General features: G+C 63.4%; 2 protein-coding genes across 6 annotated transcripts in view; both read right to left on the reverse strand.

Annotated features, from left to right (window-relative positions):
* Nucleotides 1-6,216: 6,216 nt before the first annotated feature.
* KCNQ2 (potassium voltage-gated channel subfamily Q member 2) lies at nucleotides 6,217-54,712 on the reverse strand. 5 transcript variants are annotated; one of them, XM_065893027.1, is made up of 17 exons: nucleotides 54,417-54,712; nucleotides 40,209-40,299; nucleotides 39,367-39,493; nucleotides 38,932-39,107; nucleotides 37,876-38,001; nucleotides 33,927-34,037; nucleotides 33,169-33,264; nucleotides 27,398-27,492; nucleotides 26,273-26,302; nucleotides 21,976-22,044; nucleotides 21,086-21,115; nucleotides 13,138-13,361; nucleotides 12,603-12,711; nucleotides 12,047-12,178; nucleotides 10,018-10,125; nucleotides 7,423-7,546; nucleotides 6,217-6,945 (listed from the first exon to the last, which is right to left on the reverse strand). In XM_065893027.1, the coding sequence occupies exons 1-17, from the start codon at nucleotides 54,710-54,712 to the stop codon at nucleotides 6,217-6,219; spliced, it is 2,673 nt and encodes an 890-aa protein (XP_065749099.1). The 5 variants fall into 5 exon arrangements, with proteins under 5 accessions (XP_065749099.1, XP_065749100.1, XP_065749103.1 ...); XM_065893028.1 differs by lacking the exon at nucleotides 10,018-10,125 and adding an exon at nucleotides 16,992-17,045; XM_065893031.1 differs by lacking the exon at nucleotides 10,018-10,125 and having other exon boundaries at nucleotides 12,603-12,708; nucleotides 13,138-13,325.
* Nucleotides 54,713-66,093: 11,381 nt separating this feature from the next.
* The window catches only part of EEF1A2 (eukaryotic translation elongation factor 1 alpha 2), an 8,356-nt gene continuing 5,729 nt past the window's right edge, over nucleotides 66,094-68,720 (reverse strand). The window contains exons 6-8 of the mRNA XM_065893045.1: nucleotides 68,018-68,274; nucleotides 67,137-67,371; nucleotides 66,094-66,504 (exon numbers count right to left, since the gene is read on the reverse strand). Coding sequence (XP_065749117.1) covers nucleotides 66,377-66,504; nucleotides 67,137-67,371; nucleotides 68,018-68,274 — 620 coding nt within the window. The 3' untranslated portion in view covers nucleotides 66,094-66,376. The remainder of the gene's footprint in view (nucleotides 66,505-67,136; nucleotides 67,372-68,017; nucleotides 68,275-68,720) is intronic.

The following is a 68,720-nucleotide window of genomic DNA, read 5'->3' on the forward strand; positions in this document are numbered from 1 at the left end:
GCAGGCCAGTTTGCCTGGGAAGCGGCTTGGGGCAGCAGTCCAGGCCCGCTCACTGCCTCTCGGGGTCCTGGCCTGTTGAGCGATTCTTCCTACTCAGCTGACCCCCGGGAGGCCCAGGGAGGGTCCAGTGGGGTGGAGAATTCCAGAAGGCAGTGGGCAGCAGAGCTGAAAACACAGAGGCTCAGCTCACGGCCGCATCTCAGACCCACCTGCAGCCGGGCCCTCGCTGCAACCCTCCGGGTGGGAGAGGGGATGGCCTCTGGGGAGAAGGTACGGGCACATGACCAAGCAGGTGCCACGCCCAGCAGGGGGCGCTCTGAGGACATCGGAGTCCAGGCCGGGCACCAGCAGAGTTCTGGGTCTCCACCCACCATGCAGACCCACGTGCGCGGAGCCCACGCCCGAGAACAGAGCCCCGCACACGGGCACCCACCCACCATTTCCTGAGGGCCCCAACCTGGAAGGTCGGGTCCCAGGGCCCCTGCCGTCCCAATGGTGGAGAGAAGGGCCAGGTGGGGATCTCGAAGGACTCAGGCCCCAGGCCCAGGTTCGTGGGCGTGGCTTTCTGCTGTGTAAGCCACTGGCTTATGGTCCTTCATTAAGGCAGCGACAGGACCTCGGCAGTGCCCAGCGCCCTCACCCTGGAGGGCAGAAGCCTGCGTGAGCCCTGCCACAGGCCAGCAGCCCCGAGACGCAAGGAAAGAGAGCACACACTGTCCAGGTTGAATCACTGTGTTTTACTAAGTGCACAGGTCCACTGGGCATCCGAACTCGTTCCCGTGGCGGTAGAGCTTTCCAGAACTTTCCACATGTGTCCCTGCCGCCAGATCCCACACCTGCAGTCCCCGGGCAGACCCACACTGGGCCCTCCTGGCGGCACAAGTGTCAACCTGACAGTGAGTGGAGTGAGAATCTCGGCTGGTCCATAGAAAACTAGAGTTCTTTCCCTGGGCGTCTGTCCCTAGAAAACGGACAGCGCACACGTCACCTGTCACGGGAGGGGTGTGTGTGACACACCCAGGAGAAGAGGCCCGGCTGTGCTGCAGGGACTTGAGTGAGACGGTGCTCATCAGTACTGAAGGCATCATGACATATTCTTTGGAGCGTGAACGTGAACAGAAGTGCAAAGACAGCCAAAGCAACAGCGCAGGTCGGGGACTGCAGCCGCCTTGCGGCCGGAGGGCGGGCGATGGCTGTGAGGACGGCGTGGGATGGGGGCACAAGGACCCCCGGGCGGGCGGGTGGGCTGGGCCCCTGCAGGAGTGATGCCGTGAGGCCCACCGCCCACTCTGCGCTTGCTATGGACATGGTCCTGCAGATTCTGAATGGAGACAGGCAGCGGGGTTCTGTGTCGGTGCCTGGAGGATGCCAAGGGGGCAGGGGGTGACCCTGGTGAATTTTCATCAACGTGCATTAAGGCAACAACTTTATGAAACCCGGTCAGAGCTGCACGTGCGGCATTTGTCAAAGCCCACTCGCCCACCTGGGAACCCCAGGACCGAGGACAACCCCCCATGAGGGTCCCCTCCTCTCCTGGCACCTGATCTGCCCATCCCGAGGGTGTCTCTGGACAGGGCCATCCAGCCACACCTCTGTCGGACGGGGGCACCCATGCAAGTGTCCAAGACAAGAGACCCCCCAACTCCTCCTCCGACCCAGAGGGCATCTCTTTCTCATGCTCTCTACCGGCTTCCTAAGCTCCCCTCCCCTCAGCATCCCCTCCTCTGGCGTCTACCGCCAGCCCCCACCCCTTACAAGACAGCAGAATCCAGCCAACTGTGGGACCCACTCAGTGGGGGCAGGTTCCAGGGGCTACAGTGTCCGGGCCTGGGTAGCAGCTCTCCCAGATCCCTTGGAGAGAAGGCAGGCACGAGCCCCTGATCCCAGCACACCGCCTCCTTCAGGAAGCTCTCCCTAGTTGTCTCTCCCACTTGGCACTTGGTGGCGAGCGGCCCTAGTGGAGCCTGCCCCTGGGGGCGGGAACGCAGGAGGCAGCTGTCCTGGGACAGCCACGCAGGCTCCCCTGGGCACCACAAGCAGGCAGCCCAGCCCCCCTGCCCCACACTGAACGTCCGTGTATCCAAGCAGGCGGCCTGGAGATATGCTCAGGGGTCTCAGAGAGCAGGGCAGTCCACACCACTGCTGAGGGCAGCTGAGGACCACGCAGGACAGCGCCGGCCAGGGAGGGAGTGTTTGATCGGGAACCAGTGTGCACTGGGGGTTACGGGGTCACGAAGCCCCGCCTGCTGTGCAGAACGCCCTGGGTGCAGGTGCACCAAACCCGCCAGGTGGGTCCTCACGGCCAAACCAGCCCTCTTCACACCTTGTTTATTCAAGGGTCTGACGTGGGGGGCAGACCCGATCTTGACTTCACGGTGGGAAATCCGGGCCAGATGCCTCCACGAGCGCTCGGCACCTTCTTTACATTTGGGGTGAGTGTGAGACAGTACAGACAAGGCTCCTACAAAGGCCTCCCCGCAGCCTCCACCCTTCAGGCCTTTGGAAGCATCCAGAGATGTCCCAGGGCCTCGTTCTGTCCAGCATGGACGGGGCGTCTGCCTCGCGGGGCGGGAGCAGAAGAAAACAGGATGCTTCCCCAGCTCTCCCGTGTTTACGTCTCAGATCAGTGGCCACCGGGGGACAAGCCCAGGGAATGGAGAAGTTAAAACCAACCAACCTGTGAAAGCCGTGAGCGGCCGCCTGGCCGGTGCCTCTGCTCTGGGCCGCACGTGGCGATTACAGGCCCATCGGGGGGCCCTCGTGATGCAGACTCACAGGCAAGTACCCCCAAAGGAAGGTGGGGCCGCTGTGGTCTCCCACGGGGAAGGGCCGGGCAGGCAGGCCCGGAAGGGAGCCCCCTGCCACCTGGCTGAGGTCCCTCCATCCTCCAGGACAGCCACAGCTCACGCTGTCACGCAGACAGAAGAAGGGGGTGTTGGGCCAGAGAAAGGAGAGGGGGCCGGGGCCGGGCCACATGGCTGAGGAGGGCAGACGGAGGCGCCAGAGCCCCCGCGTCACAGCTGGACGCCCGCGGACGCCAGGACCTCTTGGTCTCTGGCTGACCCAACGTCCTGGACGGCCTCCAGGGCAGCTGAGGGGGTGGGGGGGGGTGGGGGGGACCTGGATGGGCTCGAGTGGACCGTGTCCGGTGCTGCCCGGAGGCCTGGGACAGCTGGAACCGCGACCCAGGGAACAACGTCCCAGGACTGTCTGCAGCTCCAGAGTCGTTAATTCCTCTGGCTTAAAGCAGGCAGAGCCACAGAGCCAGACGAGGTGTCTGCACACGTGGGTGTGTGAGCGTGCATGGGGGGTGAGCGTGCACGCGTGGGTGTGTGTGAGCGTGTGTGCGTGCGTCTGTGCACATGGGTGTGCACGTGGGTGTGTGAGCGTGCGTGGGTGTGAGCGTGCACACGTGGGTGTGTGAGCGTGTGCGCGTGGGTGTGAGTGTGCACGCCTGGGTGTGTAAGTGCGTGCATGGGGTGTGCACGTGCGGCGGGGGGGTGAGAACGCGTGTGCATGGCTCTGTGCCGGCATGTGTGTTATGTGTGCGTGCGTGCGTGCTGTACGTTCACAGGCGTGTCAGCACAGGCGTGTGTCAGGGGCTGGGGGGCGGCGCGTGCTCTAGTAACTAAAATGCTTGTCCTGGGAAACGTTCGCCACACCTGCTGAGGAGCAGGGCGGGTCCTCGGCAGTCACACGCGCGCCCGAGAAGCACGCCGACTTCCCAAAGCGCCCGGCCTCTTTCCTTCTACACTTCTTGAAGGTGGGGACCCCGGGGCAGTGGATGGACGCTGGGAGGATCACGCACTGTTTGGGCCGGAGTCTGGGGGCCCCTGAGAAGGAGCCTCTACTCCATCATCTCCCAAAACTGCCCCCCCAAACCGTCCCTCAAGCAGAGACACGGGTCTCCTGTCTTCCAAGGGGCCGCGATTTCACAGAGGAGACATCACAGCCCCCTCGCTAAGTGCAGCACGTCTGACAGTCTAGCCTCAACCCCTCCTGCTGCAACCTCGGAGACCCTCCCAGCAGTGGCCTCGGTGCCTGCGTCCGGCTCGGCAGCTCTGGGGACAAGAGGTATGTCTGGGACGGCACCTCCCGTCACCAGGGGCCCACGGCACAGGGAGCGTGTGGGACAGGACACAAAACTCTCTCCAGTGGCCAAGGGCCCCTCCCAGTAGGGCCGAGCACCCCCGGCCACCGAGATCCGACAGGGGAGGGTCCCTGCTGCTGGCGGCCTGAACCCGACTCTCCCAGGGCCAGAGAGCAGGGGCTGGGCTGGGCAAGATGTGGACGTGCTTGGCCCAGGGGCCTGCAGCTGGGGCCTCCCTCTCCCACGGCAGGAGGGCGAAGGGGGGCTCAGACCTCAAGCAGAGGAGCGGCCACTTGCCGGGAACCCTTCACGCCAGCCACACGGAGTACCACACTGGGAGGGGCTTTTCTCAAACACTGCCTTTGAGAACAAGAGAGGGGCACAGAGCAGACACGCCGGGCGGAGGGGGCCAGTGGGGCCACATGGAAGGTTCCACGACCACCCCTCCCGGGAGGCTGGAAGAGAGGGGTATCCCCTGCTGCGGCCCTGAGCACACACCGGTTTCCGACTCCGAGCCTGGATCCTCCTGCACGAGGCGCAGCCCACCCTCCAGCCGCCTGGCCAGCAGCCCCAGCAGAGAGGTGCACACGGGTGGGACCCTGGTGTCCTGGCGAGGGCGGGGGCCGTGCACAGAGGCTACTGCAGACACTGCTCCCCAGAGATCTCAGAGCGTCAGGACCCTGACAGCCAGGGGCACACGTTGTTGCTTTCAGAGGCCTTCCCAGAGAGCAAGCAGATCCCCTCACTGACCAGGACGGACACAAGCACCCTGAGGAGACAGCGAGGCTCTCCCTGAACCGTGTGTTCCGGGGGAAGCTGCTATGCGGTGGGCTTAGGTCACTGCCTCAGAGGGCGCTAGGGGCCCAGGCTTGCTGTCCTGTCACCCCAAATGCCCAAACGCGCACTGACAGCTGGGGGCCCAGGACAGGGTCCACTCCGCCTCCTGGGGCTGGAATCCCAGCTCAAAGCTGCTGCCCCACAGACCCAGGTGCCCGGGATAGGAATGTTGGGGGCCACTGCTTCCCAGGATACAGGGTGGGGATGGGCATCTCTGACTCCAAGACAGCAAGAGGTCACAGCCAAGGGGCCGGTCAGTGGAGGAGAGCAGGTGGGGGACGGCCAGCTCCGCGGGGACAGGAGAGACGCCTACAAGACAGAGCTGCCTTCGCCTCTGGACGGCGGGGGTCGCCCTACTGAAGATTTCCCCGATGGCTGCGGCACTGTCCAGCCCGGGCCCCGGCAGGGGCTGATGGGAGACGGGCGAGGCAGGGTGCCCAGGGGAGGACAGCGTGCACATCTGCTCACCACAACCAGCCCGGCCCAGGACCCCAGAGCACAAGCCCAGTGTGGGGCAGTGCCCCAGCCTCCCAGCACCTCTCCCCACAGGCAGGTCCATATAGCAGTGCTGGCCACAGCCTGGTGACCAGCACCCGGCCAGGGCAGAGGGGAGAGGACACGGGGGCACACCCACCATCTTCCACATCCAGAAGGGAGCCCCCAGGAGCCCCCTTCCAGGAGCCTGTGGAGCGGGCCCCTCCCCACAAGAGCCAGGTTCAGGAGGTCTGAGGGTTGCTCTGCTCTGGGGTGGTCCCAAGCCTCGCCACCCTGCCCCCTGCAGGCCAGGGTATTGGACTTGGGGCCGACTCCCATCACAGGACACTCAGAACCCATGGGAAGGAGGGCGACACTGACCAGAAGCTCTGGGTGGGCACCCAAGACAGATGGGGCAGGACAGGAAGGGGGGGGCGGAGACAAGCCACGCCCGAGGGGCCAGCCACCGCCCACCCAGGCCTCAGGGCCACCGATCCTCACAAGACAGGCCTGCCCCTCGCTGCCACCCTCACCCGGCCCCGCTCCCAGCCCACGCCTCGACCCAGCCGCCAGGGACCCGTCCTCAGCCTTGAGCCTGGCCTCTGTCACGCCCAGGCCAGCGGTCTGCAGAGTCTGCCAGCCGGGCTGCCCCTCGCTGGAGAAGAATTTCTGCCGACCTTCAGTGCGAGACCAAGGGCCGCGCCTGCCCAGCACCCCGCACGGGCACCCGCGCTGCGCTGCTCTACGCAAAGGGCCCCGGAGGGTCCGCCTCGAGCCCGGGAGGCCAGGAGTCAGGGGCAGGCCGGCGGGCGGCCTCACTTCCGTGGCCCGGCCCAGCCCACGTCGCCGAAGGGGCCCTCGCCCGTGGCCGAGCGCGGCGGGGGCCCGCAGGGGGTGCAGAGGTCCGAGTCCGTGTCCGACTCGCCCTCCGCGATGTAGGGCCTGACTGTGGCGCATGGCGCGGCGGCGTAGCAGCTGTTGAGGGCGTCCAGGTTCTCCTTGGACTGGGAGATGCTGAAGCCGCTGAAGGAGCGTTCCAGCTCCTCGTGGTCTACGGACGGGATGGAGATGGACGTGTCGCTGTCCCGCAGGGCGCCCTCGTGGGGCCTGCAGGCCGGGCCGTCCTCCGACCTCAGGAGCTCCGTGCTGGCCCGGTGGCCCCCGCTGTAGGCGGACAGGGACCGCTCGTGGGCGGGTGGCGGCGGGATGCGCACCAGCGAGCCGCGGTCCCCCACGGGTGAGGTGCCGTGGCCCTGGCGCGGGTGGCACTGCTGCTGCCACGAGGTGGAGGGCGGGCACGGGGCGGGGGGCGCGGCTGGGGGTGCCGAGAAGTTCTTCGGGCCCGTGGAGCTGGTGGAGCGGATGAGCTTGATGATGCAGCCGTTCCTGCCGCCGTGGTCCCGGCTGTCCTCGGGGCTGTGGTATGGCGGCGCCGGCTCTGGCTCCTTGGCCCCGAAGTAGGCCTCGGTCTCCGTCGGGGGGACGCCCATGCGCTGCGTGTAGATGTTCACCAGGAAATCCAGCTTCTTCTCCATGGACAGGACCTGCAGGAGGGGCTGCTAGGCCATGCTGGGCTGCTCCCCGGGGGGGGGCCCTGCTGCTCCCGGGGGTGGGAAACTGGGCTGCTCTCCGGAGGGGGGGGAACTGGGCTGCTCCCCAGAAAGGGGGGCGGCCCAGGATGTTTCCCACAGAGGTGCAGAGGCAATGGAGGGCAGACCCCCCACAGCAGCTCAGCCTCTGACCCCACCCGTCAGTGTGTGTGACCTCAGGACTTCAAACACGGACCCTCCTGCTTGTCTGGGCCGCCCTGTGTCCGCTGTGGGTTCACCCCTCAGAGCAAACTCTACAGAGGGCAAGAACTGGCCATTCCCTTCCTCAGCTCCCGTCAGGGAAGTGCCCCAGGCCCGGGGGGTGCTCCTGGGGGCCCAGGGTCCAAACACAGCAGCCCTCCCTCCCCCCAAAGCTTGAGCTCTCCCCCGCAGCGTCTGTGCTGACACCCCAGGACCCCCAGACTCTCCCACCTGCTTCTCCACCTTCCCCAGCCGTCCCATCATGCTGGGGTCCTCGGGCAGCTCTGCCTCAGTCGGGCCCTTGCCTCGGTCTTTGTCTGCTATGGCCGGGCCACGCCCCACGATTTGGTCCACTCTGCCGGGAAGAGACCCCGTCCCCAGCGTGAGTTCAGGTGGGAGCGGCGGAGCCCGCGGCCCTCTCCTCCTGGGCCAGGCCGCAGCCACCAGATCCAGGCTCCGGGCTGAATCCAGAGCCGACCGGGGGGCAGCGAGGAACCAGGACAGATGGACCCCGGGCGCCTGGCCCTCGTCCTGCCCTCCGCTGCCCTCGGGGCCTGTCCCCCGACCGTTCCATTCCAGTGGGGCTGGCACATTAGCAAGGGGTAAAGAGAAGGGAGTTGGGGCCAAGCACCCCTCGGCTCCCCCGCCCCCACCCCCGAGCTCTGCTCCTGGATAACGTGCCGCCGAGGCCCCTGCCCACCCGGGGTCTGGAGGGGACGGAGTTAAACGTCTGCAGCGGGAACCACAGAAGCAGGGGGGGCGTGAGGACTTCGCGCCATGCGCCGGACGGGGGAGGGGACGCAGACCAACACAGGAAACCACCAACGCACAACCAGAGGAAGGGACAGACAGAGCCACTGGCAACCGGAGAGGGGGTCCGTGCGTGCCTGTGCGTGCACTTGTGTGAGAGTGCGTGGGCCTGTGTGTGCGCACGCATGTGGGAGAAGCAGGACGCAGCTGAGGTGACCCCAAACGAGGCCATCAGTCACGAATGCCAACAAGAGGGGAAGGAGGCCTCCTTCAGGGAGGGGGCCTTCTGCTTGACCATGCGGCGTCCCCTGTCCCCTGTGCTGAACGGGAAGGGCCACTGAGGGGCTCAGAAGGGACCTTGGGAGTGGCAGGGTGGGCGCCCGACACCCTGAGCCCCAGAAGTGCAGCCACGTGGACGCTGGGCAAATGCACCAGGGCCAGGGTACAGCTGGGTGGGACAGCCACCCAGGCGCAGGCCACACAGCCCCGCCGCTTCTCTGGAGCCTCATGCACGAAGTGCGCCACCCAAGCTCCCGAGTGGGGAGGGGCGCCAGCTCCTACTCCGCAAGCAGCGTCACGGGAGCTGCCAGCCTGCTCGGCTGCCATCCTCGCCCACAGCACGGCCCTAACTGCCTGTCGGGGCTCAGGGCGCTCTGTCCTTGCTGTCGCAGAAAGCAGGCGGGGATCAGGCTTCGCGTCGGCCGCGGGGCAGCCTCTCATGCTCCGCGGGGTGTCATGCTCGATCATGCGGTGGCCGGGCGGACGTGGGGCCCTCGGGCTCCCAGCAGACGCCAGTGGGGACAGAGCGGGAGGAGGGTTGTCTGGCGCTCCACGCGTCCACACAGTCCAGGCACGGGCGCTCAGCGCCTTCACCCCTGCCACATGACGGGCCGCCCTCCCGGTCTCTCCCCTGGGAGCCTTGGCCCAGGGTCAGCCTGGAGCTGCCCCCGGCGGGTCTTCCGTGGAGCCTGTGCCACCCCCGCCCCTGGGCCTCGGGCTCAACCCGTCCTTCTGGCTCCTCTGTGGGTATCTGTCTGCAGTGGTCCGGGAGGCCTGCGGGGCTCCAAGGGCTGGCAGGGCCTTCCCAGCCCGTGGCTCTGAACGCCCAGCCCCTGTGCCCTGCAGCAATGCCCGGGAGGGTGGGCTTCTGTCTCAGGGTACAGCTTCCTTGGGGCTGGAGGACACGGGCAGAGCGGGGACGCGGCAAACACTGTCTGGGCTGCCCGGGGTCAGGCCTGCTCCCCAGGAAATTCCTTTCTCGTGGGAGAGCCGCCAGGCTGAGATGCCCAGCACACACTGACCCTCGGCCTCACGCACAGAAACCTGGGCACACAAGGGTCGGGCGCCCCCAGTCACTCCAATGGCCCAGCTGCCAGCATCCCTGCCGGCCTCCGGGACGCCCCTGGGCCCCTCTGCCTACTCGGCCGGGCGTGTCCGCCCTGACCCCACATCCTTGCCCTGGGCTCTGCTCTCCCAGACCTGCTGGGGGGCGGGTCGCAGCCCTCATCTCCATGCTCTGGGGGAGTCTGAATTCCTCACCTACCAGCCTGCTTCTGCTGGCTCACCGCCTCACTGCCTGCCCCCCACTCTGCCCACCGGCTGCCCACCGGCTGACCATGGTGAAAACCGGAAATAGAGCCCCCAAAGCTCTGGGGACTCCCCGGGAGCTGGGCTCCCACCAGGACCTGCTCAGTCCACACGGCAGCCCAGGTCGACCCACCGGCAGGTGGTGGCAGGGCTCTGAGGCGGTGCTGGGGCAGGGCCCCACGTCTAAACGCACCTGATCCTTGGGGGACTGCCGCCCTCTTCTGCCCAGGGAGCCCCCACCCCCAGCGGACGCCACACAGGGGCCGGTGGAAAGGAGCCCCCCAGACAGCCTCCCCAGGACCCCGCCAAGAGGAGCAGCTCAAGGGCACCCCAACCCAGCCCGCCAGGGCCTGCAGAGGACGTCGTTTTGTCAGGGACAGAGAAACAGCCCCTCCGTCCCGTCGAGCAGAGCAGGTGCTGCCGTCATGTGGCTGGAGCGAAGGGGGCTGGCCATTCCACAGAGACAAGCGGGAGGCTCGGCATCCTGACCTAGGTGAGTACTGGGGTGACTCTCTCGGAGGGGCCGTGGGTCCTTTGGTGGGGTACTTCTTGTGCCGGGGAGTTGAAGGGGGTGGGGGGCCCACAATCATATCTATCCTGGCGAGTAAACAAGAAAAGAGACACCAGGAAAATGCATCGTGAAGCAACATGAAAGGGGAGGCAGCCGGAAACTTGCAGAGACAGAACGAATGACCCGCTGAGAGCAGCCGTGACCTTTCTTACAAACGGGACGCAGGGACACTGCGCTCCCGTGACCCCAGATGCGGTCAAGCGAGCACTGGGTGAGGCCACGAGCTCGCGGCGCACCGTCTGCCCGGGCAAGGGTGCACGTCCAAGGACACTGGCAGCTGGCAGCAAAGTGCCAAAGGGCCCCGGGAAAGACACCAAGGCCCTGCCAGCAAGCGACAGACATCTGGTTCCTGCGGGGGTCTGTTTGTCTCGTCTGTTTTCCAGACAGAAGGGGAGGGAGAGGGAACGGCCTAGGACAGAAGAGCCTCGTGAAAAAAAACTGCTACCATGAGTGGCGGCGGGCCGGCCGTCAAGACCCAGGGTGGCCTCTCATGCACACGCGTGTGCTCACACCCGCACACACACGTGGACACATGCACGCTCGCGCACATGTACACACCCTCAAGTCTGCACGCACGGGCACACGTGTATACACGTGCACACCCTCGCACATTATTTACACGTGCACAACTGCACGCGTGTTCCCGCAAACACACAGGTCTACTCGATGCTCAAGGAGGCCGCTGAGCAGATGGCCTCCCGGCCTGAGCCTGGGGACAGGGAGGGGTCGTGCCCTGGCCTCACCCCACGGGAGCGGCCGGAGGCCCAGAGGGGCCTGAGCAGGGCGGGGAGACGCCACCTGCCACGGGGCTGGGATCTGGGCTGACCCCCAGGACTGCCCCAACGACCCAGACCCCCCACGGCCAGGGCCTGGGCTTCAGGGCCAGAGAACCGGCAGCCACCTCACTGGAGGGACCCCAAGAGGGGCCTGACCGGCAGGAAGGCGGGGTCCATTCCGGGAGAGACCCACGACGGCCACGGGCCTCCTCCCAGGCACCAGACACACGCGTGTGCGCCCGCTCGTCTGCGTGTGGACGGTGCGTGCCTACGAGCACACACGTACTCGGTGTGTGTGTGTGTCGGTCCTATAGGACACACGTGTGAGCACAAGGCTTAGAGCATGGCTATGCGTGTACACACGTGTGCCGGCACACGTGGGCACGTGGGAGTGGACATGGGTCTGTGTGTGCACGTCCTGGGTCCTTGCTGTGTCTGTATACACGTGTGCACAGCTGACTCCTGGGGTGAGCAAGCCAGTGCTCACATGGGGCCAGAGATGGCAGCGCCCGCGTGTGCCCGGCTGCGGCCCACCAGGCACGTGTCCAGCCCCACCGCCTGCTCCGGCCGTGGGAATCCGTCTGTGCGCTGGGGAGGGACGACCAGCCCTCCGTTCTGGAGGAAGAGGTGCCACGTGGCCTAGCTGCTGCCTGAAGGGCCCACGGAAACCTGCACCTTCACCTCTCAACAGAACTAACTCCCCTCCCCAACACACACGGGCACACGTGGGCAACATGCGTGCGTGGACACACGACACACGTGGCACAGCACACACAGACACATGCGCGTGCATGCACTTGTACACACACGTGCACGCACACGTGCACCCGGGGCCTGGACACGTGCGTTCACGCGTGTGCATATGCACGCCCGTGTGTGCGCACGACACACACACGCTCGCCCATCGCGGCACGGGCAGGAGAGGAGAGAGACAACAGAAGGGTTAAAAACAGACCACACCAGGACACGGGAGAAAGCCCACGCGGGGCCGGAGAGGAGGGGCCCAGATGTGGCAGCTGGCAGGGCCGGCCGCTGCGCCCAGAGCGCGTCGCCCCGCCTCTGGCAGGCGTATGCAGCTGAGCCGCGCCCCTGCCCCTGACCCCACCCGGCTTTGGCCGGAGGACCCCGCTCCACGCCCCCGGGGCCGGGCAGGCAGGTGGGGCGCTCTTGCCTGGACTGCAGGTTTTTGATGCGGGATAGCATGTCCAGGTGGCCAGCCGAGTACTGCTCAATCACGTCCATCACGTCGTAGGGCCGCAGGCTCTCCTTGAACTTGCGCTTGGACACCAGGAACCGCATGACGCTGGAGGGGGTGGTCGGCAGGCTGTGAGCCCTGGGCAGAGACCACCGAAGGCAGCCCCCCAGCGTCCACCCGCCTTGGCCCGCCCAGCATCTCCGAGAATGTCTGCTGGATGACTCGGCCCTGTCATCTGGGCCACCCACCTATCTCGTACCCCAGCCACACTTGGGCCCCGCTGCGCGGAGGACCCGTGTCCACCCAGAAACCCCTGTGCCGCGGCAGCTCCCAGCCGTCTACTAGCAGCCTTGGGCACCTGGCACCTGGGACGCAGGCGATGGCCGGGACGGCGAGTGCCTCGTGAGCCGCGGGGGCCAGACTGAAGGGGTGTCGGCCGCGAGGCATCCCTCCCGAGCGCAGGCCCTCACACCAGCCCCCCAAGGCCCCGCGTCTGTGGACGACTCTGCGAGGGAGCCCGCCGGGTCCTCACCACACGGCCCTGATGCTGACTTTGAGGCCCGGGGTCAGATCCTCCGTCACAAACTCGCAGTTGCAGCTCTTGTTGTCGTCCACAATGTCCTCCCCTGGGAGACTTGCTTCTGGGTGGAAGGACACAGCCCGTGAGGGGCTGGGCCACCCCCGGGGTGGAGGGGGGCTAGCGTTCCGGCCCTGCAGCGCACGCGTGTCCGAGGGGGCCTCCGCCGGGCACACCCACACTCCAGCCCGCCCCCGTCCTGCTTTTCCAGCCTGCTTCCCTCCACTGTGCTCCTCAGGGAGCAGCCACCACAAGGGTGTAAGAGGGCACCCCTGTGCACAGACAGAAGGACAAAGTGGGATACGTCCACACAGAGTACTCGGGGAACGTCAGCCGTAAAAGCAGTGACGCGCCGGCACCAGCTCCACGGGTGGGCCTGGCAAACACAGAGCTCTGGGAGCAGAGCCCGACGCAAGAGGACAAGCCCGTGTGGCCCCATCGCATGGAGCTCCAGGACAGCAAACCCCAACTCGAGGGCTGCCCGACCTACCTTCCGAGTTCTGCCGGGAAGCGGCGCCCCTGGCGCGGAAGGCCTGCCGCGCGCGGCCGCGCTCCCCGAAGCTCCAGCTCTTGGGCACCTTGCTTGGGCTGTCCTCCAGGCTCTGGTCGGCGCTGGGCGACCGCCGGACGGTCTGGGCCTGAGGGGACCCCTTGCCCTTGGCAGCCACGCCGCGGGGGCTGGAGAAGACACGGTCTTTCAAACTGACCTTCTGACTGCTCCCGCGAGAACCGACAGACGGACAGACACACAGAAAGACAGCAAGAGAGGTCACTCTGCAAAGAACACTCGCTCCCGCTGGCTCCTGGTGGGTGGACGGGGTGCCCTGGCCGTGGGATGGAGCACGGGCCGGGGCGGGAGGGTCGCTAGGGCGAGCGGGGACAGGTCAGCTCCACCACAGGCTCTCCGGGGCCCGCTCAGCACTCAGCCTGGCCGGGGAGTGGTCAGTGGACTCTGAAATCACCTTCAGCTACCGCCAAAAGGTGCCTGAGGGCTTCCCTGGTGGCGCAGTGGTTGAGAGCCCGCCTACCGATGCAGGGGACACGTGTTCGTGCCCTGGTCCGGGAGGATCCCTCAAGCCGCGGAGCGGCTGGGCCCGTGAGCCATGGCCGCTGGGCCTGCACGTCCGGAGCCTGTGCTCCGCAGCAGGAGGGGCCACAACAGTGAGAGGCCCGCGTACCGCAAAAAAAAAAAAAAAAAAGGTGCCTGAGACCTCGCCACACTGTCAACCAGGGCTCCCTCTTCAAATGCCCTGGGCAATGACAGCTCTTCCCTGGACACCTCCTGAGGGCCCCCGGCCACTCCAGCAGTTACCGTGCCTGCCCTCCACCCCCGTAACTGCCCCAGGTCAGGAGGGTGAGGTCTGCAGCTGGCCCCCGGGCCCCTCGGCCGGACCCCAGGGAGCTTGCCTGGCGAAACAGGTCGGGGGGCGGGGAGCACGGAGAGCAGCACGAGGGCCAGGGTCTGCCCACCTCCCCTCCACCCAGGGCGCACAGGCTCCACCCCCCACCAGGACACGGCCAGGAACGGAACGTCCACACTTCCGGAGGGATGCTACGGGCGCCGGCCGAGCCCCGGCCCGAGGCCGCAGACAGGGGGCGACCACGGCCGTACAGCCACAGCCCCGTGAGGGTCTTTGGGCCTCGTTGCCCCCGTCTCTTGGTAACCATGGAGACGGGTCTGACACCCCACGTTTGTTGGTTCTAACACCCTCCAGGCAGCAGGCAGGAGACAAGGGTGGTCTCTGGTCAGGGTGAGGTCAGGCCCGGGGCCAGGCGGCCACTCATTTCCTCCCGTGGACAGTTTCCACCATCTGCCCAGGAGGAGAGTGAGGCCCCCATGAGCCCACTCACGCCACCACACTCAGGGGCCACACTCAGAACCTCCCGAGGGGGCTCTGCGCCGCCCTGGGGCCTGGGACCAGCCCGCATGGGTGTCTGGCAGGGCCTCTGCTGTCGCTGGGAAGCTCCCACCACCAGCTAATCCCTCAGACAGCGCCAGCCCCACCGCAGATGGCCCGGGTCAGCTGCTTCCATCGGCCCGAAGGGGACCCACAGCAGAGACACGTCGTCAGACGGCGCAGAAATGACCCACCATGGACAAGAAGCAGCCCGTGGCCTGGTCCAGCCAGCCCGCACACTGTGGTCCAGGCCGGTGCCCCTGCCCCTGCCCACCAGCCCCCAGGCAGCCAAGACCGTCTGTGCTAGTTCTCAGGCCCGAGGCATAGAGCCCACTCAGCGGGGTGGCTCCTCCAGAGACCCCATGAACACAGGAGCCGGGGTGTCTGCAAGCCCGTAACTGCTGTGCCCGGCACGAGGCCCAGACAGGGGCGGGGACCGAGAGGTAGCAGAGCCAGGCTATGGAGGCTGCTACGAAGATAACCCTGTCCTTCCTTTGTTCCCGAAGGAGGCCACCAGCTGGTCCAGGGAGACCGTGAAACGAGGGCCCCACCGAGCCAGGACTGCTGGGGACCCCTGCCGGGCCTGCTGGCCCGTGCACCACAGGGGCCCCCAGAACTTGGGCCCACGCGGCTGACCGCGATGACAGAGCCCCAGGAAGGAGCCTTCCCTGGCCTTGGCCTGGCCCTGCCGCCCCTGGCTCTCAGACTGCTCAGACCGGGGAGGGGTGCCCTGCTGGAGGAGGCCACGGGTGGCTGTCTGGACTTCCACGGTCATCACAGCTCAGGGCTCACAGGCACGCGGCCCCCAGCCACCCCAGGCCCGCCTCAACTCCAGGTGCCCGAACGCCGACGGTCCTGCAGGTGTCGAGAGAGACCCTCCGTCACCTCACAAGCCAAGGACAGAAGCATGCGCGGGACGGGGCTCCGGCAGCCCGCCCCCAGGAAAGAGCACGGGCCAGCCCACCCTCCAAGTGAGGGGCACTGACACGGGGCCAGGGCCAAGCTCAGGAGCGTCTGGGGAGAAAGCGAGGCCCAGCCTCTCCTCCCCCTCCCCTGCCTGCTACCCTCCCCAGGGCAAAGTTCCCAACAAGTGGCGCCAGCCATCAACAGGGACAGTGGAGCGGGGCCCCGCTGAGCTCGGCTACACCCTGGTCGGCACAGCGGCCGGGCCCCGCTCAGCGGGGAGGGAGCCGGCATCCAGAGAGAGCCGCCTGGCCCACAGCTGGACTGGGATGCCCAGGGAAGGCGGGGAGGCGGGGACGACTTGACGTCCGTGAGACGCACACAGCAGGGCCAAGTGAGGCCTGGACTCCTGGCCCAGCTACGGGCACCTCTGGCCTTTCTGGTTCCCAAGCAGCCTGATCACAGCCCCCGACCCGACCGGCCAGCCTGTGGCCAGAAGCACCCTGGACGCCAGCTCTGGGCAAGCAGGACAGCTTCTGCCGGGGCCCCAGATCTCCCCTCCTGGGGCTGCAAGAGCCTCCCCCACGGTGCCTTACGTCAGGAACACACAGGCAGCACGGGCAGGTGGGGGCAGGCGACCCTCCGGGCCCCTCTCGAGGGCGAGAAGGATTCAGAGCATGCACGGATGCAGATGTGCAAGCATGCCGCCGCCCTGGAGCCCCGACCCTGCTGCCCGGCCCCTCCCCATGCCCGCCGCTCGGCACCCTGCTTCCGGGGCCATCACGGACCACATGCACACGATGACCGGTGAATGCACCTGCAGGGCCGCACGGGGCAGGGAGGGGCGGGCAGGAGGGGCCCAGAGCAAGCAGGAGGACAGACGCTTCCACACCCCCGAGAGCAGATAGGGGACAGAGAGAGGAGACGTGCCGGCAGTCAGGGAGCCCGTGGGGCAGAGATCGGGCGGCCTTTCACCGACCCGTTTCCAGCCTGCCCTAAACCAGGCCTGCACGTGGGAGGGGGAGCCATGGACCTCTGGCTTTCCGGTGTGTCTGGTGTGCCAGGACCGCGGGGAGCGGGCACACACGCGACAGAGCTGCCTCCCGGCGGGCGGGCGGGCGGGCTCCGGGTTGAGGGCAGCGGCCCTCCCGTGCGTAGTAGAGGTGCTAGATGGACGAGCCATGGAAAAAAGGCTCGCGGGAGAGCAGTCAGGCCCCTGAAGGCGCCCTTTCTGGTTTTCAGAGCCCCTGGCCGGCCCCCCTCCTGCTTGGAGCACGGCATCGTTTGGCATGGGGAGAAGGAAAGGGGTTACAGCTCCACAGCCACCATCACCCAGGCGGTCGGTCGTCTGGAGCCAGAGGGGGCCTAGGGCTCCACCAAGGGGCCGGGAGGCGAGCTGCCAATCAGAATCGGGGCCTGGGGGGCCGGGCGGGCGGCAGCCTCTCCCTGGCGCATCTAGAACCTCTAATAAGCAAAGTGCTTGGAGCGGGAGGGGGACAAGAGCCGTGCAGCAATGGTCGTCCGAGCGACGTGTCTGAGGTACCTAGCGTGTCCTGGGCAGCATCCACACAGGGACTCTGTGCACCGTCTGCCTTTACTGGAAATGAGGAGAGGACAGTTAGTCCCGGGGGCGCCGGCGACCCAACGCGACCAGAGGGAGCCTGGGCCGGGCGCGCGGGCAGGAGGCGCAGGGACACGAGGCACCAACCACCCGGGGCGGCTCTGTGCTCAAGCCGCACCCGCTACAGAGTTCGCGTCTCAGCGAGAAGAACGAGGGAGCCGCGCATAAAGTCCTCCGTCGGCCTGGAAAAAAAGTAGTCCCTATTTTTGGAGAGAAAAAAAAAATCCCAGTTTTTTCCTCCAAAAATACCTTTTCCTTCCAGCGTCAGTTTGGGGCCACGTCTTTCAAAAGATGTATTATTATTATTTTTTTTTTGCTGTATTCATGCCAACAACAACAAAAATAATACATGGGCTGAGGCTGTGCTGGTTCTAGAGGGACAGGATTCCAGAAAGCTCACGTTTCAGAGGAAAAACGTGCAAGTTTGGCTTCACAAACCAACCCAGCCAGCGGCCCGATCAGAAGTGGCCTCGGTTTACCCAGAAGGCAGTGGCTGCCCCTCCCTGGAGGGGAGCTAAGGAGAAGGGGGCTTGGGGCTCCTGGACTTGAAAGGGCTGCCAAGGTCGGGCCTTGGGTGAAGTCCACCCCGTGCTGAGGGCAGAGACGGACCTGCGGGCGGCTCTTCAGGAAACGCTGCCCATGGTCACCCTGCCCAAGAACCTCCCCAAAGGCCCAAGACTCAGCTCTGCGCTAGAACCTGAAAACTTGTAATCAAAAATGAGAAGAACCAGCAAGAACTTCAGGAAACCCTTCACTTCCCCGGGGCCTCGCTCTCTGCCCCCACCTTTGCTTCTGAGACCCTGGTTCTCAAACTCTGTGCCTGAGGAACCCAGACGCGGCCAGCGGTCTTGACTCACAAACGTGTTCAGCGTCCCCACGTTCACGTAAACACCGACGGCCCCTGCCAGCGTCCAGACAAGGATCTCCCCACTGACGCCAGCAAGCCAAGGTCAAGTCTCCTCAAGGAGCCCTCGCTCGGCCGCCCCGGCCTCGCCCTGCACGCAGTCCCCTGCGAGCGTGCGCGCTTCCCCAGTGGGACCCTCCCCAGTCACTTCGGGTTGTAGAACAAAACTAGCTAGAGGTCGACCCCGGGTGGAGGGAGCTGGGGTCCAGCTGTCCACCGAGCGCACCCACACAGGGGCAGACCTCCCCAGGATTTGGACCCCCCGCCAGCAGGAGCCCCTCAAATTTAGGGCAAATGTTCTCTTCCAGAGTGCACCCCCGAGGCAGCCACAGTCCCACCAGGGCCTGTAGGACAGATAAGGACCCTAAAGACTGGATCCCCATGGCCAGCTCCCCCCAGGGGTCCCCAGGTCCGCCCCGCCCCGCCCCGCCCCACCTGGAGGCTCCTCCCCAGGGAAAGAGGACCAAGCGGGGCGGGGTCTTCCAAGCCCCCACCTTGACCAGCTTCGCTGCGCTCGCCTGCCCACAGCCCAGCACCGCCACACCCACCGTTTCCTAGGCGACCGCCCCACGCCTGGCTCCCAAGCACACGAGACTGGGGAGAGGCTCTCTAACCGCAGTGACTATCTTTAATTGTAACGAAAACTTAAACAGCCTCACATGGCCAGCGGCTCCTGCATGAGACAGCGCGGCCTGAGAGTGGGACAGAGCGGGGGGAGGTGGGCTGCTGGTGGCCTGGCCCCCCCCCCCCGAGCACTGCCCCTCTGCTTCCGGGGGGGGCGAGGAGCCCCAACTCCAGCCCCTTGCCTCTGGGTTCCAGGCTGGCGCTGGGGTTTCCTGCCCACAGCAGCCAAGTGGAGCTTCACCCCATCAGAACTGCCGGCAGGCAAGCCCGGGGGGCCCGGGCTCGAGAGGGTGGAAGAGGCGCCCACGGACACTCACCAAGACCAGACTGGACAGACACGTACCCGAACACGGCACACTGCCCCCCGCGACGAAGAGGGGAGCCACAGGACAGGGGCAAAGCGGCTGGGGCACAGGGGCTCCCCCAGGCATGGGAGGGGCGGGGGCAGTCAGAAATGGGGTGGGTCAAAGGGCAGGTCAGAGCCACACCCAGAGCAGCACAGCCTGAGACCCCCGCCTGCCCCGCCCCCAGCCCCACGCCTTGGTCTGACGCCCACACAGCCACGGGGCGCGCCCCCATCCTGAGCCAGGACCGGGGCTCTCACGGCAGCTGAGGGAGGGTCCCTGCGTCCACCCCGTCCACCTGTGCTTCACGGGACAGGGTGCCCTCACCAGGCAGCCCAGGGCCAGGCCCACCCTGCCGTGGGTCCTGTGGCAGGGTCATTTCCTGCAGACCTACTATGCACTGGGCGCTACAAAGGGGCTCACGGCTGCTCCAGTCAGGGAACAGAAATGCCACCTGTTTCCTGGCTAACAGGTGTGCATCCAGGAGAGGCAGGGCCTCTGTCCCAGGGCCTCGGCCCGGGGCCCCCAGGGGAAGCCGCTGGGTCACAGGCAGGGACACACGGACACGAGGGGAGGGAGGGGGGAGCAGGAAGCGGGGGGGCGGGGGGGAGCCACAGAACGTGCCGGAGAGCCGGGGGGCTCCCGCGTATCCTCACCTTGAGTCCTGCTTTCAGGGTCAGCCACCTCATCCCCAAAGACAGAGCAGACGTGAAAGGGGCCCGAGAAGGGCAGTGACATGATTAAAGGCACTTGGGGGGCAGGCAAGATTTTCCAGATTGGGGGAGGGAGGGCAGGAGAGGAGAGAGAGAGAGAGAGAGGCTGAGACGAAAATTGTCGGGAGAGGAGATAAAGCAGGGCGACGAGCACAGGAAGCCGCGTCAGGCCAGAGGGGCCGGGCGGGTGGGCGGGCCGCGCTGAGGGCCAGAGAGGCGCCCACCCTGGCCGCGCCAAGGGCAGCTGCGCCGCCTCCCCGGCCTCAGGGCCCCGGGGCTCACGGAAGGGGCAGATGGCAACACCGACGGGATCCCACAAAGCACGCGAGGCCCTGCTGCAGGACCCTCCCAGCCCGCCCTGACCGCAGCCCCGCGTCGGGCCCCCCTCGCTCCCAGCCTGCCCAGGAAAACAGAGGTCGCTTCCTGGGCTGAACCCGCTCTGGTCCGGGTCTGAGGGGTTCACCACTGCTGCTCTTTGGGCTGCTTCGCGGCAGAAGCGCTGCCGACCTTGCCGACCCCAGGCCCCAGCTGACATCCCCCTTTGGGGACGTGGGGGTGGGGACACGTGCCCCCTTCCGATGAATGCCGAGGGTGGGCTCAGCCCAACGCCTCCCCAGCTGGGCAGCCAGCCGAGCCGCCTTTGATCCAGGAGGGCACTAATGCGGGCAGGCAGCGTCTCTGGCCCGCGGCCTCGGGGACAGGGCTCCCTCTGCAGGTGCAGACAGGGCGCCGGGGGACCCTGAGCTCAGAGGTACACAGCGATACGCGGACGGGCCGGAGGTCACCAACTGGAACGTTGTGAACTGATCTGGGGTTTTTTTCCCAACGCTAGGAAAACAGCAGGGTGCTGTCATCCCTCCTCTGCCTCCAGCAGAAATCATCCCTGCGGGTCCCCATTCGGGGTCCCAGCCTCGAGCTCGCCTAAAGCAAACAGAACCGCGGGGGCCTGGACAGACCCAGGGAGGGGGAGGCCGGTCCCCACCGAGGGCTTGTGAAGCAGGGCAGGAGACCCTGCCCCAAAGGGGACCCTCTCCCACTCCTCGAGAAACCTTCCACAAACCAAGACCTGACAGGGGTGATGCGAAGACCCCTCCTCAAAGCTGCCCCTCCTCCCACCGTCTGACCCTGACCTGCAGTGTCGGGGGGACACCCCGTGGGAGTGTCCACCTGGGTCGCCCTCGGCTCAGAACAGCCCAGGCCCTGTGCTGGAGCTGGTAGGGCTGCTCCCCCGGAAGCCCCCCGCGTCCGGTCCGAGGGGCTACAGTCACGGGAGCGCAGCCTGGGAGGGGGCGTGGACACAGGAAGCGTGATTTGAGGGCCCACATCACCAGCAGGCAGGGGGCCACCCTCAGCATGCACAGCCCGGAGGCAGCCCGCGCTCCCCGAGGACACAGGGCAGGCGCCGAGGCAGCGGGAGCAGGTGACACTGACCTTGGGGACGGCTCCGGCTGGGGCTCCTTCCTGCAAACAGAAGCGCAAGCCTGCTCGCGGGCAGCCCTCCGGGCCGACCCCGTGCACAGCCCAGCTGCCCCCCAAGCTCCCACAGGCCGGGGGCTGCGTGTGAGGGGCAGGAACGGCCTGCCACCACGAGGGAGTCCGGAAGGGTCACGAGAAGTTCTGAGGCTGCGGCTGCTACCGCCCCGTGTTTATGGACACGCGCTTTCATCAGAATCACCGACGTTCACGAACTTTCAGAGAGGGAGTGAGGAGGAAGCTCCTCCACAATCGACGCTCAGGACAGCTGAGGTCCCTCACTTAGTCACACCCACGAAGGCTTTTTCCGGATAAGGTCACATTCACAGGTTCCAGGGCATGGATGTGTCTTTGCAGGGCAGGTGGGGGCGCACCATTCAACCCACTCCGGCCGCTCCGCCCACTGAGAGCCCTTCCTTGTCTGCAAACAGGCCTGGTCGCGGGCACCCTCCCCTTCCCTCTCCTGCAGCCCAGCCCATCTCCTCCGCACGCCCCTCCCCCTCCCGCATCAAGCGCTCGAGGAGTCGCAGGGTCTGTGACTGGGAGAACCAGCAGGTGCCACCGCGTGCGTCCACCCGACGCTCCAGGGACATGCACGGTTGGACTCATCTTCCCGCCTCGGGCCAGAGCACCAGCCTCCTGGCCCCACATGGAGCTCCCCTCTCTGTGCCCACCCCGCACCCAGCCGCCCTCAGGATGGGAGCCGAGACCGGGGTCAGCAAAAGCGGAAAGCCACCGGCGTCACCGGGTCCCACGGCAGCCCGGCCACCAGCATCCTGCCGCTGCCAGCCCCTTGCCAAGCCCCGAGACGCCGTGCCCCGAGCGCCAGCCCAGGCGCCCCCGCTCACCTGAAGGTGAGTCCAGATTTGCTCTTGAGGTTCCGAAGCAGCTCTAGCTGGTTCAGCGGCGGGATCAGTCTGCGGCAGGAGGACAGGTGAGTGGGCCCCCGCCCGCCGGAGCCCCAGGGGCCCTCAGCCCAGCTCTCAGAGCATCCACGTCCCACACGGGGACACAGGCTGTGGCCCGCCCATCACAGGCAGAAAGGGGAGGAGTGCACGGCGGCGGCAGACCCCAGGGAGCCCGGGCCTCACCTCTGGGGCTGGGGTACTGTCTTCATCCCCTGGGCTCACTCGCCCCGGGGGGCCTCAGCCCTGGGAGTGCGCAGGGCCGGGCCATCCCTAGAGGGGATGCCTGTGCGGGGCCGGTCCTGCACGGAGGACAGGGGCTCCCGCCCTCCCCCTTCCCAATCCCTGAACACCCCCAGGGGAAGCACGGTTGCAAACCCAGCCCCCAACGTAGTGGCGCTCCCAGACCCCTCTCTACAGAGCCACTCGCTCTACCAAGGCTGAGTAGGGCCGAGGTCACAGGAAATGACTGTGCTGGGCAGAGCCCACAGGGCTGCAAGCGGGCCTCCTGGACGGCTGGCCTGGCCCCGCTCCGAGCCGCTCTTCCCAGAGGCAGTCACACCTACCAGGACAGCCGCACGCCTGGCCCTCCTGCCGGCCCAGCATTCGGTGCTGCGGCCACCGGCCAGGAAGCCGAGGGGTGAACAGTCCCTCTGGGATGCCAGGGAGGGTTTTGTACACCTGGGACATTCCTGGGGAAGCCCAGCTCTCTCACCGCCAGCTGCAGCAGACTCACCCGAGACTCAAGTCCCCACAATGTCTGGGGACACTTCTGTCCCCAACCCCACCCCACTCCCAACTCTTCCAGTGAATCCTGGCCACCTTAGGCTCTCACACAGCTTCCATGCCATCAGTGACGCTGCGTGTTTCCAGGCCCTGGTCTCTGCTTCCTGACCCAGCCCCACCTGCTGTGACAACTCCGCCTGCTCTCTGACACCCCCACCTACTCTGTGACACGCCACTGTCTGTGACACCCCACCTGCTGTGTGACACCCCACTTACACTTTGACATCCCACTGTCTCTGACACCCCACCTTGCTCTGTGACACCCCACCTGCTCTGTGACACCCCCACCAGCTCTGTGACACCCCACTGTCTGTGACATCCCACTGTCTGTGACAACCCCACCTGCTCTGTGACACCCCATCTGCTCTGTGACACCCCATTGTCTGTCACGCCCCACCTGCTCTGTGACACCTCACTGTTTGTGACATCCCACTGTCTGTGACACCCCACCTGCTGTGTGACACCCCACCTACTCTTTGACATCCCACTGTCTCTGACACACCACCTTCTCTGACACCCCATCTGCTCTGTGACACCCCCACCTGCTCTCTGACACCCTATTTGCTCTGACACCCCCACCTGCTCTGTGACACCCCACCTGCTCTGTGACACCCCAACAGCTCTGGGACACCCCACTGCCTGTGACACTCCACCAGCTCTGTGACACCCCATCTGCTCTGTGACACCCCCACCTGCTCTGTGACACCCCACCTGCTCTGTGACACCCCCACCTGCTCTGTGACACCCCACCTGCTCTGTGACACCTCACCTGCTCTCTCACACCCCACCTGCTCTGTGACACCCCCACCTGCTCTGTGACACCCCACCTGCTCTGTGACACCCCATCTGCTCTGTGACACCCCCACCTGTTCTGTGACACCCCAACAGCTCTGGGACACCCCATCTGCTCTGTGACACCCCCACCTGTTCTGTGACACCCCAACAGCTCTGGGACACCCCACTGCCTGTGACACCCCCACCTGTTCTGTGACACCTCAACAGCTCTGGGACACCCCACTGCCTGTGACACCCCACCTGCTCTGTGACACCCCCACCTTCTCTGTGACACCCCACCTGCTCTGTGACACCCCCACCTGCTCTGTGACACCCCACCTGCTCTGTGACACCTCACCTGCTCTCTCACACCCCACCTGCTCTGTGACACCCCCACCTGCTCTGTGACACCCCACCTGCTCTGTGACACCCCATCTGCTCTGTGACACCCCCACCTGTTCTGTGACACCCCAACAGCTCTGGGACACCCCACTGCCTGTGACACCCCACCTGCTCTGTGACACCCCCACCTGCGCTGTGACACCTCACCTGCTCTCTCACACCCCACCTGCTCTGTGACACCCCACCAGCTCTGTGACACCCCACCTGCTCTGTGACACCCCCCACCAACCCCCAAACCCAATCCTGAGCCTCCAGCCTCTTGAGCCTGGGGACCCCGTCCCTCCTGTGCACCTGTGTCCAAGCCGCCCTGGGCGCCCTCACCCGGTTCACAGCACCACCTCCCGCCACACACGCCTTGGGCGCCCTCACCCAGTTCACAGCACCACCTCCCGCCACACACACACGCCCTGGCTCCAGCCCTCACTCCCTCCTGTCCCCTCCCACGTCCCCGGTGTCCTCCTCTCCCTGGGCCTCCCTGGATGCCCAGCCTCCTCGTGTGATGTGTCCTTGTCCTTCCCCTGCTCACACTGCCCACTGTCTCTGAAACAGGAGGATCTGTGACCCCCCTGCACCCTTGGCCCTGACCCGCCCCCGCCCACCTGCCAGTCTGGCTTTGCTTTGGTCCCTCCCAACCCCTCCTCTACCCAGCCACGCCCCCTAGTGCCCATCCGAGTGCCCCCTCCGCCGGGCCCACCCCAGTCACTGCCATCTCCAGGGCCAGCAGGGACGGCCCTGCCCCTCTGTTCCCTCCGCCGCCCAAGCCCGGCCAGGCCTGGAACCTGGGAACACTAGCCCTCTCTCTCCCCTCCCCACTCCCCCGCCAGGTCTCTCCTGTCCTCATAGGTCCAGACCTAGCAGGAGGCCTGCGTGGTCAGGTCGGCTCACACCATGGATGCAGCAGAGTCCCAGGACTGGACACCGGGACAGAGCTGCTCTCCCCACACCCTTGGCCACCCACCACAGGGCCTGGAACAGAGACCCTGGGCAGCTGGCCCCACTCGGCCGCCACGCACGCAGGTCCAGGGTAGGGGCACGCAGTTGGACGCCATGCCTTGGACACACAGAGGCAGAGGACAGAACACGGACGGGCAGGGCCGCGGACAGAGACGTGCAGCCACCACACACGTGAGGGCCACGCACACACAGCCCCAGTCGCGGAGGACGAGGGTGCAGTGGGCGATGGGAGTGGGGGACACGTTGGGGGGCGTCCCCAGGAGCAAGCAGCGGCTAGTCTGGGGTCAGACACCTCTGGAGAACAAGGCCAGCCCCCAGGCCCGGGGTGGGGATGGGGTGCTTCCACAGACGTCAGGGGATGGGGGGCTTCTGGAGAAGATGGACCGAGGGGGCCACCGGGTCTGGGAGGAGCCTGTCGGGCTCTGAAGCAGGGTCCCCCCAACTGCCCGGCAGCCTGGAGCCCCAGGGGTCCAGGGCCAGCAGAAGGCGGAGGATATGCTGCTCCCACCACCACCCACTGCTGAGCAAAGCCCGTGGGGCCCGTGGCCAATGGTGAAAGGCAGGCACTGCTGGGGTGGAGATGCCAAGGGGTCAGGACCCTCCTGTCCCCGGAGCCTGGCCCTACACTGCCCAGCACGGCACTTTCTTCTCTCCTGGGAGCGGAGGGGTTAACTTCCTAACACGGTTCCCACGCAGGGCGCCACGGGAGTTGCAGCACGGTGCCACCACTCCGAGGGGAAACACAGGGCCTACAAAGGGACCTGGCCCCAGGCACAGGGGCCCTCGTGGAGCAGTGCAGCGCCCCCGTGTGGGCACGGGGCCCCAGACTGAAAGTGCGGCAGGAAGACAGCCGTGCGCGGCAGACACGGTCAGCGGGGCCACGCGGATGGACCGCAGGCCCCTCCGCCCAGGGCCTCACGTCTCCCTCTTGGGGCGGGGAGCAGATGCAGAGAGGGAGAGCCCAAGCCCAGAGCTGCCTTCCAGGACCGGGGGCTGCTGGCTGGGGTGCCCCCGAGTGGGGATGGCTGATGCCCCATCTCCACCACCTCTGCACTGGGAGTAAGTGGGGCCCGTGGGGCGGGACCCCAGCCACTGAGACAAGGCAGGAAGCAGACAAGAAACGGAGGACACCTGGACAGACAGATCCAGCACGAGAAAGCAGCTGGTGGGGAGGGCGGTCGGGAGAGGGAGCCGGGGAGCGAGGAGGGCGCATGTGGCTCCGGGCGGGGCCACAGGCTGGGCGGGGTGGGCTCGGGGGGGGGCCCCGGAACAGTCCCCAACAGAACAGAACCACACCACACGCTTTCCGCCCATGCAGTCCTACCTGGAGGCCCCGTAGGTTTGAGTTTGCGAGCTTTTTCAAGTGTTTTCACACACACACAAAGGGAAAGGAATGAAAGATTTTAAAAGAACGGGATAAGAAAAAGAAAATGAAAAAAAAATAGTCCAGGAAAGTGGGGGAAACAACAGAACAAAGAAAATTAGCACGAGGGTCAGTCCTGCCTCGGCCGGAGGGCTGAGAGCATAGTGCCTGCAGCAGTTCTGGGAAGCGGGTGGCGCCAGGCCCCCACCACCCCGAAGCTGAGTGTCCCCAAAAGTACCAGGACGGTGCTGGAGGAGCGAGCGGGCAGATCCCGACAGAGGCGGGTGGCAGGTGGGGACCCGCAGGAGGACCCTGCCCCAGGGGGAGGGCTCCGTGGGTGGACACCCCCAGGGGCAGGTAAGGGGACTCCTCGGGTTGAGAGGCCCCAGGGCTCAGCGTCAGTCCTGAGGTGGGAGGGCGGGCTGGCAGGGCAGCGCCCAGCCCGGGGGCACCTGACCTGCATGGACGCTGGCCAGCCCTCACCCTTCTCACCTCAGACCTTGTTCTAAGCCGGAGCCTGGCACAGACAAACCCCAGGGGGGCACAAGCCGTGCCTGGAAAGCCGCCTGCTGACCACGCGGGCCCCCAGGGAGGCCTCCCCGGCCCCCTCCTCTCCCCCTCAGGGCACCTGGGAGTGTCTGTGCTCTGCCCTGTCGGGACCTCGCTGTGGGGTCTGGGGTGCTCTCCTTCCTTGAGCAGAGACTCTTGCCCTCGCTGGGGGTCAGAGGGTCAAGGTTATCCTTTTGTTTCTAAACACGGGGCCCCCTGGAGGGGCTGCGGTCCCCGGAACCAGCTAGCATTTACCTCCGCAAGCTCTGGGGGGCTGTCGTCACAAGGTTTACACACTGTGCCCCTGACAGCAAGGACACTAAGCAGGGGGCGGAATGAAGGTGAGAAATAAAAGCCGCAAACTAGAAAACAGAACAAAATTAATCAAATAATCACACACGATTCCTTTTTGAAAAGTACATACATTTTAAAGAAAAAGAAACAAAAAATAATCAAAATGATGAACGACAACCAAAAAATGGGGTTTAAGAACAAAGGGGGCGCACACAGGCAGTGCTGGGGAGGTGGGGGAGGTACCTGTACATGGGGACGGTCACCGTGCGTTCATAGTACTGCCACGTGGAGTGCAGGTCCGTGCGTGACAGGTTGGTGGCGTAGAACCTCCAGGCGGACTGCGGGGAGGACAGGACGTCAGCTGGGCACTAAGGGGTCCCACCGGCCTCTCCCGGGGCCTCGCCCCTGCGCCTCCCCGTGCACGGGGATCTGGACTGAGGCCCCGTGCTGCTCCCACCCCTTCAGGCCTCGGTAGCCTCTGCAGAATGGAGACGCGGCGGGGTGCGGGGCACAGGTCAAGCACCTGGCGAGTCTGCAGGGAGCTTCGGTTCTTTCCTTCCATCTGCCCTACCTGACGCTTGGAAGCCATCACCCGGCATCGTGGTCACCTTCCTTCCCTCCCCGGGGGACGGGGTGGAGGGCAGAGCCAGGGACAATCGTCCCCACTTTGAGGCCGAGCCCCTGCCAGGCGCGGGCCTGCCCTGTACAGCGACCTTGACCCGGCCTGGGCTTCCACTCCTCACTCTGTTTGTTAACTGGGGTAAAATACACATTGAATAAAATTCACCACTTTAAAGCCTGCAATTAACTGACGCTGAGCCCATTCCTGATGCTGTGCAACCGTCCCCTCCAGCCAACCCCACATTTTTACCACCTCAAAAACAAGCGCCCCCAACCCACCAGCGTGACTCCCCGCTCCCTCCTGCCCCCAGCCTGCCACCCCCAATCTGCATCAGTCCCTGTGGGTTTCCCTACTGCAGACACTTTGTAGCGATGGAATCGTAGCGCGTGGCCTCCTGTGTCTGGCCTCCTTCATTTAGCACATTCTCAAGGCCCATCCCTGCTGGAGCCTGCATCCGAGCCTCGTTCTTTTTAAGGCTGAACAATAGTCAGGCGTATGGATGGACCACATCTGTGTATCCTTTCACCCACCAAGGGACATCTGAGCTGTCTCCACCTTTCAGCTCCTGTGAATAGTGCTGCTACAAACACCTGTGTGAAGCTTTTTGGCTGAACATCTGTTTTCAATTCTGTTGGGTGTATACCTAGGAGTGGGATTCCTGGGTCGTGTGATATGTTTAACTTTTTGAGGAGCCACCAAACTTTTCTACAGTGGCTGCGCCATTTCACATCCCCCAGCAATGTACGAGGATTTCACACCCCCCAGCAATGTACGAGGATTTCACACCCCCAGCAATGTACGAGGATTTCACACCCCCAGCAATGTACGAGGATTTCACACCCCCAGCAATGTACGAGGATTTCACACCCCCAGCAATGTACGAGGATTTCACACCCCCAGCAATGTACGAGGATTCTGATTTCACCACATGCTCATTGACACTTGTTCTTTTAATTTTAGCCCCTCCTGGTGGATGTGAAGCGCTTTTGATTCGCATTTCGTTCATGAAGAATGATGTTGAACATTTTTTTTTTTTTTTTTTTTTTGCGGTACGCGGGCCTCTCACCGTTGTGGCCTCTCCCGTTGCAGAGCACAGGCTCCGGACGTGCAGGCTCAGCGGCCATGGCTCACGGGCCCAGCCGCTCCGCGGCATGTGGGATCCTCCCGGACCGGGGCACGAACCCGTGTCCCCTGCATTGGCAGGCGGACTCTCAACCCCTGCACCACCAGGGAAGCCCCTGAACATCTTTTAATGTTCTTATTAGCCATCTGTGTACCTGCTTTGGGGAGATGTCTACTTAAATCCTCTGCCCATTTCTTAACTGGGTTGTGTGTCTGTTTGCTGCTGGGCTGTATGAGTCCTTCATATATCAGACCCGTATCAGATATATGATTTGCAAATATTTTCTCCCATTCTGTGGGTTGTCTTTTCACTCTCTAAAGAGACGCTATGAATGGTGTCCTCTAACGCATGGAGGTTTTTAATTTTGCTAAAGTCTTATTTATTTTTTCTTTTATTGCTGTGCTTTTGGTGTCATATCTAAGAAACCAAAGTCATAGAGATTTACATCCATAATTTCAACTAAGAATTTTAGTTTTAGCTCTTACATTTAGGTTTTTAATCCATTTAGAGTTAATTTTGTATTGGTGTGAGGTAAGGGTCAAACTTCACTCCTTTAAAAATCGGTCTCCAGTATCCCAGAACCACCGTCAAAGAGACTGTCCTTTCCTCATTGGATAGATGTGGCACCCAACTATTGAGACTTGTTTTGGCCCAACCCATGGTCTATCCTGGGGAACGTTCCACGTGCACTTGAGAAGGATGTGTCCTCTGTGGTTGGTGACACATGTCTAATGACAGATGTCTGCAGGTCTAGCTGCGTCGTGGTTTGTTCAAGTCCTCTGTCTCCTTAGGATCTTTTGTCTGGTTTTTCTACCCTTTTTTTTTTTCCTTATGTATTTATTTTCGGCTGCATTGGGTCTTCATTGCTGCCTGCGGGCTTTCTCTAGTTGCAGCGAACAGGAGCTACTCTTCATTGTGGTGGCTTCTCTTTGTTGTGGGGCATGGGCTCTAAGCGCATGGGCTTCAGTAGTTGTGGCACTCAGGCTCAGTAGCTGTGGCTCGTGGGCTCTAGAGCACAGGCTCAGTAGTTGTGATGCATGGGCTTAGTTGCTCCATGGCATGTGGGATCTTCCCAGACCAGGGCTCAAACCCGTGTCCCCTGCCTTGGCAGGTGAATTCTTAACCACTGTGCCACCAGGGAAATACCTTTCTACCCATTTTGAAAGTGAGGTATTGAATTCTCCAGGTATTACTGTAGAAATGTCTATTTCATCCTTTAATTCTGTCAGTTTTTGCTTCATATATTTTTAGGACTCTGTTGTTAGTATATAAATGCTTATGATTGTTAATCATCTTTATAAATTGACTCTTATCAATACCTAACAGCCTTCTTTGTCTTGACTTGTCTATTTTGTCTGATACAAGTGTGGCCAACCCAGCTCTAGGTCACTGTTTACATGGAATATCTTTTTCCATTCTTTCACTTTCAGTGTATTGTCGTCTTTGGATCTAGTACAGTTGGATAGATTTTTATCCATTCCTCCAATCTCTACCTTTTAATTGGGGAGTTTAATCCATTTACATTTAAAGTAATTACTTATAAGGAAGGACTTGCTTCTGCTGATTTTTTGTTTCTCAATTCCTCCCTTATTGCCTTCTGCAGAGTTTCATTTTTTCCTAGTTATTATTGAGTCCCTTCTCTTTTCCTTTTCTGGTATTTTTTAGTTGTTTTCTTAAGGGCTACCTTGGGATTATGATTAATTCCATCTTAAATTTGTAACAATCTAGTTTGAATTAACACCAACTCAGCTTCAATAGTGAACAGAGACTCTGCTCTTGCGCGGTCCGCCCCCTTTATGTTGTAACTGTTACAAATTACACCCTCTACATTGTGTGCCCAGAAATACAGATTTATGATTATTGCTTTATGCCTTTGTCTTTTAACTCATATAAGGGAAAAAATGAGTTACAAATCAAAAATACAATACTACTCGCTTTCACATTTACCTGTGTAGTTAACTTTACCAGTGTCTGTGTGGCTTGAGTTACTGCCCAGGGTCCTTTCACTTCCGTCTGAAGAGCCCTCTCCAGCATTTCTTGTAGGGCAGGTCTATTAGCTACAAACTCCCTCAGCTTTTGTTTTTATGGGAATGCTGTTATTTCTCTTTTGAAGCATAATTTTGCCAGACCAGAATTCTGGGTCGACAGTTTTTCCTTTGCAGACTTTAAACACGTCATCCCACTGTCCCCCATGGTTTCTGATGAGAAATCGGCAGTTACCCTCACTGAGGACCCTTGGGCACCAAGAGTCCTTTCTCTCCTGCTGCTTCCAAGACTCCCCCTGTCTGTGGGCTTCAACAGTTTGATCATAATGAGCCCTGGTGTGAATCTCTTTGACTTTATACTACTTGGATGTACAGATTCATGTCTTTCATCAAATCTGGGAAGTTTTCAGCCTTATTTTTTCAGGTGTTCTTTTTGCCCAACCCCTCTTCTCTTTCTGGGGCTCCCATTATGCAAATATTGGTACATTAGATGGTATCCCACAGGTCTCATGGGCTCTGCTCATTTTTCTTCACTTGTTCTCTTTCTGCTCCTCAGACTGAGTAACTTCATCTCACCTGTCTTCAAGTCTGCCGATTCTTCCTTCTGCCTGCTCAGATCTGCTGCTGAACCCTCTAGTGCATTTTTCATTTCAGTTATTGTACTCTTCAGCTCCAGAATTTCTATCTGTTTCCTTTGTATTATTTCTATCTCTATGGACAGTCTCTATTTGGTGAGACATCATTCTTCTGATTTCCTTTAGTTCATTTCCATGGATTCCTTTAGTCTTTTGTGCGTATTTAAACAGCTAATTGAAAGTCTCTGTCTAGTAAACAAACATCAGGGCTTCTTCAGGGACAGTTTCTATTACTTTTTTTTTTTTTCCCTGTGACTGGATCACACTTTCTTGTTTCTTTGCATGCCTCACAATTTTTTGTTGAAAACTAGACATTCTGAGTATTGTAATGTGGTACCTCTGGAAGTCAGATTCCTCCCCATCCCCGGAGTTTGTTGCTGCTGCTTGTTGTTGATTGTAGTAGTTTGTTAAGTGACTTTTCTAAGCTATTCCATAAACGCTGTATTCTTCGTTGTGTGTGGTCACTGAAGTGTGCTCCCTTAGCTCAGTGGTCAGATGGTGACTTGACAGACGTTCCCTTAAACCCAAAGAACCAAAGAGGAAGCAAATGCTCTCAGCCTCTGCACACCGGCCCTGTGTTGGGGCACTCCTCCAACATCTGAGAAGGTCACTTACAGCTCTGCCTTAGCCATCACTTCCTGCTTGCACGGAGTCTAAAGATCAGCCTGAAGTGAGCAATTAGTGTCTTCTCCCGTCACTTCTGAGCCTGCATCCAGCACTGGGCATGTGTGTGCCTCCTAGATCCCCCGGTGTATGGGGGTCCTTCCCAAGCCCTAATTCTTCCACGTCTCCTTCCCAAACCTCCGAGCTTCTCAGAGAGGAGGGGCAGAGGGTAGGTGCTGCGTGTTCAGGCCACGCTCCTTCCCTGTGCTACTCAAACCTCTGAACCACATGTAGTGCTGTGACTTTATTGTCAATAGTGGGTGGGACTGGGGGGCATTTTTGTTCTTCTTCACACCCTTTTGCATTTAAAAGAAGTAGCCATTTGAAGTTCTTATGGTGAAAGACACATGCATACATACATACACAAAAGTAGGCTGCACCCAGGGCAAGACCACATCTTTAAAAAAGAAATGCACTTGAGGGGCCAGGGCAGTGTCCAGCAAGCAGTAAAGACCAGTCAACTCCAAAGGTCCACTGGGTCCCCTGGGCTCTGGGAGGGGCTGCAGGAATGCTGGGCCCATCGGGCAGCCTGTGCTAGGGCCCACACTCTCAGGATGGCTCATGGAGCACTACTGGAGGCCGAGTGGCCACTGTGACCCCCAGTGATGGGGTGGGCATTGTGAGCTGGGGCAGCACAGACATTGCTCTGGCACCTACCTGCGTGGGGAATCTCTGAACCCTGATTCCACAAGTGCAGGATGGGTGTCAGTGCTGTGAAGGGACACCTCGGGGGCACCTGTGACAGCCTGGCCCAGGACCCAGGGCCCACAGAACGCCGGCCAGCACCCGCCTTGCTGCTGCCTGTGCTGTAGCTGCCAGACAGCTGAGGGCATCTAGGCCGGCTCTCAGCACAGACTCGAATTCCCCAACAGGGAGACAGACGCCAAGCAGGGCTCCACTCCAACACCGTGGGCCCAGGCCAGGGGTTCTGCCCATCTACATGGAGGTCCACGTGGCACTGCATGTGGGGGGCCACCTGGACTCACCTGGATCAGGCCTGCCGCAGGGTTTCGCCTCTTCTCAAAGTGCTTCTGACGATGCTGTTCTTGAACTTTCAGGGCAAAGCCAGACCCCAAAATGCCCTGCAAATCACTGGGGTCAGACGATGCCCCAGGGACCACAGCCCCACACAGTTCCTCAGGGTCAGACCATGTCCGGGGGACCGCACCCTAACCCCACCCTTGCCTGCACACTTCTGGCTCCACCTTCCTGCCTCCTCAGCCCCCAGTGCCAGGAAACAGGCTGGGGGGAAAGACTTGGATTTGGGGTAAAGGGAATTTCAGGCTTACAGGAGCCTGGCAGGGCCCACTCTGAACACATCTCGGCCCAGAGATTAATCCTCCTCCCCAATTTGTCCACACTGGAGTGAGTGGAGGGGTGTGGTCCGGGGTCCCAGAGAAGGGCCACCAGGAGAGCAGCATCGCCAGCCCCACCCCCACAGCTGTGGGTAGAGGGTTAACAGGGCCCTTGCCTCTTCTGAAGGAGACCTGATGGAGCTGTGTCACCATACAGCACCGCTCCTGGTCACAAGGACCCGACTGGCCAATCCCACAAGGCTGGGAGGCGCTGACGGTGACCCACAGACACGGGTCAGAAGGTACAGCCTGGGGCGGCACATCCACCCCTGGGGGCTGTGGACCTGCTGGGAGCCCTGCCCCTGCCCCACATGGCCCCGAGGGCAGCTGTGGTCACCAGGGGAGCCCAGACCCCGTCCCCAGCAAAGGCAGGAAGGGGCAGGACTCACAGCAGGAAGAGCGAAGAAGGAGACGCCAATGAGGGTAAAGGTTGCCGCCAGGAGCCTCCCGTTCCAGGTCTGGGGGTACTTGTCCCCGTAGCCAATGGTTGTCAGGGTGATCTGCGGACAGCAGGCCCCGTCACTCAGCCAGGCCGGACGGTGGCCGCCTGGAGGCCCGCGACCCGAGCCAGACCCTCCTCCTGAGGCCTCAGGGCAGCTGGACAGAACCCCCGCCATGCCACCTTCCCAGGGCCCGAGAGGCCAGGGTCACTGTTGGCTGCCCTTCCCCCCTCAACGATCACATCCACTCTCCGAACCTCTGCTCCTTCCCTGTGGGCTGGGAGTGGGGGTCAGCCAGGGGCCAAGAGGCTAGGAGAGAGCCAGGGGCCTGAGAGGTGACAGTGCCGGGGGACCTTCCAGGGACGCGGAGAGGGTCGTGTGGGCCCTTCGGAGGGTGGCTTGCAAGCTGAGGCCAGGAGAGCGGGAGGGGCCGGGGGTGGGGCTGGAGGAGGCGACAGGAGGGGCAAGACTGGAGAAGGAAAAGGCCCCTCCCCAGGGTGTGGCAGGCAGGGCCGCGTGTTTAGAATTGCTCTGCAGTGGGGAGCTGGCAAGGAGGAAGTGGGGCCCGGACGGGCCTTCCCAGGAGCCCAGATGAAGGGGCCATTTTCAGGTAGCTCCCACAAAACCTGCCAAAGTGGAGGCTCAGGCCTGGTGTGCAGGACCACCAAGGCCACACACACAGGCAGGTTCGGAGGCTCAGGACAGACCACGTGGCCGGCTGTGCTGGGAGGTGGGCCCAGGCGGGCCCTGAGAGGGGAGGTCTTAGCCAAACAGCGGGAGGGGCCGAGGTGTGAGCAGGAGAGGGGACTGGGCATCAGCGGCCCTGGCCAGGCGGCGGACAGGAGCAGAGCTTGCTCCTTGCGGGACTCGGACAGCGGGGTCAACTGGTCCCCGCGCCAGAGGCATGGACATCTCTCACCATCCACCCACCGTCCACCCCGGGAATCCATCCCCCGGACTCTGGGGTCACGCAGAGAGTCCACCCAAAGCCCATTGTGCAGTCTGAGGAAAGTCTGCAAAACGGGGCTGAATAATCATGGCTTCGCCAGCAGGGACTTCTGTGCCGGTACCTGTGAAATCACAGCCAAGGCATTCGGGCCTGCATAGAAGGTTCTGGGAAGGCGCCAGCGAGCTGGGAGTAGGTAACAGGGAGCTGGGTGGAGCGAGAAGGACACTCGCTTCTCACCAGAAACCTCCCGGTGATTGGGCTCCTCTATTCGACTGCTTTCAACAGAAACTAAACACATTTTAAAGACGTAAAATACTTAAAATCACGACCCCCCCCCCCAAAAAAAAACTTGGCAGTGCAAAAGGAAAGGCTGTGAAAGGACACAAGCCGAGGGTGAGGGCAGCGAACCGGGCAAGACAGAGGCCGATGCGGGCCTGACTCAGGGCCAGGAGGTGGGGAGAAACCCAAGGGCTCTCGGGGCTCAAGGAGAGGCCCCCAGACCTGGCGCTGATGTAGGCACAGGGCGTGCAGGGCAGGACGGCGAGTCTGTGCCAGGGCACCCGCACCCGCCCCAGGACTGCACACCCATGTCCTCTCCACGCTGGCGAACACTGGAGCAGCGAGAGGGGAGACGCTTCCCCTCCTGCCCACCCACCAGCAGCTGAGCCTGTACCCCCCACGCCTGGCCCTACTCTTGGGGACCCCAGAGCTGGTCAGAAAGCCTCCCACGGGGCAAAGACTTCCTAAAAATTCCGTTATCCCCAGACAGAGAGAAGAAGAAAGTGTATCCCTAAAACAAAGAGTCTCGAAAACGAGACCAAAATCACAGAGTCAGGTGGAAGACACCTCCCAGGATGTAGGCAAAGGGATGAGGAATCTAGACAGGACACATTCCATGGTCCAGCGGTCTCACCAGTGGCCTCGGAGCCCCGGGAAGAAGGGAAGGAGGAAGCTGGAACTTTTGAAGCCGCAAAGGGCACCAGCCTCCTGGAAGGAAGCCCCCCACTCCACAGGGCCCACGTTCCAGAAGAGCGTCAGGGAGGGAGGGGCCTGGCCGCCAGCGGGAGCGTGGAATTGGGGCACCTTCAGACACGCACGTCTCACAAAAACTTCTTCCCTCAGAAGATTGTGACCTCCAAACCGAGGGCAGACTGGGGGTGGTGCTGGCAGACTCGGCACTCGGGGGCCCAGCATTCGAGGGGGGCCCAGCCCTCAGGGGTCAGCATTCACGGCCGGCGCTCGGGGGGCTGGCTTGAGCGCGCTGCAGTGGGGGGACTCCCCCGACGCCAGTGAGGCCCCTCCGAGGACCCCAGGCCCACAGAGAAGAAGAAAGGGGGGCTCGGGCAGGACGCTTTCCGAGAAGGACAGGGAGGCGGAGGGAGCTAATCGCACCCTAGCACAGAACAAAGTGAGCCTCTGAAGTCTAAAGTTCACAGGGGAGGGAACTCCCTGGAGGGTCAGTGGTTACAACTCAGCGCTCTCACTGCCGAGGGCCTGGGTTCAATCCCCGGTCGGAGGGCTAAGATCCCGAGAGCCGCGAGGCGCGGCCTAAAATAAAGTAAAACTAGAGCTCACAGAGGAAACCCTGTGTAGGTGGGGAATATGCAGATGGGTTCCCCGTCTCCGGGGGGGAGGGGGGCGGCAAAAGGGGGGGATGGGAGCGGGGGCACGTTCTCACTGTAAACTCAGGCACTATTTGGCGTGTTTAAGGCTTTGATTCAGTTCTTAAAGATGGGGAGGCCCCCCGGAGGGCCTGGGCAGGGCAGGCCGAGAGAGCGGCCAGGCCCGGGCTGTCCGCTCAGAGGCCGGACGCACAGCGGCTGTGGGCTCTTATGCGCGGCTCCCGGTGCCGGGCCTCAACTCCCCTCTCCTGCCGAGCCCCACCCTGGCCAGGCTCCCGCTTCCCACGTGGTCGCTAGAGGGACACAGACTCCGGGCCTCGTGGCAATTAACACGAGAACTACAAGTGAATTGCTTTCCAGCTTAAAGGCCGGGAGAAAGCAGGCATCCCTCTTGCCGGCGACTGGATTTGCAGCATCTGGCCCAGGTCACGTGGTCCTCGTTTTCGGAACTGGGTCTGGTGTCCCAGGAGACAATGGGCTCAAACCTCCCACGGGACCCTCCACCGACCCCCGGCCCAGTGCCCTTGGGCTGAGTGTCCAGTACCCCCAGGAAGAGCTCACAAAGGAGGGCACTCTGGCCCCCCTGCCTGGGGACGTCGTGGAAACGGGGAGGGGCCAGGCCGAGGTCCATTCAGCCCGCGGGGCCCAGCCTGGTCTCCAGAGGGCACACTCCGAGAACGCGGGGCATCGCCACTCAGTGCAGGAGGGCCCTGCAGAGGGTGGCCCGGGAAGGCTTTTCTCAGAAGAGGCCACTTGCACCCGGTGACAGGAGGGGGGCCCTCGAGGGGCTCAGGAGGTGTGTGGCCGTGAGCATGGGCTGAAAATCCACCAGCTCCGGACCCACCCTGGGCGGGGGCAGCCTGGGAGGTCGAGCTGGGAGAGCCAGGGTGTCCATTTCCCCCTTTTCAAACTCTCCTGCCCATCAACAGGACCGCAGGACCCCCCTCCGCCCATCACAGAGGTTACACAGGTGGTCAGTGAGGAAGGAGGGAAGGTGACTGGCCATGGCTAGGCACAGGCTCCCTGAGGCCAGGCCCCTCTCCACCCCACACAGACCGGCACATCCCCTGCCACCACCCCGCCTGGGCCGCCACATCCACGTGGCATCACCGTCAGTAGTGGCCAGCGAGAGGCCCCAGAGAGACGTCTCTGGCCCGGTCAGCCAGGGAGAGCTGTGCGTCTCCTGTCCAGGCCCAGGGGTCAGGGGCACACCCCGGAGTGGCGAGCAGGGGAGGGCAGACAATGCGCAGGAGGGACCCCGAGGAAGGCCACACCCAGTGAGCGTGTCCTCAGTGAAGGGCAACGGCCCCAGCGGCTGGGCACTCACCAGGCCCCACCAGAGCGCGTCCGCGTAGGTATCAAAGTGATCGTTCTCCCCCTTCTCCGCCAAGTACACCAGAAACGAGGCCAGGATGAGGCAGAGGAAGCCGATGTACCAGGCAGTGACCAGCTCCTGAAAGAGGCACATCACAGCCGCTGGGCCAGCGTCCAGCCCGACTCTCCCCCGGGAGCACGAGGCCCCGCCTGCCGGGAGGTTTGCTGGGCGCTGCATCCCCTGGGCTTCAGCGGGTGGGCACCCCTCCCGAGAGCCGGCCGCAGAGCCCCAGCAGCCCCGATCCCGGGGCAGGCAGGAGGGGGAGCGCGCCAGCCCCGGGTGGTCCCACACCTGTGCACCTCACCCCTGGAGGACGGTGGGTAGGGACGGCTCAGCGCCGCATCCACCCAGGAAGGGAGTGTCCCCAGGCGGCCGTCAGCCCGTCAGGCTGGAGAATCTTGGGCTGCTGGGACCCTACCCCAGCTTGCCTGAGCCTGGGGGAGACACCCCGACTGAATGTCCTCCCTGGGGGTCCAGCACCCCAGCCCCCTGGGGGGCCACCACCCTCTCTGTCCTGCCAGCCAAACCCCAGCCTCTGGGCTCAGACAGGAAGGGTAGTGGGGAAGGGACTCTTGGGCCAATAAGCCCACCCACAAGAAGACAGCCTCTTGGCAGAGCCTGCCAGGGCGGGGTCTGGGCGGGCAGGGCCCCTGGCAACACAGGGACGGGATCTGGACGGGACATGGGGCTGCAGCCCCCTTGCGGGTCCCACGGCCAGCGGCCACAGCAAGCCTCAGCCTAAATGGGCAGGAGCCTGGGTGCTGGGGGGCAGGAGCCTGGGTGCCGGGGGGCAGGGGCCTGGGTGCCGGGGGGCAGGGGCCTGGGTGCCGGGGGGCAGGGGCCGGGGGGCAGGGGGTGCTGATCCGGCACAGCCCCCCAACCAAGGAGCGAGCCGGCTCCGGGGCCCAGAGGGACCAGACCTGGCAGACAAGCTGGAGAGAGGAGGAAGACGGTCAAGTCATGGGAAGACGCCCGGAAGAAACGAGGGGCTGGGTCCTGCCTGCTCACCTTGCTGTGCGCGTAGACCACGGAGCCCAGCAGCTTCCAGGTGCCGCCGCGCCGGTCCATACGGATCATGCGCAGGATCTGCAGGAAGCGCAGGCTGCGCAGCGCCGACGTGGCGAAGACGTTGCCCTGGGAGCCGGCGGCCAGCACGGCGATGGACGCGATGAGCACCATGACGTCTGCGGGGACAGCGGGGGAGCTTGGGCCGGCCCCCTGCCGCGCAAGGGCAGCCCCCCACCGGGGCCCCGGGAGGACGGACAGACGGAAGCACACAAAGTGCTGGCGTGGGCCTGGCTCCACTGTCCGCCCAGCCAGGCCCTGCCCTGGGCACGGCCGCCCGACACCATGGGCTCTGACGCCAAGAGGGCAGGGGACGAGAAACTTCCAGAAGGAGCCGATCCTGCAGCCCTGCCTGCCCCCACCTGCAGCGGGCCTCACCGATCACACAGAAGGGCTTCCGCGCAAACTTGAGCCGCCCTCTCCAGCCGCGGTACCGGCAGCAGCAGCCCGCAGCCCAGATCCGCACGAAGTACTCCACGCCGAACACCACGATGGTCACGATCTCCTGCAGGGGAAGCCACAGCTGAGCCACTGCCGGCTCAGCTGGCGGGGGGTGGGGAGAGTGCTGTGCAGCTGGTGTGCGGGTGGGGACCCAGAGGGCAGGGTCTCAGGTAACTGCCAAGGGGGCGGGGCTCCCATGCCCGGGGCAGCCCCAGGACACAGCGCAGGGCGGGCAGGGGTGGAGGGCTCCCCAGAGGTGCGTCAGCTTCCCTGGGGCCCCATACAACCTCCATCACCAACAGCAACACAGAAATTACCTGTGGTTGCCATGGCGCCTGCCCCACAGATCACGGGGTTGCTGTGAGCTTCCCAACCCCCAGCCCATGCCCACATCTGCCAGGGAACACCCCACACTATGGGGTGGAGGGGGCCCCCGGGGCCCTCAGGCTCTAGTGAGAACAGAAGGCGGGAAAGGGGGTGGAGACGGGGGCACTGTGACGACACAGGGAGAGGCCAGCCTAGGCTGGAGGGTAACAAGGTGCTGGGGGTGTTCGGGGGAGGGGCGGGTGGGGGCTGAGGATGCGGCAGCATCACCAACGTGAGGGGGAAGCTGGGAGGGACCCAAAGGCTACCAGGAAGAGCAGGGGCCATGGGTGCCTGGAGGACGGGGGTCCCTGCCGGTGGGCGTCTGGGAGATCAGACCAAGGGGACCGGGGACAGGCTGCCGCCCACGGGCTCCGCCGCCATCAGGCCCGTCTGCGCCGACCCGCGGGACCCACCAGGATGTAGAGCGCGCCCTCCGAGCTCTTCTCGTACTCCTTGATGGTGGAGAACACAGACAGCACGAGGCAGGAGAAGACCAGCAGGAACCTGGGGGCCAGAGCAGAAGGCGGTCAGCCAGGCCAGGCAGCCAGCCGGCGCGGAAGGCACAGGGCAGGGCAGGGGCACGCGGCAGCCCAGGGCTCCACGGTGATGCCTGGGCCCAGCGGCTCTGCAGGACGCCCACCACACTCCCCCCGCCGCCCCCACCAATGTCCCTCGCCAACGTCCAACGTCCCTCTCAGAGGGACCACAAACGGGGGACACTGCCTTCCGTGCCGCTGGGCAAACAAGAAATGAGTGAACCGCACAGCCCGTGCCCACGCAGGGCAGCCCGTATGCAGTCACCCCTCTCCTCATCCACAGCTGTTTCCTCACCAGGCCCCGAAGTAGACACTTCCTGTCTCCCGGCTCACACCAGCCTCACACACACCGTCCCAGCGACCTTGGCCGCCGGACCTGTGTCTGCAGGCGGTGCTGGCGGGGGCACTAACGGAGCCGGGAGCCGATGGGCAGCAGGTGTCCCGCCAGAGCAGACAGTGCGGGGCTGGGGTCCCAGGGAGCAGAGCCCCTGAGGGCTGAGGACAGCGTCCAGGCCTCCTGAGGCACAGAGCACCTGGTACGGAAAGCTGGGCGGGGACCCCACACCACGCCCCTCCCACTTCATCACCACTGGGACACCCCCATCACCCCAAGGAGTCGAGACCACCATCCTCCGTGGTAGTAGTGGAGGAGGGGAGATGAGACCCTTCAGAGCCAAAGTGGCATGGTCCAACCTCAGCCGGGCCACAGCAACAGTGACTCGGGCCCTACCCCGCCCAGCCCAGCCTGCGTCACGGAGTGGCGGCCCCGCCCATGTGCCCCAGAGGTCTGACAGCCAGGCCCAGAGAGGCGCAGACCCACCTCCACATGCAGCCCCCCCCCCAGAGCGTGGCCCCGAGGATGTCTCCGGACGTGCCCCCAGCTCCAGGGCGGAGGCGCTACGGGGCGGATAACGGAGGCCGCTGGCGCAGACAAAACGCGCGCCGGGAAACGGTCACGTTTCAAAACCTCAATTAATTTCCTTTGCTCATTAGCCAATTTATTCAATTAGCTGAGCCCTGGGGGGAAAAATGTCCAGATGTCTCATGTGCCTTATACTCGTAATTCTCTGCCTGCGGTGGGAAGGAGCCCACATGCCCAGAGAGGATCTGCCAGGGTCAGAGGAGATCCCAGGGTGGTGAGTCAGGACCCCGGGGCCTGGGCAGTGGGAGAGACTGGCAGGATCCCCAGCTCAGCTCAGCACTGGACGCGGGAGCCGGGGGGACGCATAGCATGGTGGGCTTCCCTGTGGAGGTGTTCACAACGCTGCAGGATGAAGAGCTGGTGGGGCCAACAGGGAAGGGAAAGTGTTCCTGGCAGAGGGAAGGGCAAGTGGACTGGCGCCAGGAGGGGGTCGGGGGGGGGGGTCGGGGGAGACAGTGTGTCCAGGACCCAGCAGCGGGCAAGTCTGACCAGACTGGAGATCGGGGCCCCGGGATGCCTGACGCCATCGTCACCTGTCAGGGAGACTGAGTCCAGGGCTGCGCCCACAAAGGGCAGCTCCTCGTGCTTTATAAAAACATTCCTCTAAAGAAAAACAGGAAAGACCCAGGTCCCAAGGTGACCAGGCCCTCTCAGCCCAGCCTCCCCAGGGCGCTCCGACCAGCACCTCGGAACCTTCCAGAATGGCCAGGGTACTGCACGAAGCACGGCCCTTCCCAGCAGGCAGCCGCCAGGCTGTCGGGAGCCCCACCAGCAGTTCAGGAGACAAAGCTGCGGCCCAGCCCCAGGAAGTGCCAGTGACATTCCAAGTTTTGTTTTTGATGTTTTGGGACAGATGGCCGCAGATGGCACCGCCTGGGGTGTGCAGGGGATGCAGCAGGATGGACACTCCAGAAAGAGGCCAGCACACCCACATGACAAGGAGGAAGGAGAGGCAGCAGCAGACTCCCACGCGCAGCGGGCACCCCAGCCATGCCTCCAGGTGCAGGCAGGGCCCCCGCAGATCAAGAAAGGGACAACACCAAAGGGCAGTGATGTCCCCCACCCCTTGGCCACTCACAGGTAGCCACGATGGGGAAAAGGCACTTACTTCCAGGTCCCCTCCTGTCTGCGGGTAAGCCTGTGAGCGGCGACCACCCCTGCCCAGCACACAGCCGCATCCTGGGCCCGGAGACCTCCGAAGCCCACGCCCATCCAGCGAGGCTGGAGGGGGCTCCGCCTCTGGCCTCGTGGTCCCAGGCACAGCATCCTCCATTACAGGGGACACTTCCCTGGGGCCCAGCCCCGGGGAGCCAGGGGGTGGGGGGGCCAGCCCTCCCGCAGAACGACGCAGGTGATCACCCCCAGCCCTGAGGCCCATCGCAGGGCCGCCCGCTGCGGTTAAGCTGGGGCCCTGGGCACCGGGGCATCCTGGAGACCCTGGGGAGTCTGAGCCAGGCGGGGGCCTTCCTTCCCAAAGACCTCTCTTGCCTCGGTGACCCGGGTTCTGGCTCCTGGCAGGCTCATGGAAGCTGCCAGCTGTGGATCTAAGGGACTCCCCTTCTCCCCTCTCCTCCTCTGGAGAGGCATCGGGGAGGTGCAGGGTGGACGCCGCCGCACCACTGGGAGGCCCCGGGAGGCAAGCTGTGTGCTCAGCACCGACCCCCAGGCCCCAGAGGACGTGGTGGCTAGTAGCTGGGTCCGCTTCCTCCCCAGATGGGATCGGTGAGCAGTTCTACCCGCCCCCAGGCTGGGAGACCCGTCCCCCTGCTGCAAGGTTCAGCTCGACGGCCAGCACCATCCTGTACATCTCCCCAGCACCGGACCGAGGCCCCAGGGCCCTGGGGGAGGGGAGCTCTCATGCCCTCCAGCCTGGGAACTGTCCAGGCTGCAGGAAAAGAAAGGAGGGGAGGCAGGAGGCGGCTCCAAAGGCAGAACATGGCGGCTAATTATGATAATGAATTCATCGTCGTCGGGATGCTTCCCTGGCAGCGGTTGCCAAGGAGACGAGCAGCTCAAGCAGCTGGTCCCCAGCCCCAGGTTCCAGGAGCTGTGACGGGGGCCAAGCGGAGCGGCAGGCCAGCCAGGGACCTCAGACCTTGCTCACCTGGGCAGGGGGGAGGTAGGCCACCTGGAGAGTGAGCATCAGACAGAGCGGCCACGTCCCAGATGCACAACCAGGCCCGCACCACCCAGTTCACGAGTGGCCACGAGGTGGGGCGGGCCCCAGCACTGCAGGACCCACAGCAGCAGGAGAGACCTCAGCCAGACATCAGGAGGGACTTCCACAGCCTGAGCTCTGGGCAGAGATGGACCCCTCTTTTGAAACAGGTGGAGGCACGGCAGGGTCCTCAGTGTAGGGATTCTGACGCGTGGAGAGACAGGCAGGGCAGGCGGGAGGGACTGAGGGTGGTGGAGGCTTGGGCATTGGCCAGGGGAGCCCCCCAGTCAGGGCCTGACAACACCCCTCGAGGAGGTCAGCCCACCCACAGCCGTGCCGCAGGTCCTGGGTGCACACGTGTGCGTTCTGCCTGCCCTGCACTCTCGGGAGGGGGCAGCCGCCACCCCCAGAGGGAGACCCCACTGCTTTCGGCCCTCCCCTCCCCCCCTCCCCCCCATCTCACTGCAGGGAATACTTCTTTTCCGGAAAACGTGACAAAGTCTCTGCCACCTCATTCCCACGTCTGGTTCCCACTGTTGGGAGGGCACCAGGGTGGGTGCCATGGTGCTGGCCCACAGCCCAGACTCCCTCGCTCCCTTCAAAGACTAAGTTGGGAGATGACTGGGATTATTCATCTCATTTTACATATTTAGTGAAATACACCTTTTATAAGCGAATGGCAGGGTTGGGAGGAAAGGAAGTCGTGTTATCAGCACCCCACTTGCTCACCCCCAGCCCCTGGCTGGCAGAGCTGGGAGGGAAGGATGGGGAGGGGTCCCTGACATCAAGCACCACCCCCCAGGCTACAATTCAGCAATGCACCAGGCAGGCGACAGACAACCCAGCAGATTGGAAGAAGATGAGAAAACGGAGATGAGAAAACGGAGGCTGTGATGCAGCGAGCACCCCTTCCACTGGCGGGGTCTCCCCAGGATAACGTCCATCCCGATAAGGCCGGGTGGCCCGGGAGCCCAGGAGAGGACGGGGGAGGAGCCGCCAGCGTGAGGCCCAAGCTCCCGCACCGGGTCCCCGGGGAACCTCCCGCTGCCTCGTCCATCAGGACTGCAGTTGGCGCCGCAGCCCGGAATCTAATTTCACCCTTAATGAACTGCTCTGCCTCCAGTACCTGGGGCCACTGCCAGTCTCTGGGCGACAGGAAGCCTGGACTCCTGACGGCTGCTCCGGGCGCAAACAAGCCAGCCGCGAGGAATCGCTCTGAGATCCCGCCGCAGCCGGAGGGAGTGGGAGGCCGCGTGCAGACCCTACCCTGGAAACGAGCCCCGCCCACAGGGCCGCCCACCCAGGCCCACTGCAGTCCCGCCAGGCCCCCGTACACGGCAAGTAAGTGCTCAGTAAACGCCTCAGACCTGACAGGCCCCAACCCAGGAAGTCCCAGACCCTGGGAAGGTCCAGCTCCGGCCTTGGCGTTTGAGGCCTCCCTTGAATTAAATTAAATTGAATAATTGCACGTTCTGTGGATTTCACATCAATTAAAGAAAAAACCAGAAACAGGCCAGGGTGTCAGGGACTGAAGCAGAGGGTGAGGCCCATCCGCCCGTCTGTGCCCAGGCAAGCCCTCCCCACCCGTGCCTCAGCTCCCCTCTGCGCCAGCACAGATTTGGGCGGGGGAGCCTACCCCTCTGCCCACACTGCTCCCCACACCCCCTGCCGCCAGGGGACCTGACCCCGTCCTTCAAGGAAGGACACTGCTCTGAGGCTTCTTGGGGGGCAAGGAGGGCCCCAGCCTCCCCCTGGGACGCCTTAGCATCCACACGTGGGGAGCAGGCAGCCGCTGGCTGGGTGATTTCCTGTGCTGTGGGGCGGGGGTCCCCCTCCAGGTGTGTTTTCTTCCACGGTCCACACTGAGCTCTGTCCTTGTAAGTCCTGGTCTCCCCTGGCCCCGGCTCACTTCTGGGGGTCCCCGTCTTGGGGTGCGCCCCCCGGGCCTGCCACACACACACCCAGCACAGCCACCGTTGGGGTCCCTCGAGTGCCAGGCTCTGTCCAGGGAGCTGGCCTGACGAAACGGTCAGCATGGCTGACCCCCGGCCCTGCGGGTCCCGTAGCCCCAGCCATGCGGACGCCTGTGCAGGAGCGGGGTGAGGAGGGGAGGGGTCCCCCGCGGGAGGCACTGCCGTGGACAGGCCTCTGAGGTCAGGGCCCAGGGCAAATACCATCTTTCGGGGGAGAGGTGCTCCCCCCGCCACGAGGGGTCAGTCTGGACCACCCCGGGCATCTGACATCCCCTTCGTGAGCACAGGAGCCCATGCAGGCGCTCAGGGTACCCCCACACCAGGGCCCCTCACAGACCCGCCTCCCCAGGTCGACGGCACGGCCAGGCCTGCTCCCCCGGACTCTTCCTGAACACCCTCCAAGCGGCTCTCGGGCTGGCCCACTCCCCCCGTGCCCCACGGGTCATAGCTCAGTGGTCCCCTAAAAACACTCCTGGTGTTCTGCCGGCCTCCATCTGCACACCTCCAGCGGCAGGACCTCGTTTTAACAAGCCCCCTCCCGGACCAGCCCTGGTCCTGACCCCGGGGGGCCACCAGGCACGTGCTTGCCTGGGTCCTTCTCCAGGCCAGAGGCGCCGTCTGCTCCCCAGCCGGAAGCCACCGAGGGCGTAGGGTGAGGGATCAGTGACAGGGCCACCTCGTTCTCCCCCGACCCCAGGGGCACCAGGAGCCCTGATGACAGAGACAAAGCCCAACACTCGTCCAGCAGAGACTTGTCTGAGTCCACGGGAAAATCCCCACCACACACGGTTAGCACGAAGGAGGACGACAGCCTGAATCCGATCTCCTTTAAGAAACGCAGAGACAGGCACAGATGCTCGGAAGGCAATCGGGAAAGACAAACGCTCCTCCTCAGCTTTTCTGCATCTTCTCCATTTCCTACGGTGGACGTGTGTAATTTTCATAATCAGAAGAGGTAATGGACCATAACCAAGTGTTTCTCTAAGAGGCCGCCAGCCCCTCTCGCTCAGACAACGCAGTGCTGTCTGCCCACCACCTGGCCTGAAACACTGGATTTCCGTCCACACGATATTAATTCAGCTCTCAGCTAATCAAACCGCACAAAGCGGAGAGGACCGTCTTGGAGAACGTTGACCAAGGAGGAAAGAGCTCTGTGAGCACAAAAGGCTGAATCGGGAGGCGGAAGCAAGCGGCCATGCGCCTGCCCCAAGTGCCCCGTCCGCAGGCCAGCCAGTGATGGGCCAATCTCCCCACTTTCCATGTCCCGCACGGAGCTCACTCGGAGAGACGGCCGTGGGCTCGTGATCAGGACCGCGGCCAGCGCCCGGCATGGCGGTCCTGCCTCGGCTCACCCGGGTCACCCCTGCCAGAGGCTGAGCTCCAAATGCTCTCACTTCCTGTGCCTCCGGGTGAAAGTCGAACCCCGGGTCAGGCCCTGCCCTCCTGCTGGAGGGCCCGTCCCGGTGCTGCCACCACATCCCATCAAGGCTTGGCCTCCAGGGAGAACAGACTTCTAAACGCCAGTCGACCCAGCCAGGCCCGGCAGGACTGGCAGCCCTGCTCAGAGCCCTGCTCCCAGGAACAGAAATGGATCGGCAGGTGCTCGCCCAGGCTCCTCCCACTTCCACATCCCACTCCCCCCCCACCCCCGCTTCCTCCCCCAAAGCCTGGAATCCCAGGAGAAACTGGCCTTTTCCTCAGACAGACCCTTCAAATATTTTTTTCCAAGCCTAAATGTGAAAGCAAACTCAAAAGTTCTAAGCTCTCTAGTCAGGTCAAGACTGAGGCTCCAGGGAAGGAAGGGGCGGACCAGACAGGACCTGGAGGAGGGAGGGGCCTGGGCAGGGGCACACACAGCAGACAGCCAGGAACAACCTGGGAGCTGAGACCTGTCCCCACAACAGACGATGAAGGAATCTCTGGAGACGCTGTTTCCAACGAGTCCGAGTAGGACTTTCTGGAACAAACGCGGTTCTGTACATTTACAAAATATTCCAGGGGGCTTCCCTGGTGGCGCAGTGGCTGAGACTCCACGCTCCCAATGCAGGGGGCCCGGGCTCAGTCCCTGGCCAGGGAACTAGATCCCACATGCACGCTGCAACTAAGAGTTCGCAACTAAGGAGCCCACGTGCTGCGACTAAGACCCGGCACAACCAAATAAACAAATAAATAAATATTTTTAAAAATTATCCCGGGTAATCTGAAGACATTAAAGACCTAATTTTACTCGAGCCGGGTAGCCGGCAGAGCCTAAGGACACTCAGCTCTGAGTACATCCTGGAGATGAAGGTCAGACTCAGGGCTGTCGGTTGGAACACACCCACCCTCACGTCTCAACCAAGTGAAGCCAACACGGCCTCTGCGAGGAGCTGCCAGAAGAGGCCCGCCCGCTCTAGCGCACCCTCCCTTGGGCCGATCCCAGCTGCTGGGCAGTGGGACCAAGGCTCTGGGCCGCTGGTGGCCGAGAAGAGGCGAGAGCCCCCTCGTGGGCGGGCACCCGGGCGGGCACCCGCCCCAGGCCAGGGGTCTCCCCACCGTCCTTGGGGCTGCTGGAGAAGGCGCAGCCCTCACCCAGCCTCTGCCGGGCTTGAGCACCGCTGGCCCCGCTCACCAGCGCGCGCTCGCCTGCGCCCCACCCCACGGCGTCAGGACACCTGGTAGAAGTCCTGCCGCTGTCCCTGTTCTCCTTTTGGCAGGCACCATCCTGCCCGTTCCCCAGGGAACCCCCTTTGCGTGACGGAACCCTCACTTGCCAAACCCAGGCCTTCACAGTAGGGAACTCTGGGGCCTGCATGCCCCGGGGCTCTGGCTGGGCTGTGGATGAAGCCACCCAAACACACTAGGGCAAACTGAGGAATGTGGGCCCTGCACCCCCACTGGGAGGCATGCAGGCCCCAGAGCTGCCCACCCAGGGGCTGCAAGACCCAGGCATCCCCAGCCCTGCTTCCTCCTGGATGAATTAAAAGCTTGGTGCAATCCAGCTTCAGACAACAAAGACCAGCCCTCTCCCTAACTCCAGACCGTTTGCAAAACAGCACCTGGACCACCTCCCCCCAACTCCGGCCATGGCTGTCTTAATTCACACGAGGAACAGACAGGCTTTAGAAATAGTCATCTCTCTGCCCTGACCCCTCCTGCACGCACCCTCCTCACCAAGAGGGGTTTTGGGGGTTCACCGCCACCCCACCAGCTGCCAGGGGAGCAAGCTGGGAGCGGTCATCGGGCCACGGCCGCCTGCAGAACAGTGGAAAGAGGGCCTAGGGGGCGGGGGCAGCTGCGTCAAACCCTCCCCTCAGCATGGAAGGCAGAGTCCCTGGGGGACAACCTCGGGGCTGCACGCCCCTCTTCTTTCTACCTCGGATCTCACCAAGCTGGCCCGGGCTTGCTGGCCGGGTGCCCCACAGCTGGGAGGGAACTGCATGGCACAGATGAGGCCCGTTTCCCGATGCCGCAGAGCTGTCAGCAAACCGCTGTTGGAAAGCACAGCCGGGCACCAGCCTTCAGAAGGGAGTGGCTGTGCTAGAAGGAGTCTCCCATGCTCTGGGGCAGCGCCAGGAGATGGGCTCAGCCTGGCGGCCCACGTGACACTAAGTCACCACACGACAGCTTAGGAGGGCGTGTAGCTCATCAGGACGCAGCCCGTGTGGAAACCTGGGGTCCCCTTTACGGTCTGGGGGTCCATTGGTACAACCCGCTCGCAATGGTCCTTCTCAAGCCAAAACCGTTCTGGCCTCTATGCTTGGAGGCGCAGGGCGCTGGGACCATTCGGCCGTGGAAGGAAGACCTCTCCCAATACCCAGGCAGCTGTAGAACAGTGAGGTCCTTTAGGAAAACAGCCAGTCCTCCTGGACAAACACAGCTTCAGACGGGGGCCCCGTGTCTAATCACGCGGCCACGTTCACAGCAGCCCCAAACCCCTCCATCCAGGCGCAGTCACTGGCCGACGGGACTGAGAACACCCCCAGGCCGCGCTGAGGGCGGATGGCGCAGGGTGCTGTCCCGGACGCGCCCACCTCCCTCCGCCTGGTCTTCCTCCTTGCTGAGTGACAGACAAGGCGGCCAGGACCCCGCGAACGTCACCCGCTCCGGGCACTGTGCTGAGTGATTCACAGCAGACAAGCACAGAACGGTGTCCCCGCGTCACAGATGAGGGGACACAGGGCCCAAGGCAGGATTCCCCGCCAGGCCCACGCAGAGCCCACGGTCCCCACGGCTCACCACCCTCTGCCCACGCGCGCCCCCTGAACCATCACTGGTTATAACCTCACACCACACCTGACGGGGGCGTGGGGGTAACGAGGTGACGTCTGTGACTAAGGCACGTACCCGGCGATCTCCATGCAGGAAAGACCCTCCATTTACACTCGAGAACGTTTCAAATGACCCGCCTACGAGGTAACCCAGGCAGCACGGTTTATAATGAGGCTACCGGACACAGGCCAATGTCTCTCACAAGCCCTGGCTCAGGAACGTGCAGAAGGCTGCAGCCCAGGGCGACCCAGCACCGTGAGCCCCAGGCCTGGCCCCCAGCCCCACCCCACTCCCGTCCCCACAAGGAAAGGGTCACAAGCCCGCAGTGCCTGCAGCACGTCCCGCCCTGTTGTGCCGAGCGGAGGTGCGGCCCTCCGCGGGGTCCCCCACCGCCATCCTGGCCCTCAGCACCTTCCACGAGAGGCCCCAGAGAACTCTCAGTCCTCTGGAGCCGGTCCCTTCTCCGGGGCATTCAGAACGCAGCTCCCGGGGGTGGGGGCAGCCTGGCGGGCTCGCCAGGACGGACTCAGGACGCCTGTGAGCGGTGGCCAGGAGCAGACCCCGGGCCTCACCGTGGACACGCAGGCGCGCAGGGATTAACACAGCCTAGGATTCACTTACTGACCAAAACGGACCGGGAAGAACCCCCTGAGACGCTCCATCCACCACCAGGCTCGGGCTGCGCTCCTGGAAACAATCCGGTCTCTTCACAATCATTCCGGGTTTAGGTGTTTTCCGAGGCGGTGCCCACGTCGAAGCCCCCCGCTGAGTCTCCGTAGAGACTAGTTTCAATGTTTGACTTGTACTGGTTTCTAACAAAACAGATTTTTCTTTGTTCTGATCTGTGAAACTGTCCAGAACGGAGCTTCCTACCGACCCCATTACCTCGAGGACACAGACCGTTTGCGGGAATTCACGACAGTGTAATTAGACACCGTGATTAAAAAACACTTCATTAAAAAACACTTCATAGTCTTATTGTGGGTGAGAAATCCTACGATGAGGCCTGAGGTCTCCAGACAGCCGACTGGGGACAGTCTACTGAGCCCTGGTCTCCCGGGAAACCACAACCCTCCTACCGTTTTCACCTTTGGGGAAATTTCCGTAAGATTCTCCAACTCTTCAATCAATAGACATTTCCTCCCCAGGATTGCAGCGAGGTCTGGGAGCTGAAAGAAGCTGCGAATACAGCCATTCAGACCCCAGTCTCCTCTCAGAAGCAGACACCCAGGGCCACTTGTCCTGGGGCCCCCACGCCCCCTAAGTGCAGTCACACCGAGGAAAAGAGAGGCCAGCATGTGGGCCCACACTTGCCCACCCGAGGGCAGACAGGTGAGAGGGGGCAGCGGGTGGCCTGCACGTGACCAAATGTGGAACCTCACGTGGGTTATCCGAGGCCACGCGGGGGACTGCAGCTGGGCCCTGAGGCCCCAGGCCCCCATCCCGCTGCCCCCAGCCACAGGCCCCGAAATGTCAGCGGCCCCCCGAGACCCACCTGGACGCCATCCGAGGACAGAGGGGGCTCGTTGGACTAGCCCGAGAGAAGGCAGCTCACAAGAGTGAGCCGCTCAGGCGAGCCCCGGCCTCCAGAGGCCAGTCCCTGCCCTGCAGTCACCGGCATTTTCCATCTCACCTATTTCAAACACAGTCTCACCTGGCAACTCCAAGTGGCTTTTGGATGTTGGAAAAGTCAACCGACCTGCACCCCAAGTTCCCATCACTGGGCCGAGACCCCTTCTGTCCAGCGCGAGAGGGGCAACTCAGGAACTCGACCGCCTCAGCCTTGGTTTCCTCACCAGTGAAAATGGGGCCACAAAGTGAGGAACCCCTGAGACCAGCGGACAGCGGGCCGGCCCAGAAGACGTGCGGTTCCCCTCCCGTCCTAACTTGAGCCTTGGGGAGATCCCCCCACCCCCTCACCATGATGGAGCAGCTGCCGCTCCCACCTGTGAGGGGAGGGGGCAGCGCACCCAACCCAGGCTCTCAAAGAACCCCCAAGGGCTTGCCTGAAGCGGATGAGTAGCCCCTGGGGCCCCACTGGCCTGGACACGCATCCCTGAAGTGTTTTGGGGCCTTTTCTGTGGCTCACACCCCCTCTGAGAAACTCATGAAAACCCTAGACCGTAGCTAGAAAATCCTCTCGTGTAAAGACGCCCTGCTCTAGGGGTGCACAGACCCTCGGAGCCCCGAGACCTGCCTGGGGGTGTGAAGGGCAGGCAATGGTGAGCTGAGATGCACCCCTTCCCCACCCCATACGGCCCAGCTCCTCGCAACAGGGTCCCCACTCACTGCGGACGACACCAGCCTGCCCGCCCAGAATCCCGGCCAGGTCTGGGTGAACAGCCACGCGGGGCGGGGACCTGCCCAACCAGGGACTGCTCTCCCTCTCCAGCCGGAGCAGAGGAAGGGACACTGCAGGGGCCTCGGGGCTGGGAGGGGGTCCCGGGCGGGCTCCCCTCAGCCTGGTCCAGGATCTTCCTGACTCAGGGAAGCCTCCCGCCCCCACAGGCAGCAGCAGTGATGGCGATGGCTCCAGGCCCAGACGCACGTCCATGGAGACAGCCCGTCCGCAAAGGGCAGGGGCACCCGGCCTGATGCCCACCAAGCCCGGGGGCCAGAGGGCGGCCACCTCCCTCCCCACCTCTGACACCCAGAGGGCTCAGCACACCTCTGCCTTCCAGAAGCCAGGCTTTGGTGGAAGGGGGCCCAGGAGGGCAGCTGCCCCAGCCTGCGAGCACTCCCGGCCCCCACTGCCCCTCCCAGGCCCAGCTCAGGAGGGGCTTGAACTGGTTTAATCAACAAACCAAACAGACGAGGGCCAGTCCCTGCTGGGGGGCGGGGGGTGACCGATGAGCAGCAACAGCGAGACAGAGATGTCGCCGTTCAGGAGCACCCCCGGGCCAGCGCCAGGACGGTGGAGACCCCACGCGGTGGCCTCCACAATGCCTTGGGGGCAAGGGCAGCTCTGCCCCGTTCACTGCCCCTGGACCCTCACACACTGCAGGCCCACCTGTCCCGACTCGGGCACTCCCGAGGCGGGGGCAACGCAGACCCACACCCAAGAGCAGCTGCCTGGCCCCCAGTCCCCACACTCTGTTCCCAGTTCTGAAGGCTGCAGCTTCCAGGACGCAGGACGCACGGAGGGGCCGGCCACTTCGGGCCTGGGCAGGGAGAGGCCACACAGAGGGGACCCCAGGAAGTGCTGCTGGCGGGGACCTTCGTGCCCAAAGCACAGCAAACCCTCCAGCAGCCGCACCACAGGTCAGACAGGAGCGGGGGCACCACTGGGCTGTGCCCATACACCAGAGGTCACCTCGGGCCAGGACCTGGTTGACCAGAGCCGGCCCCCGCCCGGCAGGGAGAGGAGGCACGGGGCTCTTCCAAGGAGGAAGAGCGCACCTGGGCATGTCCGCCTCGGGAAGAGCCAGGTCACCTCCCTGGGGCAGGCGGGGGCTGACACAGTGCCAGGGGAGCCTCTGCCTCTTGGGACTCCCGGGGTGGCTCAGCGCTGGGGCTGGGGACAGTGGCCAGGAGGCCTCCAGGGCTGTGGTGACCCCCAGGACACCTATCCCTCCAGCAGCTTGGCATATCCTCCCAGGGTCTTCTCCCCCACCCACAGAGGGTCCGTCCAGAGCACACACTCACAGGTCACAGGCACACTCACGGGCACACACACCCCCATCCCAGGTGGGCACTTGGTCGGAGACGGTTTCCCAGAATCCACCCCTCACTCCCATCCCCAAATGCCTCTTTCTCACAAAATGGCCGAGTCCCGGACCCAGTCTAGCTGGGATGGGAGAGAGCGCCTGTAGGCTCAGAGGCCGTGCTCGCCACCAGCACAGGCACGCGTGCACACACACACACAAACGCCACACGCTCGAACACCCGTGTGCACACAATGCCGGCCTGTGGCCACCAGCCCTGGCGCAGGAGCCAGGAGTTCCCTGAACAACGGGCCCAGGGACACCGACAGCCCTCCCAGGGCCAGGGCTGGTGGCCCCAGGATGGTGGCACCCCTCTTCCTGGGGGTCCACTCTGCAATAAAGGGGGTCTGGAGCCCAGAACGCGCGCAGGGGCGTCAGGCATGCACCTGCTCCTCCAGCGAGCAGCGGCAGGGGCTCAAGGCTGTGCTGGGTGGAGGGGAGGGTGGGGCGACGCAGGCCAGGCCAGGGGTGGGTGCAGGCACCACGGGGCAGGAACAGCCAACTAACTACCCTCAGCCCACGGCTGGGGGCGGAGAGTAATGACGGGACCCCTCCGCCATTGCAGCACCCCAGAAGCGCACCCTAGGAGGAGGGCCAACCCCTCCCCCCATTCCCCCTTCTTTGAGGGAACCCATCTAGAGGGGGCCCTCTAGGAGTCCAGATCCAGTGACAGGACGGGCAGCGCCGCCCTCCCTCCCTGGTCGGCCCTTTGTTCGGTGCAGTGGCCGTGGGGAGGGGCCTCTCAGGGCTGAGGAGGGGAGGCTGGGGCGCTGCACATCTCCCCATCCTGCGGGGGAGGGACTGATGCAACCCAACCAGGCCGCTGGCGGGCGCGGGAGGGGGACAGGCGCCCCCACCCCGACCCCAGAACTCCTTCCAACCAGACGTCTCCGAAATTGCTCTCCAACCTCTGTCCTTCTCTTGAACCAAGGGACCCCAGGCACACGGTGTGACCGACGCGGGCGCTCGGACACACACGGAGGCCCTCGTAGCCCGCAGCTGTGCGCCCACGGGCCACCAGCGGCCGATCGCCCGGGTGCCTCGCGACCCGCGCCCGCCGCCCGGGTGGGCACTCACACGTAGGCGTGGTAGATGAAAGCCCAGCCGCGCGGCCGCTCCAACACGTTGTAGAGGAAATTCTGCAGCTTGCGGTAGAAGGCGTTGCGCTTGGGGGGCTTCCCGGCGCCCGCGCCGCCCGCGCGCGGCTTACTCAGGATGCTGCCGCGCTTGGGGGCCTCGGAGCCGGCGATGAGCAGCGCGCCGTCTCGGGTGGAGTCGGGCGCGCCGGGGTCCAGCCCCACGAAGCCCACCTTGAGCTTCTTCTCCCCGCTCGGGCCGGGGTACACGCCGCCGTTGCGAGACTTCTGCACCATGGTGCCGGGCGGCGCCCGGGCGGGCGCGGGCTCAGCGGGGGCGGCGCGCGGGGGGCGGCGCGGGCCCGAGCCCAGTTCCCCGGCCCTGGAGCCGCATGGCCAGGCGGCGGCGGCGGCGGCGGCGGCTCCGCGCTCCTGCCGGGCCCGGGCCGCGCGCGGGGACGCTGCGGCCCCCTCGCTCCGCGCGCGCCTGGGCGCCTGGCCCGCGGCCGCGCCGGCTCCGCCCGCCGCCTCGCCCCGCCCCCCCACCTCCGTTAACTCCTGCGCCGCCGCCCCGGCCGCGGGAGGGAAGGGGAGGAGAGGAGGGGGAAGAAAGAGGAGGGAGGGTGAGGCTGCGCCACCCCGCCGACCTCTTCCCGCCCCTCCGGCCACGTGTGCCCTGACGAGGGGATCCGGCGCCCTGGTCCCCTCTGGGGTGGGCAGGACCGGGCAGGCACACGCCTGAGCAGAGACCCCAGCTCTCCCCGGGATCCCCAGGCGGTGCGACAGGCCCCAGGTGAATCCTTACCAGCTGGGCCCGGACTGGACCCCTTGGAGCCGGGGAGGCCAGGCTCTGTGTTAGAAGGCCCAGCTCCCCGGGACCTCATGCTCCTGGCCTCTAGATGGGCCAGGCATGAGGACGCTTTAGACCCCAGGCCCTTGGTTGTGCAGGGAGGAAGGAAGGTTGTGCAGGGAGGTTGTACAGGGAGGAAGGAAGTGTGGAGACTCCCTTCCTAAGAGGTAGCGTGAACTGGACCTTGGAGAGGACGTCCCCGCGGGGGAGACAGCTGGGGAAGGTGGGGGTTTGCAGAGGCTTCTCGGCAGGAAGGAGGGTCAGGAAGCTCAGACCTGAGAGACACCCCGGGGAGCCTTGAAGTCCCCCAAGGGGCCTGGGATTTGTTCTGCAGACCCCAAAGAGGCCCGAGGCAGGGGCAGGGGACTGGAGAGTGGGCCCCAGGGCAAGACCTAGGCCTCAGGAGAGCAGGCTCTGGACGCAGACGGCAGCGTGTCCCCTTGGCGGGGAGTGGGCAGAGTTGGCCTCCCCTGTGGCTGTGGGTGTCCTGGGGGGTCACTCAGGAACCTGCTGCTGGAAGGCCAGGGGGCTCATTCCTCAGCTCCCGAGGGGCCCCTGCACACTCGATGCTGTCGCTCCTCACAATGCCCCCCCTGGACCCCCCATCTGCACACCTAGGACGGTGTTGGCTTCAGGGGCCCCTCCTGACTACACCCAGACCCCTCCCACATTCACCTGGCATCGTGGGATGTACCAAGCGAAAGGCCCTGTTTAGTAGCTGGTGATGCCCTCACCGGTAACAGCTGCTAACACAGGACCCCTGGCGCCAGGTCAGCTGTGTCGTTTGCCCTTTGGGTTCCAAAGGCATTGGCGTGGTTTTGTTTTTCTTCAGTTGGGCAGAAAGCATAACGGACAGTGCAGGCACAGGGCTAAGTCATCTAGAATGTTGGAGAGACCACAGCGCATGCCACACCCACACCTGTGAACACAGGTGCATCCCAGGGGCCACACTCCTGACCCCCACCTCCCTGCCTCCAGGCCTGCTCACTAGCTACAATCTCCAGCGCTGGGTGGGTTCTCCCCCGCTGAGCCCAGGCCGAGGGAGGAGACAGAGGCCCTGGATTACGAACGGGAAGAAGGGGCCACTGCGTCCCGCATGCACTGGGTCTGCACGGGGGTGACGTCTGGGGGACACACATGCTCAGTCCTCAGAAACTGGGCAAAACACCTGGGACTCAGACGTGCAGACACCACGAGGGCTGGGCCACCCCCTCCTGCTGAGGGGAGGCCTCCCAGACCCTGGGGTGCCACCTGGGCTGAGCATGGTCCCTCCCTGGGGGAGCCCCTCCCCAGGGTTGGATGGAGAGCAACGTGAGCCCACGGTTAGCGTGGCTCACCGAGGATGAAGGTGTCACCTGTGCGGGGGCATTGAGACAGCAGCAAGGTTTGGGCTCGGCGTTCCAGGGCACTGAGCAGGCAGAAAGGACGGCACGTCCCTGAGGTCCGAGGGGCCCCTGGCTGCCTTCGTGACCTCCTGGGGGAGGCGGTGCTGAGAGGGAGCCCCCACCCGGCTGGAAGGGGACTGGGCTCGGTTGCAGGCATCCCCCACCTCCCCGAGCCCCTGCTCGTTTGTCTACGGTGGCGTTGGCACCAAGAGCTTCACCGCATCTCTTGGAGGTTCCGGAAGGCGAACACCGCGTCAAGGTTTGAAAACCTCTGCTTCCTCTGTTTAGGGTGTCCTTTCCGTGATCATTTGTGTTTTCAATTTTGTGTCTTGCACACCACGGGCTGTGCACTGTTAGCAGTCTGGTCCCCAGCGCCCCCAGCCCTGCCACCTACGCAAAGCAGGTCGTTGCAAAGAGTCAGTCGGGGTGAATTTCATGCAAGTGACAGAAATTCCATTTATTTAAAAATAGATGGGAAAAGCTTTCAGGCTCAAGCCATCTTTGCCAAGACTGCACTGACGGGATCCAGAGAAGGGGAGTGGAAAAATTCGGATGCACGCGATGCCCAGCCCCAGTTTGGGGAGAAAGCTTCCACCGGGACTCTGGGGCGGCCGCTGCCCAGGCCGGGCGCTGTCCTTTCAGCACCACCCCAGAACCTTCTGAGCCCAGCCCAGTCTTCTTTTGCCCTCTCCCCTGGCCTCCTCCTCCTGTCCGCCACATCACCGGCTACACTGCGCTGTCACATCAGAGGCCAGCTCAGAGTCTCACCCCCTGCCCCCCAGTACTCCTGTGTGTTCCCTTCCTGTGGGGGAGCTCACCACGCAGGGCTGTGACCTTGCTTCCCGGCCCGGCTCCCCTGCCTTTGGGTGCATCTCACTCACCGTCGTGTCCCCCAGAGCCTGGCACCGATGAGGCCCACGCTGTGAGGTCAGGGCATGTCACAGCGGCTGGTGTCGGAGGCCATATGGAAGCATCTGGATCATCCCCTCTTTGGGAACCTTCATGGTGACCCCTCCCACGGCTCAGACCACGGGCTCAGCATTTCCCGGGAAGCCGCTTCTCCACAAGCCCAGGGGTTGTGACTCTAGCTTCACAACAGACAGACGGTGGAACCAGAAGACTTCAGAGCACAGGGGAGTGAGTGGAGAGGACGCAGGCTTCCCCTGGCCGTCCGTCCCGTCCGTCTGTCTGAGGGCCACCAGCGGCAAGGTCCCGCAGGCCGTCCCCGGGGGAGGCAGCTCTGGCACCCTGCTGTGGGATCTCTTTTTGTTCAGCCCCGTCTGATGCTTTGTTGACACCTGTGGTCACCAAAAATATACTTACATCCCAGTGTTCAGCCACGCTCAAGTTCATGGCCAGTGACCACGTGGACATGAGGGGCAGACCCTGAAAAGCAGAGTTTCCTGTTTCACCACCACCCCATTTCCTCCCGGTAGAAAAGAAGCAAGCTGCTTTCCCAACCACACCGCCTCCAGAAAAACAGATGGTCCCCCAGAGGCCCAGAGGGAAAACTCCACCAGGCCGAGAAACAAGACAATTTGGGGAAATGAGAAAAGACAGGTTCTCAATCACATAACCTGGGTCAGGGCTGTTGTCGTCTTAGTGCTATGATTTGGGCAACAGGAAGCACCTACCCAGACAGAAAGTCCCACCCCCTCCAAGGAATTTTCCGTTATTAGGAGGAAGGGCTGTATTATTTATCCAGCTCATGGAGGGAAAAAAGAAGTGAGGAAAAATTCAAGATATGAAAGCATTGATTTTTTTTAAACATCTTGCACTAAAGTCAATATAAATTCAATTTATAGGGTTTTCTTTTAAAGGCTCAGAACCCTCAACAAGCTTCCCAAGCCCCAGCTAACTGCACGCGGGAGCTGACCTGCATTTCTCAGCCGCCAATAACACCTCAACACCAGGAGTCCTTGGTCGCCTGTGGCAGCGGAGACAGGCTGGGCAGCAGAGGTGGCCCTGGAGGCGTCCAGATGGGTGGGAACCATCGTGTGGGTTCTGGGCTCTCAAGGGGGCCCCCCTTGGCCATCTGCCCTCAGGCTCCGCCCCCACTCTCTGCGGGGGACCCGTTTCCAGGAGCAAGGGGTACGGGGGGTTTGTTTGGGAGGCTGTGCCTTTTGTCATCTCTGAGGTGTGATCCAGGCCCCACCAGCGCTCTCTCTCTCTCTCCGAGTCAATGCTCCCATGACCCACTTTCCTCGCCGTGGCCTCTTTACCTGTGTGACCTGGCCCGGCGGTCGCAGACCCCCACCTCTCTACCCCACGTCCCTTCCTCCCAGCTCCCCGCCCTGGGCACACGACAGCTTCAAGGACCCTCAAGCAGGTAAAGGGGGCTTTGAATATACTCTTCCCTCTGGCAGGAATGCTGTTCCCTCCATTAGCACCCGAAGGTCCCTGTGGTTCTCAGGGAGGCCCTGCTTGTGGATCTCCCCTGAGGTGTGACTCCAGCCCCAGCTCTCAGGTTCCCCATCACAGTCTGAAACTGTGTTACTTATTGGCTCACCACCTGTTCATCCCCCAACCCCACTAGACGGGGAGCTCAAGAGGATGGTGCCACACTCACGGCCCCGTGCACACACGTATAGCCTCATGCACACAGCCCCGTGCACACTCTCACGGCCCCTGGCCCAGCCCACAGAAGCTGCTCGTCAACATTCCCTGACTGAGTGAACACATTTTTCTAGAGCTAGATGTTGCTTGGAGCCTCTAGCCAGGATGTGTCCCTGATGACCAGCCTGGGGCTTGTGTGGCTTAGGGTCTGCCCAGGTAGATCACAGGCAGATGTGAGCTGGAGTGCGATGCCGTGGAGACAGGCTGCCCACCAGCAGAGCGGTCAGCCACCCTGCCCACACACGGGCGTGGGCACCTGGGTCCTGGCTGCCAGCCCACCGCCAGCCCCGGCTCGCTTGCGTGCCCGGCTTGCTTGGCCAGATGTCCAGTAGGCTTTGGACAGAGCTGTCCAGCCTGGGGCAGGGCCCGTGGGTTGTCAGAGTCCCCCCCACCCCCGGCCCCCTCACCCAGGACAAGGTCACCACACACTAAGCCAGGGAGGTGGGACAGAAAGGCTGGACTCTTGGACCAGCAAAACCAGGACACATCAGCCTAGACAGAGCTGGAGCCCTCAGCCAGCACCACGGGCTCAGGCAGGGTGGCCCCTGACAAATCACTCCACCAGCAAACGCGGCTCCACCGCACAGCGTTGCCAGAGGCAGGGTGCTGCCGGCTGCGGAGCGTAGCCCTGGGGCGGCCCTAGGGGCTCATCCGAGCTGGTCAAGTGACCTTTGCAGAGCCCAGGGGTCCTCGTTGGTCGAGTGAAGAGAAATGGCTCCCGCCTCATGGGGCTGCCCGGGGGGGTGCTGAAAGGAGGCGACCCTGAAAACACCACCCAGCACAGAGCAGCATCCATGAAACAGCAGGGAGATATATGGTGACCCCAGCCCTGGCTTAGAAGCACCCTCTTCCTTGGTTTCTTACAGACCCTCCCCCATGGGAGAGTCCCCCAGCTCAGACAAGCTGACCCCCTCCCTTCTTGGCATCCACCCACAGACATGACATCCACTTAGGCCAGTCATTCTTACCCAGGGCAGCTTTGTTCCCCAAGGGACATCTGTAACGTCTGGAGACATTTTTGGGTGTCATGATGGGCACAGGTGCTATTGGCATCTAATGGGTAGAGGCACAGAACAGGCTCCTCACCCCCACAACAGAGAATTATCTATCCCTGGATGTCAATAGGGATGAGGTTAAGACACCATGATTTAGGTTAACAAGGTCTTCTCTCAAGTTGCAAATATTTCCGAGGAGTTAGCCATTCACCCCTTAGTATAAAATAGTGCCAACAAATGGATTTTCTCCCTAAAGCTCCTAATAATACCCAAGCCAAGGGATGAGAATTTTCACGGCAGGAGTCCACAGTGTTGGGAAGGAGAGCAACTCTCCCCGACCCCAGGAAGGGCTTTGGGCAGGGCAAGCATCTGTGTGAGGGGCACACTTGCCAAGAGGCAACAGGACGGCTCATCATCAGAGCTCGACAGAGTAACCCTCGGTTTTCCATGTTGCTATTTTCTAGCCTGATGACAGAATCTACCTTGACACCGTGCAGAATAGTGCAGTCTTTGCTTCTGTTTCACGGCTCTGTCTGTGTGTAACTGGGCAAGGTGCTGGACCTCTCTGGCCCTCGTAAATGATACCACAGGCTTGTTGCAACCATTCACGGAGTTAAGGTTTGCATAGCACTTAGAACAATGTCTGGCATGAGTAAGCATTATATAAGCTTTAAAGTAAAAATAAATGAATCGATTCCAGGGCTGGCTCTGCAATCCTGCATTTCCAACATGTACCACCTTCCTCAACACTTGGGGGGAGGACCCTGGGTTTCCAGAGACACACAGTAAAGAAGGGATGAGAGGACACCAGAGGCACCTAGCATCCCAGAGGCCTCACCCCCACGCCAGCGGAGGCAGCTGCAGGCTTCCAAGAGAGCCGGGGCTCAGGGGAGCGCCATCTAATACAGACCCCAGCCCTAAAGGTGCGCAGAGCACCCATCCAGGTCCTGCCCACTCTGAGGGGCAAGAGGTTTGCTCAGAGGCCAGAGATGGAAGGGGACATTTCACAAGCTCCCACCGTGGGGTTCAGAAGCATGATCCCCACCCCCTTCCCTGCCCCTCTTCCCTCCTTTGTTCTGTCCTCCAGCTCCCCTTTTGGCTCAGCTTTGCCGCCGCCCCCCACTTTCTGGGCAGCTGAACCCCTGACACCAGGACCCCAGCCATCTCGAAAGACCCAGCTTCAAACAGCAGCTGGCACGGTCCTTGTCACCAGAGCCCAGGGTGAGCCCTCTGGGCCAGGGAGCTGGGCCCATCCATCACGCGGGGCTGACACAAGCCCAACCACGGCTCCTATGCCCCCCAGAGCTGCCAGCATCCCTGACAAGAAGATGGCTTCGGAGCCTGGGGCCACTTCACCGAGCATCTTCACGGAGACGGTCCAAAGAGAATGATCTGGTCCCTGCCCCACTGACCCTTCCAGGTCCACCCACTCCGCCTGGGGCGGACACGGAACAGGCAGGGCCTGGGAGCTCTCGCCTCCCCCACCCCTGCTTCCGGCCGCACTCGGCCCGCAGCCCAGGCCCAGCCCCCAGTGTGCGGCTGATTGGACCTCTGTGCTGGTAGCTGATTCGGCCGGGCTCCCAGCCACGAGCCCACGTCTGAGCGGCCCTCGCCCTCCCCAGCCGACCCCCAAAGAGAGACGCCAGGAAAGGAAGCAGCTCCTCTGGACACCAAGCTCCGTTCCTCCCCAACCCACCCAGACCCACCCCAGTGAAGTCATGGGCAGCCAGCGCAGCCCCCAGCCGGCTCCTCCCCGCACGGGCGGGACGGGGAAGCTCCCCAGCGCCGCTTGAGTCCAGCCACCCACGGCGCCCTGGGCTCAATCCTGACTCCAGCCAGCCAGCCAGCAGTGCAGCTACAGCCGGGACACAGCTTGTGCGGGCGCACACACACACTCGTGCACACGTGTGCATGCACACGCGTGCTCCCTCAAGCACGCACGAGGTGCACGCATGCGCACTCACCTGCACACATTCGCTGCCCGGGCTCCCGTGGGCTCCAGGACCCCCACCATGTTCTCCCCACACTCCACACAGCCACACGCAGATGTGCACAGCTCCACACCCAGGTCACACTCACACAGGTGTGCACGGCTAGGTACACACACCAGGGGCACTCGTATAACCTGGCACACCCACGGTCCCATTCCGAGACGCACCAGGGCACCCAGGAGGAGACACACCCACAGCCCCCCACAAGGGCGGTCACTCCCTGGCGAGAAGCCCTGGGGTCTGAGGCCGCCATCCAGACACAGGACTGTCACCACCAGGGTCACCCAGGTCCCTGGGGGAGGGAGGGAAGGTGCTTCCTGTCTTGAGGGCAGGGCGCCAGGAGCCCTGGAGAGACAAGGGCAGGAGACAGACCAGATGTGGCCGGCTCAGCAGGACCCTGCAGCCCCGAGGACCCATGAAGTTTTCGGAGGTACCCAAAGTGCAGATTGAAGCTGCCAGTTGGGTCCTGGCAGATCTTGCTTTCAATTATTCCCCAGCCCAGCAGAGGGTGGAAGACCCGGCCCCGGGCCTCAGCTTCAGGGGGCAATCGCCCAGCCCTGTGGCCCCCACGTCCTGCGTGGCAGTCCAGACATCCAAGCCCAGTGTGAGCGCTGGTCTGTGCCCCCCGCTCGGGTCCTGGCCCTGAGGCTGTACCCCCGCCTGCACCCCAGGGTGCCCTGTCCGGGCTGTGGTGCCACCCACCCTGTCCACCCACCCTCCGCCTCTGAAGCTGACGCCCCAACCCCAAGGCCCAGTGGACCCCGCCCCCTACCCTGCTTCCCTGCCCCACCCCCCACCAGACCAAAGGGAGGGGCCCCCACGCCCTCCGCTCACCGCGCAGCCTCAGCCCGGACTCCGATGGCCGTGCCAGGAGCTGGACAGCAGCGGAGGCGGGCCAGGAGGCAGCTGCGCAAGCTCTGCGAGCACCTGACCGCAGGGGGTTCCTCCACCCACCATCTGCTTGGTCCCGCAGGCGGTGGGTGGAGCGGGGCAGGAACCAGCGCCCTCACCGCCTGCACTATTGCCCAGATCAGAGGCTCTCAGAGTTAGGTCCAGGCACCCCGGGGACTGAGAGCCCTCCAGAAGGCCCTCAAGATCAGACTGTTCTCCCAGTAACGCCAAGGCCTTGGCTTTGTCCCGCCCGTCCCCCCTTGTACAGTGGGGTTTTCAGAGCCATGCGATGTGTGACGACTGCGCTGTGTGACCTTGAGTTTTAAATATTTCTGCTTTCCTTTCCGGCGCACCAAGTCTATGGCTACCACCTCAGTGGTGTCTGACCTGCGAGGGTTTGAGAACCGACACCCAGAGTGTGACGCTGGGCCTCTGCCATCCCACCCAGCCCTCCCCTCTGGCTGCCAGTCCCGAGGTGTGGCCAGTGCCCACCCTCCCCCTGAAGCCCCTCCCGCTGAGTGTGTTTGGCTCCCGGAACAGCCCAGAGACCCAGGCCCCTGCGCACTCCATCTCTGCAGGGGGCTGCTGGTGGGGGACCCCCCCCCCCCGAGGTCAGCAGAAAAATCCTGGGAGAGGTGCTGCATGTGCTGCCCCCACGTGGACACCTGGAGGTACTGCATGTCCCCGAGAGTGAGGTCCGGATTTCTCTTCCTCTGCCCTGGGGAACCCCACCCTGATCAAGGCACAGGGATGCAGAGAGGTCCAGTGCCCTGCCAGGCAACAGACTAGGAGCTGCACCTTCCTGGGGCTGCCTTAATCACTCCATCCCCGAAGGGGGCCCAAGGCCCCCTCCAAGACCCTCTGAGAAGCCCCACCCTCCACTGTGGCAGGGACCCTCATCTTCCTCAGACTCCAGTGGGAGTGGAGAAGTGCTCCCACCTCTGTCCTCACACTGTCCTGAGAGTCCATGAGCCTGGAATGATCTGTGTCCCCCACCCCAGGAACACACTCACCTGCGGGGGGCGGGAAGTATGGCTGAAATCCCCCCACCCTTGGCATCTGGACCACAACAGCCGCTTGGACCAGAGGGTGAGGGTCCCCCCAGGGACCACGCTGGGGGGCTTCCTTTGACCCCAGCCGGGGGCTGGATTCATTCTTACCCTGTCTCATGCTGACAGATTTCTCTGGCTTGACCCCAATTCTAACTGGGCCAAGTGTAAAAGGACAGCTTCCTGGGACAGACAGCTGGCAGGGTCTCAGCAGGTTGGCCCGGGGGGCCCAGGACGAGCCACAGCTCAGAAGAGTGGCAGGGGCACCCAGTTTCCTTGGGTAGGGCCACCAGATAAAACACACCAACAAGTGTGAATCTCAGGTAAGCAGTAAATACTTCTTCAGTGTACATAGTGTATGGGACATATTTATGTTAAAAAATTATCCACTGTTTATCTGAAATCCAGATTTGCCTGGGGTTCTGTGTCTCTGTTTGCCTACTCAAGCTGCCTTCCTTGGAGGCCTCTGAGGGTCAGCCCAGACCCTTCGCATGGGGGTCTACAGGCCGCCAGCACCGGGGAAGTGGGTCCCAGTCCACACTCGGCTTGACTAGTCTGGTGCCCTTCTTCTGGTCCTACTCTCCCTTCATGCGCCCTCCGGGGGCCCATCCCCACTTTGGGACTGGGTGGGGAGACACCACCCCTGAACCCCAGCACCCATCTGTCCTGGCTGGCCCCTCACTCGGTGGCATAATTCCCATCACCACCCAGGGCGGTGGGCTGGATATACTCCCAAAGAGTTCAGGCCTCAGGCCCTGGAACCTGTGATGTGACAAGTGTCAAGAAAGTGTTTTGCAGAGGTGACTAAGTCAGGGACCTTGAGTGGAGATGATCCTGGATTATCCAGGGGGCGTCTTCAGTGACCTCCCTTATAAGCGGTTGACAGAGGAGATTTGACCCGGAGGAGAGACCATGTGACCATGGAGGCAGAGACTGGGGGCATGTGGCCACAAGCCAAGGGACTTCGGCAGCCACCAGGAGCTGCAAGAGGCACGGACCGGACCCTCCCCCACAGCCTCTGGCCACGCTGGATCTTGTCCCAGGGGTACTAGACTGTGGGAGGGTCCATTTCTGTCGTTTTAAGCTTCCAACTTGAGGCCCATTTGTTGCTGCAGCCCCAGGGGACTGATACACTAGGGGACCCTGTGGTTGGCCTGCTGCTCACCCTGGAGGGGACGCCCCACAGCCCAGTTCCCGCTGCAGGCGGGCAAGTCTGCACTGCGCCCGCAGTCAGGGATCCGCTCAGCCCCGCCCTGAGCTCCCTCTGCAGCACCAACACCCGGCTCGGGCTAGGCGCTGCTTTCTGGAAGCAGGGAGAGCTGGGCAGCGAGCCCTCCCTCCCCCCTCCAGCGTGCTTGCTGGCCAAGGTCAGGGCTTGTTCTGGGGTTCCAGGGGCTGGGGTTCCTGGCTGTGCCGGGGGCCCCACTGAGGAGCAGGACGGCAGTGACGCTGCGTCCAGCCACAAGTGACCAGCCTAGGACTGGGAGTTGGGGGCGTTAAGAGTGGGCTTCCAAGAGCGTGGGAGCTTGAAAACCCGGGTGAACAATGTGTGTGACAGCCACTCGTGGGGGAGGAGCCCTCAGTTCATCCCATTCTCAGAGAGACCCCCAACACGTTCAACCCCGCTTCTGCGGATCCAAAGTGACTCATTCTTTGTCCTGGGTGCCCCCACTGGGGGAACGCCAAAGCCCCCTCGCAAGCTGGACTCTGGATCCAGTGCCCCACCGTGCCCCTGGGTAGCACAGGTGGACACCTGGCCAGGTCGCCCACAGGGGTGGTGGGTGCTGGGCGGGACGCCAGGTGGGACGGGGCTGGCAACTTGGTGGGGGGCCAGGAGGGGTCCTAACGAACGCCCTCCCGCAGGGCGAGCCGCCCACCCCCCAACAGCAGGCGCACACGGCTCCGGGGTCGCTCAGTTTATTGGTAAAACGGGCACTGGGCGTGGCAAAGGCTGGACACGGAAGCCGGGGCGGCGGCGGGGGCGCTTTTCCTCTTAAAGAACTTCCACTGGACCTTGATGGCGAGCATCCAGTCGCTGACGGAGAGCCTCTTACAAGCGGAGGTGCAGACATGCGCCTGGCGAGGGGGCGGGGCGCCGGGACCGCGCCGGGGGCGGGGCCGGGGGTAGGGGCGGGGGCGGGGCGCGGCGCCGCCGGGGAGGGTCGCGCCGCGGGCGCCCGCGCTTCACTTGCCCGCCTTCTGCGCCTTCTGCGCCGATTTGGTGACCTTACCGGCGCCGCCACTCTTCTTCTCCACATTCTTGATGACGCCCACGGCCACCGTCTGCCGCATGTCGCGCACGGCGAAGCGGCCTGCGGGGAGGGGGCGTGAGGCGCGGGCCGGGATACAGCGCGCAGGCGCACTCGCGCCCCCAGCATCCTCCCCAGCCCCTGGCCCTGGGGCGGGACCCTAGCGCTGGGCACCGAGCTCTCTGCGCCTGTTTCGGGGGGTGGGGGGAGGGGGGCAGTGGAGTACGAGGCTCCTGTCTCCTTAGGTGGCAGGAATAACACACGTAGGACTCCGCCAAGGCGTCGCTGTGGGAATTCAGGGCAGGCTGGCGCGGAGTACAGTACGCCCTTTTAGCTATCTTGAAGATGGCCAGCAACCTTGCAATAAGGCAGCTCTCTGATATAGGTCTGTGGGTCGTCCTTGGGGTATCTGTGCGGCCGGCCAGCTGGAGGCAGGCGGCCAGTCCTAACTCTGCCACCAGACAAGCTGTGGGCCTTGGGTGAGTCTGCAGAGCAGGGTACCATCCCAGGCCCACCCAGTGGGGCCACCTGTGCTCCATGAGACAAAGACCAAGGCCGGGGGCCTCCTGCTAAGCTCTAAGCTGCAGCGCGAAAGTGCAGGACCCTCCGTCCACCCCACCCCCACAGTGGTCCTCTGCCCTTGGCCTGGATTGGCCACCACCCCGGGGCTGCCCCTCCCTCACCCCCCAGCTCACCGAGAGGTGGGTACTGGGAGAAGCTCTCCACACACATGGGCTTCCCCGGGACCATCTCCACGATGGCCGCATCGCCGGACTTCAGGGACTTGGGGTTGTCCTCCAACTTCTTTCCAGAGCGCCGGTCAATCTTCTCCTTCAGCTCAGCAAACTTGCAGGCGATGTGGGCTGTGTGGCAGTCAATGACTGGCGAGTAGCCAGCGCTGATCTGCCCAGGGTGGTTCAGAATGATGACCTGTGGACAGAGGTGCATGAGGCCATCAGGCACACGCAGGTGGGCACAGGGGGAGGGCACAGAGCTGGAGGAGGCTCCGCCCACCCCCAGGTCCCTGGGGCCCAGAGTGCCGACCATGGAGGAAGGTCAGTCTAGGGGGGACCCAGGCCCCCGGACCTGGACCCCGAGGTCCTCTTCAAGCATCTAAAAAGCCACAAGAGATAAACAACGACGAGGGCATGCTTTGAAAGGGCCAGCGGCCAGAGCAAAGACGGGGGGGGGTGACAAGACAGGACTTAGATTATCATATTTCAATTGTATCTCAGTAAAGCCAATTTAAAAAGTCCTAGTCACATAAAGAGGTGACCGAAGAGGACACAGTGCAAATGTGGAGAATAAAGTATCACAGGCCTGTCCCAGGCAATAAACGGATAAAAGCGTTTTCAGGACCAAAGTGGGACCTCAGTGAGGCCAGGAGCACCGAGGCCGGGGTGCACCCCGCCTGCTCTTCCCACCTGCGCCCTCGGCCAGCTTCAGCCCTGCCCGGCCTCAGTGGCCCACTCTGCGAAGCAGGGGTCTCAGTCCTCCCCAGCGCCAGGCAGCCCCCTCACCTGAGGACAGCCCTGGTACTGGGGCGGGGGGCCCTGCCGGCCACCGGGCTGCCCACCTGGGACGTGAACTGGGCGGCCTCCTGGGGCGGGTCAGACTTGCTGTCCCCACACACGTTGCCCCTGCGGATGTCCTTGACCGACACGTTCTTCACGTTAAAGCCTACGTTGTCCCCGGGCAGGGCCTCGCTCAGCGCCTCGTGGTGCATCTCCACTGACTTCACCTCCGTGGTGATGTTCACAGGCGCAAAGGTCACCACCATGCCCGGCCGGAGGATGCCCGTCTCCACTCGGCCCACGGGCACGGTGCCAATGCCTGGGCCGAGAGGAAGGGGGCCGTGAGGGCAGGCTGGTGTCAGGGGTGCATTGTCCTCCCTGGCCGGTGGGGGGTGGCCACGTGGCGGGAGGGAGGGGACAGGGAGACCCCGGGCAAGGCGGACGCTGAGACGTTCAGACAGAAGTGGAGGCTTCCGCGCCCCGCCAGAGGAAGAAGGGACTGAGGAAGAGAGTTCCCAGAGCACAGGGAGAATGGGCAAGGAGGGGTCCCACCCTGTGAGGCAGAAGCCCTGAGCGGATTGAGGACCAGCCCCCCCAAGGTGGCCTGCCTGGCGCTGGCGCTGCTGTCCTGAGGGTCACTCCCAAAGGGGCGTGGGTGCCCCTGCACTTCTCAGGATCTGCTTATACTGTGTGGCTGCCCAGTGGGGGTCTGGTGCTCCCCAGAGTGGGGGACGGGGGGCGGTGGGGGCTCCAACCGGTCTCCCT

This window comes from Phocoena phocoena, chromosome 15, assembly GCF_963924675.1.
Source record: "Phocoena phocoena chromosome 15, mPhoPho1.1, whole genome shotgun sequence".
In the NCBI taxonomy this organism is placed as follows: domain Eukaryota; kingdom Metazoa; phylum Chordata; class Mammalia; order Artiodactyla; family Phocoenidae; genus Phocoena; species Phocoena phocoena.

What these genes read in the sequence shown, in the direction of transcription:
- KCNQ2 (XM_065893027.1), bottom strand. Translation starts at nt 54,712, where the DNA reads ATGGTGCAGAAGTCTCGCAACGGCGGCGTGTACCCCGGCCCGAGCGGG. An exon ending in GAAGCCCTTCTGTGTGATCG is followed by an intron (nt 39,108 to 39,366) that starts GTGAGGCCCGCT and finishes CTGTCCCCGCAG; the next exon opens with ACGTCATGGTGCTCATCGCG. An exon ending in TCACCCCAGTACTCACCTAG is followed by an intron (nt 7,547 to 10,017) that starts GTCAGGATGCCG and finishes TCTTCCCGGCAG; the next exon opens with AGTGGACCAAATCGTGGGGC.